The following is a 60,948-nucleotide window of genomic DNA, read 5'->3' as shown; positions in this document are numbered from 1 at the left end:
GCCGCCTCCTCCTTGCGCGCTCAGGCTGACGCCGTGTCGCTATTGGCCTAATAGCATCACGTGGGCCCTCGCGCCCCTGCATCAGTGCCATTTTTGCTCGAGAAGCGTGTACGGAGTGGCGAGGAGTGCATGTTGGCGCCGTTGCTACGCTCGAGCAGTGTAGGCGGCGCCACGGTCGAGGAGCGAGCGTGAAGGAGAGGAAAAACGAGGAGGAGGGAAGGCTGAGGAGGAGAATGTCACTACTTTACGAAGCTTAAGGGGTTATAGTTGGAACTACTTTTGGTGATTGAGGGGGTTTTATGTTGACCGGCGGTTTCGCAGCACCACGTGGGCACGCTGTCACGCCACACTGTACGTTCCCTGCTGCATGAAAGCGAGCAATACGCCTCATGCACCGCCTATAGAGGCGCCATGGATAGCCGCCTAGCGGGCGTTTCCAACACTACGCGCGGGAGCAATAGCAGACGACAATCGTTTGCAGCAAGGATGGCTGAAGTTCACGGCTGCGATGTCTCCTTTGCTCGGGTGCCAGGCTGCTGCTTCTGCGGTGACAGCTGTAGGGAAGACGCTGACCTCTGTGGGAGCGGGTATGAACACGTTACCGGTGTTTGGGACAGCATTGTCGACATACGTGCCAGGTGCGTGCCAGGAGCCAAACGCTATGAACCCCATTTACATGAAGTGGAGCTTATATTAACTAGCCGATAAAGTTTGTTGAGTAATTCGATCTCTCGATCGTTGTCTTTGAATTCTATCCTTGCCGTAATGCTGCTTCTGTACCTCAATAAACAGCACCCGTCCTTAGTGCAGACCAATATCAAACAAATCCGCACGGTGCGCTGTCTGGATATGCCGTTGTGATTTTCCTGCCGTTGAATAGATGTGACATCGCCGAATAAGTGCAGTCGAAGTCGCCTCGAGAAGAGTTATTGTGAATTTATTTATGGAAACGCATACACTAGTGAACGAAGTCAGCAAACGCACGGGTTAATAAAAGCGCGTGTTAGTGCTGTACCGCCGATGCAATTCTGCAGCATACGCTGAGGAACTGCCGTTCCCGCTGCAGTTCTTTCAATTTTAATTTCCCCAAGGGAGCTGCTTGGAAGCGTACAAAGCTAAAGCCTGACTAACTTTTCAGTACATGTTTTTATATTGCTAGAGAGAGGTGCTACACGATATATTTAAAGGCGGAGCAGCGCCAGTCAAAGTAGATGAGCGCTGTCGACAAGGCCGGTTTTAGTCCTCTGCAGCGTAAGCATAATAAGAAAGAAATCAGTTGAGTACAAAATTCACATGCAAGAAGGGACTACGTTGTGAAACAAACAAATCACTAGGCGTGTTAAGTCTGCTCAGGCATCATCGAGGTGTGACGACTTCCCAAACGTGACGCGAACTTTTCAGCGAAAAATGGAACAAGAATACCATATGCAGCAGCTATTAGCAATTCTAGCTCTGAACTACCTATTTTCTAAACACATTTCCAACAAAAACGCAATATCTAAGATGCCCTCGGGCGAAAAGAATAAAGCTGTTAAAGAAGAACTTCCTTGGTATCATTCCGATAAGACACAGCGTGATTTACACCCTTTACAAACGAGGCAGGGTGAAAACCTCGCAGCTCAAAAGAATCAACAAGAGTTATGCATGGAGCAACTAGCAACAGTTAAACATGTGCGATGCCATGCATAAAATAGACGCAGAAACACACAGTGCGCGAAAGCTGGTGCGAGAACTTACCGGGCCACATTAAACCAACAATTTCAGTTCTTGCAAACTTCAGTAGCTTTACCATACATCACGATGAGCTCGTGCAGTCGTGATGCCTAGCTAGCGCAACGCGGTAAAGAAGCGGAAAGCAGTATAAGCGGCAAACGGCATTCCGAACTTTACAAAATGCCTTTAAACCGCATGCTGCACTGCAGACTAACTTTGTCGCTTACGCGTCTATGACCGAGTGGAAAAAAACACCGACGAGACGAAGGAAAGGACGAGAACAAGGAATTTCCCGCCGAAGCGACGATCCATTTTTGCTACCGTTGATGAGGCTTTGCTGGCAGTGATTAGAACCGTATCGCCGGCACGTTTTCGCCGGTATTTGAGCCCCGTGCAACAATTCCTATTCGACATTCCTTGAAGCTTTGGCCACCCCACACATGCGAAGGGTGTTGCCTACTTTGCTCTGAAAACATCAATAAGATAGAGATCAACGACATAACAAACTACGGCGCGCGCCTGGCTCCTCTCCCATGTGTTGTGCGCAAGGCCGCCGCCAGAGGCGCGTCCATCGGCCCGCACTACGCGTATACTTCGCCCATGCGTTCCGAAAGCATTGTCTCGCTTCTAGCGCGGTTTATTTAACGGGCTCAAAAAGCGTTGCAGGGCCCCTTCAGCGCGAGTTGATACATATTCGAAGATACGAATGAAAAATAGCCATTGATAAAATGAACACGGGATAAGACATACATAATCAAGATAGCAATGCAAAAAGCAAATGATAAGCTCCGTTATTCTAGGCAGCACTTTTGCGCGTATCTAAGACATTTTATTGCGTCTCTGACGTACCTTCAGCTACATGATCTGTTTGAAGTCGCGATTCAGCGGCTTAGCGAGTCCTATGAACGTAGCCGTCGAACAAAAGAGCAAGCAGGGACCGTCTCGAACCAGGACGCCACCGCTTGTAGCGCCAGCCCGCTTCATCCACGTGATCCGCATCTCGGTGGCGCTGGTGGAGTTTCGGTAGTGAACGTGTACAGACTTTATGTGAGGCTTCAGGCAGGCGGTGAACGCCAGCAGGGACACCGTGGCGACATAGTCCAGTAATGGCGCCGCCGACAGAAGGCACAGGTACTGTAGGCTGGCGATGCGGGAGATGTTTTCCTGGAACGTAACGATGCCCGCATGAAATTACGTTACATTTTTAAACAATTCATATCTCCAAAATTTTAACAAGGGTGTAAATGTGTCTTTAAGTCGCACTTTTACGCCGAAAAAAATGTGAGGGTATTATTTATAGACACATTTTAAATCCTTTATTTAAGGCTGCATATTATTTAATGCGCATGCATTTGGGCTGGCTAGCTCATGACCTGAGCAGAAATATCACAAAATAACAGCACGTGGGTGTCCCTTTTTCCTGTCGTGTTACTTTCGCTATTTCAGCTCAGGCAACGATGCAACTGAGTGCAGCAGTGGAGGGGCAGAGCCTATGACGTCTACCCGAAGAAATTTCAGTTGCCCTTATCTAACCCTTTGATTTTCTTGTGTGCGGTAAGTTTTATGAAGAGAAACTATAATAAAAATTCATCCAAACACCCTAAAATGTTTGAAGGGAGCAACTCGGTTGTCTGTTACTGCAGGAACTTAGGTTTGGGATCGGTGGCCTGTTCTGAGCGAAACAGCTAGCTCTGGAAGCAGTTTTCTTTCTTCATGTCTTCTGCTGTTAGACGGCGGCAGCGTCTGCTAGCGTAACCATATAGTTACCTTGAGCATTTATCTCAAGAAAGATATACTTAACCGCAGTAAAGATAACGCAGAAGTACTTTGTTGCGAATTCGTTTTTTGATACTGAACAAGTAACGCACCGAACAGAATATGTTTTTTTTTTCGCTTCTGACAGAAAAGTGTTCAGATCTAGTGCCCGAGTTGCAGCAAAACGATTGTAAATGTTTCCGCATTTCTGAGTGGCGCTAGCGATTACCTTGCCTATATATTTACTTTCTGTCTTTTCTTGCAATAAACCAAACTGCTAGTCTGCGCTCTCTCCTACCACTCCCTTCATCGCTTTTCCGGTATTTTGCGCAGTACGAAACTCACTGAGCAAAGAAAAGAAAGGAGGAAATTTCAGTTCCGCCACCGTCGACACGTTCAGAGTAGGGAGCTATCCTTAAATATGCTCGTGGCACGTCAAAGCCCGTAGCGGAAACCCGACTCACCAGCAGAGACGCTTCGCCTAAGGGCAGGGCATCATGCCGAAGCACGAGACAACTCAGCGAGCTGTTTCTGGCGAGCAGATGACCCAGAGTCGGGTAGTCTGGGTGCGAGGGAATAGGGCAGTCTGAGAGCCGCACTGAAACCGCTGGACAGGCCTCGACGAACCAAAGGGCAATACGGCCATGAACTTCATTGAGAGTCAGCCTGGTAAGCACATTACGAAAGACAGGGGCGGTGTCGCGCATTTCCAACCTGTCTTCGGGATCGAGGAAGAACTCACCCTCGCAGACGACGCACCGAACGAAGCTACCCTGCCTTTCGATGCGCACGTCCAGTTCTTTGAAGTCGGGGCAGTTCTGCGCCAGACGGCGCAGGGCTGACGGGCGGCGAAGCCCGCAAGGGGTCGCGGAGAGGGATTGCAGATGCTCAAGTGAGCCGTCCTGGAGCAGTGCCGTCAAGTCGAGGTCCGGGCCGAAGTGAAACGCACTTATGTTAAGCTCGACGATTTGTCGGAGCTTGGAGGAGATGAAGTCGCGAAGACTGTCGCGGTACACGGCTCCTGCCGTCGCGTAAAAATCATTGCAGGGCTGTGCCGGAAATAGCGGAAGACAGAGTTGGCGCACGTTCGTCCAGAAGTGTACAAGGCCGGCCACGCGAATCCATTCCGCCGTGGTGCCTTCTGCGTGGTGGACGGCAACCAGGACCAGCTGTTGCGGCAGAATGAGGGGATCAACGCCGTCGACAGCGAGGTCTTGGAGTCGAACACAGCTCCACGAGTTGGTCGACCTCCGGTATCTGACATTGGCGCAGACGGTCGCGCAGCTCGTGAACTCCAACGGTGTGGACGGCAGGCGTTGAATGGAGGCTGGCACCTCGGATGAGAACTCGAATGTTTCGAAATTGACGCACCGTTGGAGGATGTCGTTACACTCCAGGAGCGCGTTCAAGAATGCTCCGCGCACGAAATGAACACGCAGATTGTTCAGCTTCGGGCAGTAGCGCAGGAGCGCCGAGAGTAGCTTGAAGTTCACGTAGCCGCTCACTTCGACGTACATGCGGCGGAGATTGAGAGCCAGGGCGCCTGGCATTTCCCAGGCGCACTGCTGCACGTGCCTTATTTCCGACTCCACGTCCGTGTCAGCCACGAGGGAGAACTGAACTTCCCCCAGATAATCAAGCCGTTCCAGCATTAAACCGAGCAGCGCGCTCGGCCTGAGCGGGCAGCCGACGCAGCGCAAGGATCGGAGTTCCGTACATTTGCCGATGTGCAGAGGCAATTCGCTGGGTTCGACAAGAATGCAATTTGTGAGGTCCATTTCGCGGATGGCGCACGCCACTTCCACATCTTGCAGCTGCTCGTCCAGAGAAGACACCCCTAGGTTGGCGGGCAGACTCAGCATCACTGCGGTGTTCCGGTGATGTATTTCGTTAGGGAAGCTGTTCACACTCGTTGAATTAGAGGCTCAAGTGGCGTGGCCCAATGAACAGGATAAGGCGACGGTGCTAAACGAGCCTTGCGCACGACTTTCGACAGATGCCTGCGGCAGCCGTGATATACTACGAGTGAGCAACGTGACGTCACGCAGGTGCGGCGGCACTGTCGTCACCCCCAACGCGTGCAGAAGAAATATTTCGGTGAGATGCGCGAAGGCGTGGTATATCCGAAAGTACTCGGCCGAATTTTCCGCCTTTCCTCAGCGAGGATTATTGTTCAAAGCGGTGAACAGCGATTAAGAGCATAAGTAGTGACGAAGTTGTTCGCTCGTTTTGCCTTCTTCTGTATGCCTGCTTGTTGACAGCATAAAGGAATAGATGCATGAACTCGTGGATATGATAGACTACACGAGATAAGGTTCTGCCGAAGGAGCGCATGTGCGTCTGCAGAACATGGGAGCCATGTTCAAGCGATAGGACCCCTAACCGTATATTGCTACACTTATGTTAACCCGACTGTAAGAAAGTCGGACTGATCGATCCTGACGTGACCGCGTGCGCTTTTACATGAACTCGCTTTTGACAAGTCTTGAACAACGATGGCACGCAGCGTCGTTCCGAGACACCAGCGCGTAGGAACTGGACTTCTGGATCCCGCAGCTGTCTGCAACAGCTTGTTTCATGGGTCGCGTAGTGATGATTATGTTGGGTGCTTGTCTTAGCGCCGTGTCATAGTAGCCTTCCCGCTGCACAGCGCATAAATCGCGACGTTACACTGCTTCCGCGCTAGTCCCAGCGCCGGCTGTAGCCCCGGTCAGTCCGCGTTTATATTTAAACTGAACTGAAGCTTACAGCTGAAACACCTCAGACGGAGCAGAAAAAGAAGATGCCATACACACTGGCGCTGACTAATAATTTCTTTATTTCTTCGTCGTCGATGCATATATAAACCCTAGGCCACACCTACGCGCTGCAAACGGGCTCGAGCTGGATCGACCTCCACTTCTTGCAATCGGGCCGACTGAGCCCGACTCGACGCTCGTTCAGCCCGACCGGGCAGCGTTTGCACGAGCTCGACAGGCCAATTCCAACCCGAAAAGCCGACTCGACCCGTTTCTTTCGGGCTCACGCAAAACACCCCGATATTATGTAGTGTCGTTGAGCAGAAATACGGGTGGGAAGAAATGGGGTGGACAGGACCAAATGGTAAACAAGTCTAATGACTGACTGGCGAGAGAAATTATTGAGGCTGGCACAGTGTTCCACGTGTGTCAGTGTCCCGTCAGTTGGCTTGACGGATAAAGAAAAGACGTATCTCCCTGGGCGGTAGCATGTTTTACAATGTTTTCAGGTGATCATGCATGAGCTTTGTATCTTCCTTTTGACTGCGCATGTGCGGCGCTCCGCTTCCTGAAAAACCTTTCATTAAGCTTCGGTTGTAAGGGAGCCTCTCTGCTGTCCACTCCATTTCTTCCCGCCCGTATTTCCGCTCAACGACACAACATGCACCAACTGGCCAACCGTCTACGCTTCTGCCCCGATATTAGCGCTTCGACAGAGGTGGTATACCATGCTTAAAGGGACTCTAAAAGCAAATACTAAGTCAACCTAAAGTGATAGATTAGTGGTCCAACGTTTCTAAGGTGTCTATATCGTCGGGAAGAAAGCTTTAGTAATCGAGAAACTGAGGTAAATGCAGGACATTATTAGAGACTTTCCCGGGATGTTCAAGCACTTGCCCAATGACGAAAGCATTCCTCATTTAAGTTCTGTCGCTTGCTCAACTACTCGTTGCAAAAAACATCCTTGTGTCCTATTATAGGATGAAATAAAATGTTACTTGTCCACTTCTATTTCATTTTTGGAAAAACGAACTCATTGAAATTGGCCTTGACAAGGACGCGGGTGGTCCAAAGGTTTCGTTTGCGCTCGACTCTTTGCCGCACACGCTTTCGCGCTTCAGCACTTTCCCAGTCGCGTAGTGCTGCGCTGGTTTTGCTGGCTTGCGAAACTCACACAAACTGCAAGTACAAAAGAATTCAACCTCCATTTGATGTCGCGGGATGCCCGAGCGCTCCACGCCACATGACGAAAAAGCAGCTGAAGCGGCGAATCCACAGCCCTTCTTGACTCGGTACCGCCGTCTGTCGGGCGCCGTTTTACTCACCGAGGGCAGGCAGCAAAGGATGGTGATGGCTGGCATATGCAACGTCACCACTCCCCCGGTTGGGGGGCGGGAGATTTGAATTTCAAAAAAGGCACTCGGACCCTTCAGGTGCAATTTTCCCGTACAGTAAGCCTTTTCTTGGCACGAAAGAAGCGTTGCAAGGTTTCTGGGATGGTGTTTAAACACGCCATGTCGACTTAGTATTTGCCTTTAGTGGCCCTTTAAGTGCGCTCCTCGTTGCTTAACACAGGAAAATTTTGACAACAATGTGACACCGTAAAGGCGACGCAGCAACTCACGACGTTAGTTGTGGTTAGAGCATGGTGGCTATTGTACAGAAGTCTCAAGAAAGAAAGAAACAAAATCTCAGTGCCCTTCCACTCTGTGAAGAAGGATGACCAGCGAAGCTGTGTATGTAGTCCCCTTAATGGCGAACTGCACCTCAGCCGCGGGTCGGCCTGGCATTGCACCATCTTCGGGATCGGCCCACGTATGTGGAGGGCTGAACGCCTGCATCACCTCCGCCGTGGATCGGTCCGGCATTGCACCATCTTCGGGATCGGTCCACGTATGGGAAGTGCTTAACGGCTGCTTCAGCTCCGCTGCGGGTCGGCCCGGCATTGTACCATTTCCGGAATCGGCCCACGCATGGGAAATGCTTTTACGCCTGTTTCACCTCCGCCGCGGGTCGGCCCGGTATTGCACTATCTCCAGGATTGGCACACATAGGGGGAATTTTTTGGTTACCACGCCAGGAACGACACGAAAATTTTCTTGGATGGTAGAGGTATCCAGCTTTGCTGTAAAAAAGGGACAGCAGCAAAATTGAACAAAAACAAAGGGACACACATTAAACGTGTTTTATGGACGCCTATGTTCTCCCACGAGCGCGCTGTTCAAAAAGTCAATGTTTTAAGAATTTATAGTCGTAAATGGAGCGCTTCCGCATCTATCTGTGAGGGGTGCTTTTAATGCCTTACTGTGACAAGAATTCGACGCGCTCTCGGGCGTAATCCTCGTTGGCCCGCCAAGCTCGGTGGCATGCCAGGCTCGGTGGACAAATTTGATCACCGCACCAAATAAACAATGACGAGCACAAATACCTGCTATCAGTCATCTTTCACCACCACCACGCTGTGGAGCGTTTCTAACGGTGGGAAGGACGATCTCTGGTAAGCGTTGTTCGGGTGGCAGAAGTTCACCAAGCTCGACCTCAGAGGCGCCTACTAGCAGCTGGGGCTTCAGGATGCCTCCCAGAAGTATGTCACAATATCGACAACTCTGGGGCTCTTCAAGTACACGCGCTTACCGTTTGGTGTGGCTTAAGCCCCGGAACCGGCACCGACGACGGGCACCACTTGCAGAATCTGCTGAACATCCTGGCACGACTGCAGGACGCTGGTCTCAAGCTCAAGCTGGAAAAGCGCGTTTTCCTGGCCCATGTCATTTTGCAGGCCGGTCTAGCCCTTTCCCCCTGCAAAGTTGATGCTGTGCTGAAGGCGCCTAAGCGCCACAACAAAGAGCTTCAGAACTACCTTGGCCTCATCAACTTCTGCAAGAGTTTCCTGGCGAACCTGTCCGTGCACCTACAGACGCTGCATTTTCTGCTTCGAGATAGTCAGCAGTGGGCCTGGAAGGAGCAGGACGTGGCCTTCCAGCGTAGCAAGGGGTTAATCACCAAGGCTCCAGTGCTGGTGCACTTCGATCCCACCAAGCATGTCGTCCTGGCTGTAGATGTGTCGCCGTACAGCGCGGCAGCCGTCCTGGCGCATCGGGCCGAGTATGGCCAGGAACGCCCTGTGTAGTTTGCGTCTCGTTGGCTTCATGCTGCAGATCAACGCTACAGCGAGCTGCACTAGGAAGGCCTGGCTTTTCTGTGCGGGCTCGAGCGCCAGTATCTGTGGGGCCCGAAATTGGAGGCGGTCACGCTACTCAAGCCGCGTTTGGGGCTGCTAGGGCCTGACAAGGCGGTGACAAGCTGGTCTACCATTCGGGAAAGGACCTGGAACCTGCTGATGCCGTGAGTTGCCTGTCCCTGCCAGAAGTACTCTGCTGCTGTTCCAGAACCTGCTGAAGTGTTCACGCTGGAGTAAGCGTACGCGGACGTGCTCTCCAGATCTGCGGTTTCACAGGCGACCAGCCAGGACCCAGTCTAGTGTCAGGTGGTCAAGGCAGTGTCCCGAGGGGAAGAGTTGTTTCTGTGGTTCTATAGACACAAGGCCGTCGAGCTTAGCCTGCAGCAGGGCTGCTTACTGTGGGGTTCTAGGTTGGTGACCCACAAGGTCTCCAGTCCATGGTCCTGCAGTTGCTGCACGCTGGCCATCCTGACGTGCAAAAGACCAAGATGGTGGCCCGGTTCCACGTTTGGTGGCCTGACCTGGACAAAGACTTTGCTCACATGGTGCAGAGCTGCCATGTTTGCCAGGAGCATGAGAGGGCCTCGCGTAACGTTGAAATTACCCCCTGGCCGTTTTTATAGAGACCCTGGTCCCGCCTGCATGTGGATTTTGGAGGGCCCCTCAAGGCCCATTGCTTGCTGGTGGTGGTGGATGCCTTTTGAAACTGATTTGACGTTTTGCCTGTTTCCGCTGCGTCAGCGGGTGCGACTATTGCGCCGCTGCGACAGTTCTTCGCCGCCCATGAGTAGCCTGACGTCATGCTGTCCGACAATGGTACCGCTTTTTCCAGGAACTGAGTACATGGCCTGGCTGATGAAGAAGGGAATCCGCCTCATGATGGGTCTACCGTACCGCCCTGCTTCAAACGGTGCAGACGAGAGGCTGGTACAGACAGTTAAGGACAAGCTCAAGAAGAACCAAGCTGGGAATTTCTGGACGCAGGTTGCCCGAGTACTTTTCCAGTACCGGACCACGACCCACGATGTCACTGGGCGTGCCCGCTGTGAGCTGCTACTGGGCCATATGGTCAAGGCACCATTGAAAGTCTTGCATCCGGATCGACCTACGATCCAGAACGCTCCTGAAGCAAGTGAAGCAGAAGCTAGCTGCTGAACGAGGGTACCGTCCCGGACCCTTGCGCGAGTTCCATTCTCCAGGAACTTCCGTACTGCCCAACCTGGTGCGCCGGACAAGTGGTATCTTCTGCCAGCGCCTCGTCACTGCTCGTCCGCATGCCAGACGGGACCACGTGGCACAGGCACGCCGACCACGTTAGGCCTCGCCTCGGAACCTAGCTTGCACCATCGACTGCCATTCCAAAGTGCAGCCCGCAGGAGCACCAACGGCTACACCAGTCGTTGCCAGCGAAGCACAGCCGACCTCGAAGGCGGCGAGCGTTGCCCGTTGTGTGGCGTCCGTTGTGCCGGTGTAAAGTCCGGCGCCACTCTCAAAGCCTGCCACTGCAGACCCTTCGGGCGGAGTGAGCCGGACTAAGGCAGCACCTGGTGCTGCCACACCCGGCCTGTTACTCGGTTGGATAACAGGCGCTGTGGACTTTATATATATATATATATATATATGAAGGAGTTTGCTGGGGATTACACACGTATGTTGAAATTTGATGCCGCCTGGCGCTCGTTCTGGTGTCTTGTTCCACTCGGTTTGTTTTCAAATAGGCCTCGTTGAAACAAGCTGTTCCCGGCGCAGACAGCTGAGGGATTCGATGTAGCAGGTTTTCGCGTATCGTGCGAACGACAGTGTCAAAAAAGACGACGTGTGCAGCGCCAGTCCATGCAGTAGAGCTCCGCACCAACACAACCAAAACAAATAGGTCATCAAACAAATGGATCATTAAATGACTATTCATAAATTTGGCATCCGGGCACTGCTTTTGCAACCTTCCCGTCCGAAGCATAGCGAACGTTGCCTTCCTTGAGCCGACCTATCAAAAATAATATCGCTACGTACGTTTGCAACGAAATGACTGCACATTAAATTAGAACATACATGAATATTAATTATTATTACCATCGTAATTCCAACTGATCCCTCAGCAGGTTAAAGGAGCCTCCCAAAGCCATCAAGAAAACCTGCCTTGCGTCAACTGAACCCAATGAATGTACATATTCAAACCCTTATATACAATTGAACATTGCGCATCAACGCTAATGGTCCTCCGTTTATCTGCCCTACGCATTACGTGAACCGCTCAGCTGAATTTATTTTTCTCTTAGGAATAGGAATAGCACATCACCAGATATATCTTGTATAGTATAGCGCTCATTACAGAGGAGCTGAGGGCAATGCTGCATCACCGCGTATCGTTCTGAAGATGTCGAAGAATGGTGAGATTGTGCATATAATAAATTTCTTTGTCTATATCGAGACAACCAATATGTAGGAGAGTGTATGGTGTAGCGCGAAGCCGGACAAGGAAGAACAAGGACAAGCGCTTGTCCTCGTTTTTCGGTGTCCCTTTTCCCGCTTCTCGCTGCATCACACAGTCTTATGGAAAGCCCACTAGCCGAAACCATTAGAATAAGTTACAATTTGCTGGTTTCCTAAGGCAAGCATTTCTTACTCAATGGCTGGTAACTAGTGATCTAACTAGTGACTAACTGTGCTAGTGACCTCTTTCTTGTGTTTGTCCAGGAACTGGATCGTTGGCGCAATGACCGCGGTTCTCCTGCACTATAGTGGTTCAGAAGGTGTCCGCTTGAATCTGTCTTTCCCCTGAAGACCGTAAAAGCAGCAGTGGCCTTATACATGTGGTGTTCGACAATTTTGAATATGGAATGCTAGAGTCGAATACGATTCGAATAGCAAGAACCATTTGATTCGTATGCGATGGCTTGAACAGCCGTCGTCCTAGGTGTGGCCACATTGGAGAACCAGCATGGCGAGAAGCTGCGTCAGTGACGGCACGTATAAATTTCGAATGTACGCATGCATGATACGTATTTCCAGTGTTCCGGTCCTGTGGCTAAGAATTAAAGTCGCTGCGGTCTATATAGGAAGTTCTTTTTAAGTGTTCTCTGAAGAACATCCCTGGAAAGGAACGTGCGCGTCTCAGAAGTGGATGAAAACATACTCGACCAACTCTGGTCTTTAACCTTGTACACTGCTCAACCTCTCATGCGCAGTGTTGGCACTGGGGATACAACTTTTCTTCATTCTCAACTGTATTAACCACCAGGGCTTCGCACATCGCCTCCGAGATTCGCCGCCCGATCTCGGAGGCCGTGTTTTGAGTTTTCGTACTACCCGAAACCGAGAGGTGCGCCACTGAGGGCTATGTTGACCTAAAGACCCTCAATTTTCCAAGAGTAGAGCCATTCTTCGATCTTTTCGCCACCCCGCTCTCCCCGGCGTTTCATTCTCCAGGCCTCCTGTCGCTTCAACCTCCTCCGCTGCCCCATTGGCCAATCTGTGTCACGTGGAAGACCCCGTTGCGCTTTTTTCTATAATTTTTCTTTCCAACGCCCTTCGACCGCTATTTCTGGCGCAGTGCGAGGAAATTACGCGCAGACGGATTGTTGGCAGGAGGTCGCGGGATCGAGTCGCGGACACCGCGGTTGCATTCCGACGGGGGCGATATGCAAACACGCCTGTGTCCCATCCATTGCGGACACGTTAAGGAATTCCAGCTGGTCAAAGTTAAATTGGAGTCCCCCATTACGGCGTGCTTATTAAGACATGCTTATTGACGTGCCCCATTACGACATGCTTATTAATGGAGACTTATCAATTAATCCTGCATCGTATCTGTTCAGTACAACGTCTAGGCTTACTCGACACCATCATCCGAATTCACTAACACCTTATTTTGCACGGACGGATGCATTCAAGTATTCTTTTTTCCCCCGAACTATAACAGACTGGAATAAGTCGTTGCCCGTTTCAATTCATTGACTCATTGTATTACTGTTGTGTCTTACCACCGTATTTGATTGAATAATCCATTGTAATATTGTTGTATTTAACCACCCTGCTTGGACCTGTTTTAGGTCTGCAGTATGAAATAAATAAATAAAAAATAAATAAAAATATCGTTTTTTATGTACGTAAAACCCCACAATAATTTTTTTCTCTTGCTTGTGTGCCTTTAGTGTTCCAGATAGAGTAACACTGCTTCTATGCGAAAACTTACAACGCAAAAGAATACAGACGCACGTAGTATACAGATATAAAATGAGTACTGCAATAAAAGTGTTACAGGTGCTAATGAGGGAGGGATAATTATTTTCGGAACCTCTGTTCAGTTGTCCCATCAAGTTTGTTCTTGGTATCAAAATCCACGCACTTGCCATACTGTCTACGTGTGAAAACATTTCTCATGGCCGCCACATACCGTGCATGAGCTGCGCACATCTGTAAAAGGCGCGGAGCATAAATGGCCATGTTGCTAGGCATTGCTGGCCCGAGCCATTTGGAATCTTTCACGCCCCGGCTGTACAAACGTATACCGCATTTACGTAAATGAACCTACGAAACCACGTACACATACTTTCACGCAGTCGAAACCTGGAACTGAGGTAATTACGCACGTGTTTGAGCACACCGTGTGCATACTTCCTGTTTAAGCGACACGAACTCTCAATGTGCGGGCGCTTTATGTCGGAAATAACGGTCCTTTTCTCAATTTTTTTTTGCAGTTGCAACATATTCTGAAGGCCAGTTACCGTCTGACGAAGCAAAACGTTGCCTCAAAAAGTGCTTCGCAGGGCTCGAAATAACTTTTCCGCGGATTTCCTCTTGTAGCGCGTTAGCCGTCTTCTACAGCAGGGCCAGCATAGGCGGCGCCACTGTCAAAGCCGCGCCGAGCGTGAGAGTGGAGCGGTGGAGGAGCGAAGTGGTTGGCAATAAAAACCCTTAAACTTCGTAAAGTAGTGCCACGCTTTGAAGAATGCCGCCTTCTCCTCGCGCGCTCTGGCCGAGGCCGACGCCGCGTCGCTGTTGGCCTAATAGCATCACGTGGGCCCTCGCGCCATGCCTCAGCGCTATTTTTGCTCGAGAAGCGTCTACGGAGTTGCGAGGAACGCATGTTGGCGCCGTTGCTATGCTCGAGCAGTGTAGGCGGCGCCACGTCCGAGGAGGGAGCGTTGAAGAGAGGAGAAACAAGGAGGAGGGAAGGCGGAGAGCGTCACTACGAAATTTAAGGGGTTTAATTGGCACTACTCTTGGAGATTTAGGCGGTTTTATGTTGACCGGCGTTTTCCCAGCGCCCCGTGGGCACCCGGTCACGCCACACCGTACCTGCCCTGCTTCATGAAAGCGAGCAATAGGCCTCGTGCCACTGATAGCCACCTAGCGGGCGCTTCCAACAGTACGCGCGGGAGCAATAGCAGACGACAATCCTTTGCAGCAAGGATGGTTAAAGTTCACGGCTGCGATTTCTCCTTTGTTCGGGTAGGGAAGACGCTGACCTCTGTGGGAGCGGGTATGAACACGTTACCGGTGTTTGGGACAACATGGTCAACATACGTGCCAGGTGCGCCCCGCCGCCAAACGCCATGAACCCCATTTACATGAAGTGGAGCTCATATTAACTAGCCGATAAATTTGTTGAGTAATGCGATCTCTCGATCGTTTTCTTTTAATTCTACCCTTGCCGTAATGATGCTTCTGTACCTCAATAATCAGCACCCGTCCTTAGTGCAGACTTATCAACAAATCCGCACGGTGGGATGTCTGCATATGGCGTTGTGATTTTTGTGCCGGTGAATACATGTGACATCGCCGAATAAGTGCAGTCGAATTCGCCTCGAGAAGAGTGAGAATTTATTTATGGAAACCATACACTAGTCAACGAAGTCACCAAACGCACGGGTTAATAAAACCGCGTGTTAGTGCTGTACCGCCGATGCGATTCTGCTGCATACGCTGATGAACTCCGTTCCCGCTGCAGTTTTTTCAATTCTAATTTCCCCAAGGGAGCTGCTTGGAAGCATACAAAGCTAAAACCTGACTAACTTTTCAGTACATGTTTTTATATTGCTAGAGAGAGGTGCTACACGATGTATATAAAGGCGGAGCAGCGCCAGTCAAAGTAGGTGAGCGCTGTCGACAAGGCCGGGTTTTGTCCTCTGCAGCGTAAGCATAATAAGAAAGAATTCAGTTGAGTACAAAATTCACATGCAAGAAGGGACTACGTTGCGAAACAAACAAATTGCTCGGCGTGTTAAGTCTTCTCAGGCAGCATCGAGGTGTGATGACTACCCAAACTTGACGCAAACTTTTCAGCGAAAGATGGAGCAATACCATATGCAGCAACTATTAGCAATTCTCCCTCTGGACTACCTATTTTCTAAACACATTTCCAAAAGAAAACACAATATCTAAGATGCCCTCGGGCGAAAAGAATAAAGCTGTTAAAGAAGCACTTCCTTGCTATCATTCCAATAAGACACTGCGTGATTTATACCCTTTACAAAGGAGGCAGGGTGAAAACCTCGCAGCTCAAAAGAATCAACAAGAGTTTTGCATGGAGCACCTAGCAACAGTTAAACATGTGCTAAGTCACTCATAAAATATATGTAAAAACACAACGTGCGCGAGAGCTGGTGCGAGAACTTACCGGGCCACATTAAACCAACAATTTCAGTTCTTGCAAACCTCAGTAGCTTTGACATAAAACACAATGCGCTCGTGCAGTCGTGCTGCCTAGATAACGCAACGCGGTAAAGAAGCGGAAAACAATATAAGCGGCAAACGGTATTCTGAACTTTACGAAATGCCTTTAACCGCATGCGGCACTGCAGACGAACTTTGTCGCTTACGCGTCTAACTATGATGAGAACAAGAAATTTCCCGCGGAAGCGACAATCCATTTTTGCTTTCGTTGCTCCCGCTGATGAGGCTTTGCCGGGAGTGATTAGAACCGTATCGCCGGCACGTTTTCGCCGGTATTTGAGCCCCGTGCAACAATTCTTATTCGACATTCCTTGAAGCTTTGGCCACCCCACACACGCGAAGGGTGTTGCCTATTTTGCTCTGAAAACATGAACAAGACAGAAGCACTATCAACGACACAACTACGGCGCGCGCTTGGCTCCTCTCCCGTGTGTTCTGCGCAAGGCCATCACCAGAGGCGCGTCCATCGGCGCGCACTACGCGTGTACTTGGCCCATGCGTTCCGAAAGCATTGTCTCCCTTACAGCGCGGTTTATTTAACGGGCTCAAAAAGCGTTGCAGGGCCCCTTCAGCGCGAGTTGATACATATTCGAAGATACGAATGAAAAATAGCTATTGATAGGGATAAGAGATAACAAGAGATAAGACATACATATTGAAGATAGCAATCAAAAAAGCAAATGACAAGCTCCATTATTGTAGGCAGCACTTTTGCGCGTATATAATACATTTTATTACGTCTCTGACGTACCTTCAGCTACATGATCTGTTTGAAGTCGCGATTCAGCGGCTTAGCGAGTCCTATGAACGTAGCCGTCGAACAACAGAGGAAGCAGGGACCGTCTCGAACCAGGACGCCACCGGTTGGAGCGCCAGCCCGCTTCATCCACGTGATCCGCTTCACGGTGGTGCGGGTAGAGTTTCGGTAGTGAACGTGTACGCACTTTATGTGAGGCTTCAGGCTGGCGGTGAACGTCAGCAGGGACACCTCGGCGACATTGTCCGGTAATGACGCCGCCGACAGAAGGCACAGGTACTGCAGGCTGGCGATGCGGGAGATGTTTTCCTGGAACGGAACGATGTCCGCAGAAAATTACGTTATATTCTTAAACAATTTAATAACGGCGTAAATTTGTCTTTAACTCGCACTTTTACGCCGAAAAAAATCATGTGAGGGTATGAATTATAGACACATTTTAAATCTTTTCTTTAAGGCTGCATATTATTTTAGTGTGCACGCATTTGGGCTGGCTAGCTCACGACCTGAGCAGAAATATCACAAAATAACAGCTCGTGTGTGTCCATTTTTCCTGTCGTGTTACTTTCGCTATTTCAGCTCAGGAAACGATGCAACTGAGTGCAGCAGTGGAGGGGCAGAGCATATGAAGTCTTCCCGAAGCAATTTCAGTTGCCCCTATCTAACCCTTTGATGTTCTTGTGTGCGGTAAATTTTATGAAGAGAAATAATATCAGAAATTCATCGAAACACCCTAAAATGTTTTAAGGGAGCAAATCGGTTGTGTGTTACTGCAGGAACTTATTGTTGGGATCGGTGGCCTGTTCTGAGCGAAACAACCAGCTATGGAAGTTGTTCTCTTTCTTGTCTTCTGCCGTTAGAGGGCGGCAGTGTCTGCTAGCGTAACTATATTTTTGCCTTTAGCATTTATCTCAAGAAAGGTACTTAACCACAGTAAAGATAATGCAGAAGTACTTTGTTGCGGATTAGGTGGTTCATACTGAACAAGAAACGCACCGAGCAGAATCTGTTTCTTGTTTTCGCTTCTGAAAGAAACGTGTTCAGATCTACTGCCCGAGTGGCAGCAAGACGATTGTAAATGTTTCCGTGTTTCTGAGTGGCGCTAGCGATTACCTTGCCTATATATTTACTTTCTGTCTTTTCTTGCAATAAACCGATTGGTAGTCTGCGCTCTGTCCTACCTCTCCCTTCATCGTTTTTCACGTATTTTGCGCAGTGCGTAACTCACTGAGCAAAGAAGTAAACGAGCAAATTTCAGTTCCGCCACCGTCGACACGTTCAGAGTACGGAGCTATCCTTAAATATGCTCGTTGCACAGAACGCCCGTAGGTCAAACCCGACTCACCAGCAGACACGCCTCGCCGAAGGGCAGAGCATCGTGCCGAAGCACGAGAGAACTCAGCGAGCTGTTTCTGGCGAGCAGCTGTCCCAAAGACGCGTAGTCTGGGTGCGAGGGATTAGGGCAGTCTGAGAGCCGCACTGAAACCGCTGGACAGGCCTCGACGAACCAAAGGGCAATACGGCCATGAACTTCATGGAGAGTCAGCCTGGTAAGCACATCACGAAAGACAGGGGCGGTGTCGCACATTTCCAACCTGTCTCCGGGATGGAGGACGAACTCACCCTCGCAGACGGCGCACCGAACGAAGCTACCCCGCCTATCGATGCGGACGTCCAGTTCTTTGAAGTCGGGGCAGTTCTGCGCCAGACGGCGCACGGCTGACGGGTGGCGAAGCCCGCAAGGGGTCGCCGAGAGGGATTGCAGATGCTCCAGCGAGCCGTCCTGGAGCAGTTCCGTCAAGTCGAGGTCCGCGTCGAAGTGGAACGCGCTTATGTTAAGCTCGACGATTTGCTGCAGGAATAGGGAGATGAAGTGGCGAAGACTGTCGCGGTACGCGACGCCTGCCGTCGCGTAAACACCATTGGAGGGCTGTGCCGGAAATAGCAGAAGACAGAGTTGGCGCACGTTCCCCCAGAAGTGTCCAAGGCTGGCCACGCGAATCCATTCCGCCGTGGTGCCTTCTGCGTGGTGGACGGCAACCAGGACCATTTGTTGCGGCAGAATGAGGGGATCAACGCCGTCGACAGCGAGGTCTTGGAGTTGAACACAGCTCCACGAGTTGGTCGACCTCCGGTATGTGATGTTGGCGCAGACGGCCGCGCAGCTCATGAACTCCAACGGTGTGGACGGCATGCGTTGATTGGAAGCTGGCACCTCGGAAGAGAACGCGAATGTTTTCAAGTTTACGCACTGTTGGAGGATGTCGTTGCACTCCAGGAGCGCGTTCAAGAAGGCTCCGCGCACGAGATGAACACGCAGCTCGTCGAGGTTCGGGCAGTAGCGCAGGAACGCCGAGAGGAGCTTGAAGTTCAGGTAGCCGCTCACTTCTACATACATGCGGCGGAGATTGAGAGCCAGGGCACCTGGTGTTTCCGACGCGCTCTGCTGCACGTGCCTTATTTCCGACTCCACGTCCGACTCAGCCACGAGGGAGAACCCAACTTCCGCCAGATGCGGAAGCCGTTCCAGCATTAAACCGAGCAGGTCGCTCGGCCGCAGCGGGCAGGCGACGCAGCGCAAGGATTGGAGTGCCGTACATTTGCCGATGTGCAGTGGCAATTCTTCGGGTTCGACGAGAATGCAATTTGTGAGGTCCAATTCGCGGATGGCGCACGCCACTTTGACAGCTTTCAGCTGCTCGGCCAGAGAAGACACCCCTAGGTTGGCGCGCAGACTCAGCATCACTGCGGTGTGGCCGGGACGTGCCTTGTTAGGGAAGCTATTCGCACTCGTTGAATTAGAGGCTCGAGTGGCGCGGCCCAACGAACGGGAAAAATTGGCGGTGCTGACCGAGCTTTGCGATCGACTTTCGCCAGAAGCCTGCTGTAGACGTGAGACACCACGAGTGAGCAACGTGACGTCACGCAGGTGCGGCAGCGCTGTCGTCACCCTCAACGCGTGCAGAAGGAATATTGCGGCGAGATGCGCGCAGGCGCATGCTTTACCCAAAAGGTGCGCAACCGAGTTTTCCGGTTTTACTCGGCGATGGTTATTGTTCAAAGCATAAGAAGTGACGAAGTTGTTCGCTCGTTTCGCCTTCTTCTGTGTGCCTGCTTGTACAGTCAACAGCAAAAGTTTGCGGGATGTGCGAGCGCGTGGCAAAGCGACCCTCCTCCCCTTCTAGCGGTGAACCGATGGTGTCGAGACCGACGCCTGCACGCATGCGCCTCCCTCCGATACTGCAAGCGTGCATGTTTCGGCGCTTCCTCTTTGCGCGCCGGCGATATCCGAATGTAGCCGCAAGGTAGCCTACTTGCGATATGCGCCGTGGCGGCTTCGACGGGCAGAACGGAAATCAATTGTCCATTTTTGTCTTGCCGGTCTCCTTCTATATAGCGCGTCTTCTGCGGTAGAACGCACCGTTCCTAAAAAGAAATAAAAAGCGAAAATTGGCCACGAGAAGGTGCCGCCCAGAAAAAGAAAAATGACTGGTTGCGTTCGCCACCGGGCCGGCCCTATGCGTCAGCGCACGTGACTGGACAAAAAGCAGCCGCAAGTTCATGCTTCTAAACAGGTTTCACACAGTTTCGCCCGTCGAAGCCGCCACGGCGCATATCGCAAGAGGGCTACGTCGCGGCTACATTCGTATATCGCCGGCGCGCAAGGAGGAAGCGCGGAAGTATGCACGCTTGCAGTCTGGGAGGGAGGCGCATGCGTGTAGGCGTCGGTCTCGACACCAGGGGTCACCGCTAGAAGGGGAGGAGGGTCGCTTTGCCACGCGCTCGCACATCCCGCAAACTTTTGCTGTTGACTGTACACAGCGTAAGGCTATAGGTGCATGAACTAGTGGATGTGACGCACTGCAGGAGATAAGGTTTCATCCGAAGCAATGCATGTGTGGCGGCAGAACACCGGAGCCATATTCAAGCGATATAGCCTGAAACCTTATAGGCTACAATTATGTGCACCCGACAGTAAGAAAATCGGGCTGATCCAGCCTGTCGTGACCGCGCGCGCTTTACAACGGCACGTAGGAACTGGACTTCCGGTTGTCGTAGCCCTCTGCAACAGCTTCTGTTTCATGGGTCGTGTCGTTGTGATTAGGTTTGATGCTTGTCTTTGCGCCTTGTCTTGGTAGCCTTCCTGCTTCACAGCGCATAAATCGCGACGTCAGACTGCTTCCGCGCAAGTCTCGGCACCGGTTACAGCCCCCTGCAGTTAGCGTTTGCATGCACATTGCAAACGGGTCGAGCTGGGTCTACCCACGCCCCGTGCAGACGGGCCGACTGAGTCCGACTCGACGCTCGTTCAGGCCGACCGGTCAGCGTTTGCAAGAGCTCGAGAGGCCAATTCCAGCCCGACAAGCGGACTGGACCCGCTTCTGTCGGGTTCATGCAAAAGGCCCCGGTATATTAGCGTTTTGACAGTGTATCACCAGTATACCGTCGGCGGGATATCGTGCCTAATAAACGGGGACACGGGTCTTGAAGACGAAAAAATTACGAGAAAGTTGATTCTTCAATTTTGTTATGATCGCGTTCAGCACATCATTCTTTACCTGCTCGAAAAGAATTAGCGCCTAAAAAGTCATAGTTTTGCTAAAAAGTAAGCTTTATTAGTCGACGGCGCGAGTTTAATGCGGGTGAAACGCCCCAAGGCAGCCAATTTGGCGCCGTTCGTAACTTCGCAGCCATTCACCGGAGCCCGGCCATATTGGTCTCCTTCGAAAATGCATCCTTCGGGCTTTCTTTCCGCCAAGCGCGAGCATTCAAATCTACGCTGCGCAGGGCTGTCGAACAAGAAAGAAATACGAAATCTTGCTGTCTGATTGGTCCGAAGCCGACATGTGACAAAACGGCGGCTTGTAATTGGCTGTTAGCAGTTTCGATGGCGTCTCGGGCGCCTGGCACAAACAAGGTTGTCGCCATCTTGTCATAGACTGTCATCGAACCCCCGCGAGCGCTATGCCTAAGGACTATCGAAAATTTCACACCCTGTACCAGTTCGGCAAAAACAGACGAAAATGTGCCGCGAAGAGTTGTACCGCTGCCATCGATGGAGACGATAGCGAGCGTCGAAGCGGCAGCAGAGAGCTCGACATCGACAATATGTGTGGCGGCAGCCGACGCGGACGCCTTGGATGGTGCCCCGACAGTTGCAATAACGGCCTCAGCAGAGGTTCGAGATCCGCGGGAGGCGCGTTGGCAAACGACGCGGACGCCTTGGATGTTGTCCCGGCAGTTGCGATAGTGGCCCCACAGTACGACGTAGCAGTTCGGCCCGAACGCACAAGGCTTGATTCAACTTTTTTGACGAGTGCAGATTGTGCCGTCCGGGAGCAGTGAGCCCTGCAGAGAATTTCTGAACTCACGTCGGTTTAGGCGACGGAACGAAAAACGAAGTGCCTCGCGAGTGAGTGCAGAGCCGAGAGTTCTCCCACGACGTATACGATTGTAGACATGGACGCCGTGAACATCTTGTTGGAAGTTGCTGTTTGCCGAGTGTGCGTTGGAGCACTGACTGTTGAAAGGGAGACGCGTGACTAAGGCATAGCCGTGAAACTGCAAGTGTTGTACAGCAGTTGTGGGGAACTTCGTTGGCAGTGGAGCTCGCGACGAATTGCAGGATCGGCGAACTGCAACCCATTTGAAATAAGTCTTCTTGCGGCGCTCGCTTAGCAGAGCACGGGAAATGGGCTGAGTGTCCTAAATGATATTTTTTCCGCAATAGGAGTGTCCCACAGAGGTATGCATAACAAGGCATACCAGCATTATTTGAAAAGCAAGCTGAACCCAGCAGCAACCAGAGCATGCACTGATAACGTGCAAAAGTGTGGCGCTGCCGCAAAAGAGCTTTACAAAGAGCTAAATTTCGGAAAATTTTTCAGCTATTCTCCGGGTATCTGCTTGAGTATGTGGTCCTCTCCAATTTCTGCCTCGGCTTCGAGTGTGGACCAAAACCAGACAGCCGAGGTTATGCTGAATGGAACGCAAAACATTCTTGCCGAAAAAAAAAAAAAGAAATTGAAGATGAGGCAGCGAAGATAGTGTTTCAACGTTCACTCTCACTACATGGCCTCAGGTATACCACAGTGCTCTGTGATGGGGACAGCAGGTCCTCAAATGCCATTGAAGAAGCCAAAACTTATGGCTTTATTGCGGTTAAAAAAGAAGACTGCACAAATCATGTGCAGAAGTGCATGGGCAGGGCACTTCGTAACCTTGTGCAAAAGCACAAGTCTGATGAACCTGGACAGCACTTTAGCGGCAAACGATGACTGACTGGAGACTTGATCACAAAGATCTCCAGCTATTATGGCTGGGCGATCAAGTCTTTCGCTGGAGATGTTGACAAAATGCACAATGCTGTGTGGGCCACATTCTATTATATTACATCGAAGGATGAGCTGCCCGATCACAACTTCTGCCCGTATGGTCCGAACTCGTGGTGCAAGTATAACTCTGCCATGGCAAACAATGAGCCAGCACCAAAAAGCAGGTACAACCTGCTAGTTGTGGTCAGCAGTGCATGCGTCCTGTCCTGCAAGCAATTCTTACTCAACGGCTGGTAACTATTGTGCTAGTGACCTTCTTCATCTGTTCCCCCAGGAACGGTATCGTTTGCGCAACGACCAAGATTCTCCTGCACCAGAATGGTTCAGAAGAGTGTCCACTTGAATCTGTCTTTTCCCTTGTACAACTCTCCTTGACAACTTCGAGTAACCAATTCTCGAATCGAATGAGAAAACAATCTCAAGGACCATTCGACTCGTATATGACGGCCTGAACTGCAGGCGTTCTAGCTGTGGCCACGTTGGAGGACCAGGATGGCGAGAAGCTGTGTCCGTGAGGGCGGGTACAAATTTCGAATATTCGCAAGCATACTCCGAATTTTCAGTGTTCTGCTTCTGTGGCTAAGAATTGAATTAGCTCCAGTGTACATGGAAAGTTATCTTTAAGTGTTATTTGAAGAACATCCCTGTAATGGAGCGAGCGCGTTTCAGAAATTGATAAAGAATCTCAGTCCCCTTCCACTCTGTGAAGGATGACCGGCGAAGCTGTGTTTGTTGGCCCCTTAATGGCGAACTGCATCTCCGCCGCGGGTCGGCCCACGTATGGGGAGTGCCTAACGCCACGTTCACCTCCGCCGCGGCTCGCTCCGGCATTGCACTATATTCGGGATCGGAGCACGCATGGGGAGTGATTGACGCCTGCTTCACCTCCGCCGCGCGTTGGCCCGGCATTGCACTATCTTCGGGATTGGTCCACGTTTGGGGAGTGCCTAACGCCTGCTTCACCTCCGCCGCGCTCACACCGGCATTGCACTATCTACGGGATCGGCACACACATGGGAAGTGCTTAACGCCTGCTTCACCTCCGCCGCGGATTGGCCCGGTATTTCACTATCTTCGAGATTGGCCCACGTTTGGGGAGTGCTTAACGCCTGCTTCACCTCCGCCGCGCGTCACACCGGCATTGCACTATCTACGGTATCGGCGCGCACATGGGGAGTGATTAACGCCTACTTCACCTTCGCCGCAGATTGGCCCGGCATTTCGCTATCTTCGAGATTGGCCCACGTTTGGGGAGTGCCTAACGCCTGCTTCACCTCCGCCGCGCGTCGCACCGGCATTGCACTATCTACGGGATCGGCACACACATGGAAAGTGCTTAACGCCTGCTTCACCTCCACCGCGGATTGGCCCGGCATTTCACTATCTTCGAGATTGGCCCACATTTGGGGAGTGCTCAACGCCTGTTTCACCTCCGCCGCGCGTCACACCGGCATTGCACTATCTACGGTATCGGCGCGCACATGGAGAGTGATTAACGCCTACTTCACCTCCGGGGCGGGTAGGGACGGCATTGCACTACAATCGGGATCAGCCCACGTTTGGAGAGTGCCTAACGCCTGCTTCACCTATGCCGCGCGTCGCACCGGCATTGCACTGTCTATGGGATTGGCGCACACATGGGGAGTGCTTACCGCCTGCTTCACCTCCGGGGCGGGTAGGGACGGCATTGCGCTACCATCGGGATCGGCCCACGTTTGGGGAGTGCTGAACGCCTGTTTCACCTTTGTCGCGGGTCGGCCCGGCATTGCACTATCTACAGGATCGGCGCGCACATGGGGAGTGATTAACGCCTGCTTCACCTCCGCCGCGCGTCACACCGGCATTGCACTATCTACGGTATCGGCGCGCACATGGAGAGTGATTAACGCCTACTTCACCTCCGGGGCGGGTAGGGACGTCATTGCACTACAATCGGGATCAGCCCACGTTTGGAGAGTGCCTAACGCCTGCTTCACCTATGCACCGCGTCGCACCGGCATTGCACTGTCTATGGGATCGGCGCACACATGGGGAGTGCTTACCGCCTGCTTCACCTCCGGGGCGGGTAGGGACGGCATTGCGCTACCATCGGGATCGGCCCACGTTTGGGGAGTGCTGAACGCCTGTTTCACCTGTGTCGCGGGTCGGCCCGGCATTGCACTGTCTATGGGATCGGCGCACACATGGGGAGTGCTTACCGCCTGCTTCACCTCCGGGGCGGGTAGGGACGGTATTGCGCTACCATCGGGATCGGCCCACGTTTGGGGAGTGCTGAACGCCTGTTTCACCTGTGTCGCGGGTCGGCCCGGCATTGGACTATCTACAGGATCGGTGCGCACATGGGGAGTGATTAACGCCTTCTTCATTTCCGGGGCGGGTAGGGACGGCAATGCACTACCATCGGGATCAGTCCACGTTTTGGGAGTGCCTAACGCCTGCTTCACCTCTGCCGCGCGTCGCACCGGCATTGCACTATCTATGGGATCGGCGCACACATGGGGAGTGATTAACGCCTGCTTCACCTCCGGGGCGGGTAGGGACGTCATTGCGCTACCATCGGGATCAGTCCACGTTTGGAGAATGCCTAACGCCTGCTTCACCTCTGCCGCGCGTCGCACCGGCATTGCACTATCTACGGGTTCGGCGCGCACATGGGGAGTGATTAACGCCTGCTTCACCTCCGCCGCGGATTGGCCCGGCATTTCACTATCTTCGAGATTGGCCCACGTTTGGGGAGTGCTTAACGCCTGCTTCACCTCCGCCGCGCGTCGCACCGGCATTGCACTATCTACGGTATCGGCGCGCACATGGGGAGTGATTAACGCCTACTTCACCTTCGCCGCAGATTGGCCCGGCATTTCGCTATCTTCGAGATTGGCCCACGTTTGGGGAGTGCCTAACGCCTGCTTCACCTCCGCCGCGCGTCGCACCGGCATTGCACTATCTACGGGATCGGCACACACATGGAAAGTGCTTAACGCCTGCTTCACCTCCACCGCGGATTGGCCCGGCATTTCACTATCTTCGAGATTGGCCCACATTTGGGGAGTGCTCAACGCCTGTTTCACCTCCGCCGCGCGTCACACCGGCATTGCACTATCTACGGTATCGGCGCGCACATGGAGAGTGATTAACGCCTACTTCACCTCCGGGGCGGGTAGGGACGGCATTGCACTACAATCGGGATCAGCCCACGTTTGGAGAGTGCCTAACGCCTGCTTCACCTATGCCGCGCGTCGCACCGGCATTGCACTGTCTATGGGATTGGCGCACACATGGGGAGTGCTTACCGCCTGCTTCACCTCCGGGGCGGGTAGGGACGGCATTGCGCTACCATCGGGATCGGCCCACGTTTGGGGAGTGCTGAACGCCTGTTTCACCTTTGTCGCGGGTCGGCCCGGCATTGCACTATCTACAGGATCGGCGCGCACATGGGGAGTGATTAACGCCTGCTTCACCTCCGCCGCGCGTCACACCGGCATTGCACTATCTACGGTATCGGCGCGCACATGGAGAGTGATTAACGCCTACTTCACCTCCGGGGCGGGTAGGGACGTCATTGCACTACAATCGGGATCAGCCCACGTTTGGAGAGTGCCTAACGCCTGCTTCACCTATGCACCGCGTCGCACCGGCATTGCACTGTCTATGGGATCGGCGCACACATGGGGAGTGCTTACCGCCTGCTTCACCTCCGGGGCGGGTAGGGACGGCATTGCGCTACCATCGGGATCGGCCCACGTTTGGGGAGTGCTGAACGCCTGTTTCACCTGTGTCGCGGGTCGGCCCGGCATTGCACTGTCTATGGGATCGGCGCACACATGGGGAGTGCTTACCGCCTGCTTCACCTCCGGGGCGGGTAGGGACGGTATTGCGCTACCATCGGGATCGGCCCACGTTTGGGGAGTGCTGAACGCCTGTTTCACCTGTGTCGCGGGTCGGCCCGGCATTGGACTATCTACAGGATCGGTGCGCACATGGGGAGTGATTAACGCCTTCTTCATTTCCGGGGCGGGTAGGGACGGCAATGCACTACCATCGGGATCAGTCCACGTTTTGGGAGTGCCTAACGCCTGCTTCACCTCTGCCGCGCGTCGCACCGGCATTGCACTATCTATGGGATCGGCGCACACATGGGGAGTGATTAACGCCTGCTTCACCTCCGGGGCGGGTAGGGACGTCATTGCGCTACCATCGGGATCAGTCCACGTTTGGAGAATGCCTAACGCCTGCTTCACCTCTGCCGCGCGTCGCACCGGCATTGCACTATCTACGGGTTCGGCGCGCACATGGGGAGTGATTAACGCCTGCTTCACCTCCGCCGCGGATTGGCCCGGCATTTCACTATCTTCGAGATTGGCCCACGTTTGGGGAGTGCTTAACGCCTGCTTCACCTCCGCCGCGCGTCGCACCGGCATTACACTATCTACGGGATCGGCGCGCACATGGGGAGTGATTAACGCCAGCTTCACCTCCGGGGCGGGTAGGGACGGCATTGCACTACCATCGGGATCAGGCCACGTTTGGGGAGTGCCTAACGCCTGCTTCACCTCCGCCGCGGATTGGCCCGGCATTTCACTACCATCGGGATCAGCCCGCGTTTGGGGAGTGCTTAATGCCTGCTTCACCTCCGCTGCGCGTCGCACCGGCATTGCACTATCTACGGGATCGGCGCGCACATGGGGGGTGATTAACGCCTACTTCACCTTCGCCGTGGATTGGCCCGGCATTTCACTAACTTCGAGATTGGCCCACGTTTGGGGAGTGCTTAACGCCTGCTTCACCTCCGCCGCGGATTGGCCTGGCATTTCACTATCTTCGAGATTGGCCCACGTTTGGGGAGTGCCTAACGCCTGCTTCACCTCCGCCGCGCGTCACACCGGCATTGCACTATCTACGGAATCGGCGCGCACATGGGGAGTGATTAACGCCTGCTTCACCTCCGGGGCGGGTAGGGACGGCATTGCGCTACCATCGGGATCAGCCCACGTATGGGGAGTGCGTATTGCCTGCTTCACCTGTGTCGTGGGTCGGCCCGGTATTGCGCTATCTCAGGTATCGGCGCGCACATGGGGAGTGATTAACGCCTGCTTCACCTCCGGGGCGGGTAGGGACGGCATTTCACTACCATCGGGATCAGCCCACGTTTGGGGAGTGCTTAATGCCTGCTTCACCTCCGCTGCGCGTCGCACCGGCATTGCACTATCTATGGGATCGGCGCACACATGGGGAGTGATTACCGCCTGCTTCACCTCCGGGGCGGGTAGGGACGGCATTGCACTACCATCGGGATCAGGCCACGTATGGGGAGTGCTTATCGCCTGCTTCACCTGGGTCGCGGATCGGCTCTGCATTGCACTAGGTTCAAGATCGGCCCACGTATGGGGAGTGCTTAACGCCGGCTTCACCTTGGCGGCGTGTCGGCCTGGCACTGCACTATCTTCGTGATCGGCCCACATGTAGGGAGTTCCTCCACCGTGGGTCGGGTCGGTATTTATTTATTTGCTGAAAGGTCTCTCCTTGAGACATTACATGAGGGAGGGAGGGTAATGAAAGATGCTACAAATTACAAAGGGATATTTTCAATGAGCCGCTTCAATGCAAGTGGGTCGATGATAGTGTCAACTCGGGTGGTCAGGCCAACCGAATCTCGTGTTGTGCGCAGAAAAAATGACTGCTTAAAAGTCACTGTGTGGGCTTGTGGGGGATATACGGTGTTATATTGATTGGTGGGGGCAATGCGATGGGGGGGGGGGGGATTCGTGGTGGTCTTTTTGTGTGCGGGTTGTCAAAAGGGAAAGAATAGACAGCTTTATTAAAAAGGTTAAGACGTGCTATTCTACGGCGTGAGGCTAGAGAGGGTAAGTTTTTTTCGGCCTTTAGTGCAGAGATGCTTCAATTGTACGAATAAGTTGAAAGCATAAATCGTGTCCCGCGTTTCTGAACCGACTCGAGGGCTTTAATAAGGTTATTGTGGTGGGGGTCGAAAATAGCATCGGCATACTCCATCTACTAGGGCCGCACAAAAGTTATCAAAGCAAGTTGTTTAATAGAGGGAGGGGCGAGAAAGAGGTGGACGCGTAGATAATCTAGAGTATACGATTAGCAGAATTTATTATGTGGTCAACATGACAGGTCCCAGTTAAGTCACGCGTTAAGTCACTATTTTCGGGATCGGCCCAGGTAAGGGGACTGCTTAACACCTGCTTCACCTCCGCCACGGGTCAGCACGTCACTATCTTCGGGATCGGCCTACGTATGGTGAGTGCTTAACGCCTTCACCTCCGCCGGAGAGTTTTTTGCCTACCGCAACGACACGAAAATATCCTTGAACGGTAGAGGTATACAGCTTCGCTGGGAAACATACTCTACCAACTCTTGTTTTTGACGGAGTACCCTGCGCATCCTCTCGTGTGCAGTGTTCGCACTGGGTATACAACTTTGCTTCCTTCTCTACTGCATTCACCAACAGGGCTTGGCACATCGCCTCCGAGATGTGTCGCCCGATCTCGGAGGCCGTGTTTTGAGTCTTTGTACTACCCGAAACCGATAAGCGCAGCACTGAGGGCTCTGTTCACCTAAAACCCCTGAATGTTCCAAAAGTAGCACCATTCGTAGATCTTCCCGCCACTCCGCTCTCGCCGGTGTTTCCTCCTCCATGCCTCCTGTCACCCCAGCCTCCTCCGCACCTCCACTGGCCAAGCTGTGTCACGTAGAAGAACTCGTTCCTCTTTTGCGTACTTTTTTCTTTCCAGCGCTCTCCGACCGCCATTGCTGGCGTAGTGCGACGAAAGTCGGCGCAGACAGAATGACGGCGGGATGTCGCGGAATCATCGAATCGCGGCCACCGCTGCCGCATTCCGATGGGCGCGATATGCAAAGGCGCCCATGTCCCATCCATTGGGAACATATTAAAGAACCCCAGCTGGTCAAAATTCGGAGTCCCCCATTAGACACTTTTAGCTCAGCGGGTTTACGTTTTGCTCCGCTCGCGGTCTCCACCGTTGCGCCAGCGGAGCGGCTCGCGAAAAAAGAATTTTAGCCCGGCGGATCACTCACCCGCTCGAGCGGGGTAAAGAGCGGGCGCTCTGCTGCCCCACCTAGTGGTCCGAATAGGAGTTACTGAGAAATGAATTTGAAATACGTTTGCTTTTATAATGCAAGAAATGTTGAATAAAGATATATTACATGTTCTCAGTACATTATTTGTTAATAATGTACTGAGTACTAATGTACGGGTCAGTGCCGCAGTCGCCGTCGTCGATGCACATGTCTATGCAGAACTGCGGCGTTCATGTTCGCGGCTGACATCTTCCATTTCCCATACACGCCCGCGCGCGCTTACGCACGCTCGCGCGCTGCGTATACCCTCCGCTGGGGAGTGCTTTCCAGCGGGCGTAAACGCTGCTCCGTAAAACCGCTGGCCTCCTCAGCGTAGTGCGCACGCGCAGTCGCGTCTCCGCTCGCCCGCTCCGCTCCGCTGGCCGTAAACCCGCTGGGCTAAAACTCTCTATTACGGCGTGCGTATAAACATATCGTGGTTCTGGTACGTAAAATCCAAGAATTCATTTCGTTCCCTGTCTTGTGTACCTTGAATGTTCCATTTAAAGCAACGCAGCTCCTCTTCCAGAACATACAAGGCAAAAGAATGGAGAGACGTTGTATACAGATACAAAATGAGTGCTTGAATAAAAGTGTGACTGGGGCCAATGAGGGAGGGGGGACATGGATAACTACGTACAGAACCAGTGTTAAGTTTTCCCGTCAAGTGCGTACTTGCTAAATAAAGAAACGATTACATGCGCTGGTACGTTGTTCAAATTATCAATACTGTGCACCTGTGAAAATGGTTCTCATGGCCGCTACAATGCGTGCATGACCTACACATCTGTAAAAGGCGCGGGGTAGAAGCGGCCCAGTTGCTAGGCATTGCTGGCCCTAGGCATTTGGAATCTCTCACGCGCCGGCAGTACAAAGGTGTCCGGCATTTACGTAAATGAAGCTACGGAACCACGCACACATACTTTCACGCAGCCGAAACCTGGAACTGAGGTAATTGCGCGCGTGTTTGAGCGTACCGTGGCCATGCGCCGTGTTTCAGCAACACGAGCTCTCAACGTGCGGGCGCTTTATGCCTTAAATAACGGCCCTTTTCTCTGTTTTACTTTAGCGATTCCAACACGACATCATAAGGCATGTTTGCGACTGATGAACACACCCTCGCATCAAAAACTGCTACGCAGGGCTCGAATGAACTTTTCTGCGGATTTCCTCCGGTAGCGCGTTAGCCGTAGTCTTCTGCGGCAGGGCCAGCATAGGCGGCGCCACTGTCGAGGGCGCGCCGAGCGCGGCAGTGGAGCGGAGGTTGTGGGGAAGTCGTTGGCGCTACTTTCGGAGATTGAGGGGTTCTATGTTGAGCGGCGTTCCCGCAGCGCCATCTGTGCCTGCCGTCACGCTCCATTGTACGTTTCCCGCTTTAGAAAAGCGAGGAATTCTTGGCTCGTGCGTTGCGGAAACATTGCCTCGCAACTAGAGCGATTTATTTAACGGGCTCAAAAAGTGTTGCAGGCCCCTTTAGCGCGAGTTCAGACACTGAGCGAAGAAAAATAAAGGACAAGGCACACATATGCGAAGATACGAATGAAAGAGGAAATAAGCTGTATTATTGTAGGGACATCTACCCGTATCTAAGACATTCTTTTACGTCTCGGCCGTGCATTTATCTACATGATCTCTTTGAAGTCACGATTAAGCGGCTTGGCGAGCCCTATGAACGTAGCCGTCGAGCAACAGAGGAAGCAGGGACCGTCTCGAACCAGGACGCCACCGCTTGGAGCGATAGTCCGCTTTATCCACGTGATCCGCTTCTCGATGCCGTCGGTAGAGTTCCGGTAGTGAACGTGTACACACTTTATGCGAGGCTTCAGGCTGTCGCCGAACGTCAGCAGGGACGCCTCGGCGACATTGTCCCGTAATGGCGCCGCCGAGAGAAGGCACAGGTACTGCAGGCTGGCAATGCGGCAGATGTTTTCCTGGAACGGAACGATGCCCGCAGGAAATTACATTACGTTCGTAGATGATTTAGACCTCCAAAATTTTAGAAGGGTGTAAACGTCTAACAGGCACTCTTACGCCAAAGGAAAGGATGCAATGCGCGAGCTATAGACATTTCCGATTTTAAATCCCCGTTTTTAAGGTGAAAATTATTTCACAGCGGATGCATTTGAGCTGGTTAGCTCATTACCTGAGCAGAAATATAACGAAATAACAGGACGTGTGTGTACCTTTCTTCCCGTCAGGTTATTTTGCGCTGTTTCAGCATAGGACTTCTTCCCGAAACAATTTCAGTTGCCCTTATGTAAGCCCTCGTTGTCTTTTTATGCGGCAAGTGTTTTAAAGAGAAATTAAGCTTTCAGAAATTGTGCTAAGCACCCTGAATAATTTGAAGGCAGAAAAGAGGTGTGTTATTGCATTAACTTATGATAGGGATTGATGGCCTGTTCTGGCGAAACGGCTAGCTCTCGAAAGCAGTTTTTCTTTGTTTCTTCTGCCATTGGAGGGCGACAATGTCTGCAAGTGTAATTATATAGTTACCTTGAGCATTTATCGCATGAAAGATACTTAACCGCAGTAAAGATAATGCAGAAGTACTTTGTTGCGAATTAGTTTGTTCATACTGAACAAGTAATGCACAGCGCAGAGTATGTTTTTTCCCGCTTCTGAAAGGAAAGTGTGCGCATCTCATGTCACAGTGGTGGCAAAACTGTTGCAGAAGTTTCCGCCTTTTCGGGTGGTGCTAGCGATCACTTTACGTATATGGTGGCTTCATTCCGTTTCTTACAATAAACAATTCGTGGATCTTATTTTGATGTAGGGCAAGCTGAACAAGAACAATAGAAAGCCACATCTGACAAACAGCTCTGTGTGCGTCAGATGTGCCTTTCTGTTGTCCTTGTTCAGCTTGCGCTACAACAAACTAAAAGATGCCGTACCAACAAGCCCCTATATCTATCCTCATGAAGAATAGGTAGTACGCTTTGTGCCCACCTGTACCTCCACCATTTTTCATGTATTTTGCGCCCTACCTAACTCGTTGAGGAAATAAATAAACGAGGCAATTTCACTTCCCGCGCCATCGACACGTTTAGGGTACGGAACAATCCTTAAATATGCTTGCGGCAAGAAAAGCCTGTTGCTCAAACCCGACTCACCAACAGACACGCGTCGCCGAAGGGCAGGGCATCGTGCCGAAGCACGAGACAACTCAGCGAGCTGTTTCTGGCGAGCAGCTGTCCCAAAGACGGGTAGTATGGGTGCGAGGGACTCGGGCAGTCTGAGAGCCGCACTGAAACCGCTGGACAGACCTCGACGAACCAAAGGGCAATACGGCCATGAACTTCATTGAGAGTCAACCTGGTAAGCACATTACGAAACACAGGGACGGTGTCGTACATTTCCAAGCTGTCTTCGGGATCGAGGTAGAACTCACCCTCGCAGACGGCGCACCGAACGAAGCTGCCCCGCCTATCGAAACGCACGTCCAGTTCTTTGAAGTCGGGGCAGTTCTGCGCCAGACGGCGCAGAGCTGACGGGCGGCGAAGCCCGCAAGGGGTCGCCGAGAAGGATTGCAGATGCTCCAGCGAGCCGTCCTGGAGCAGTGCCGTCAAGTCGAGGTCGGGGCCGAAGTGGAACGCGCTGATGTTAAGCTCGACGATTTGCTTGAGCTTGACGGAGATAAAGTCGCGAAGACTGTCGCGGTACGCGGCGCCAGCCGTCGCGTAAACACCATGGGAGGGCTGTACCGGAAATAGCAGAAGAGAGAGTTGGCTCACGTTCGCCCAGTAGTATCCAAGGGCGGCCACACGAATCCATTCCGCCGTGGTGCCTTCTGCGTGGTGGACGGCAACCACGACAAGCTGTTGCGGCAGAAGGAGGGGATCAACGCTGCCGTCAACGAGATCCCGGAGTAGAACACAGTTCCACATGTTGCTTGACTTCTGGTAGATGACGTTGGCGCAGACGGCCGCGCAGCTCGTGAAATGCAATGGTTCGGGTGGCAGTCGAATGGAGGATGGCACCTCGGAAGAAAACACGAATGTTTCCAAACTCGCGCAAAATCTGAAAACGATGTCACACTCCAGGAGCGCGTTGATGAAGATTCCGCGCGCCAAATGGACATGCAGCTCGTCCAGCTTCGGGCAGTAGCGCACGAGCGCGGAGAGGACCTTGAAGTTCAGGTGGCCGCTCACTTCGGCGTACATGCGGCGGAGATTGAGAGCCAGGGCGCCTGGCACTTGCGACGCCATGTAGTGCACGTGCCTTATTTCAGACTCCACGTCCGTATCGGCCACGAGGGAGAACTCAACTTCCTTCAGATGCGGAAGCCATTCCAGCATTAAACCGAGCAGGGCGCTCGGCGTGAGCGGGCAGGCGACGCACCGCAAGGATTGGAGTCCCGTACATCTGGCGATGTGCAGAGGCAATTCGTTGGGTTCGAGAAGAATGCAATTTGTGAGGTCCAATTCGCGGATGGGCCCCTCCCCGCTCATAGCAATTTGGAGCTCGGCCAGAGAAGGCAACCGTAGGCTGGGGTGCAGTCTCAGCGTCATTTCAGGGCTCCCGGGACGTGTCTCGTTAGGGAAGCTGTTCACACTCGTCGATTATAGAGGCTCGAGGGGGGCGGCCATACGGACGGGTATATGCGACTGCGCTAACCGAGCGTTCCGTACGACCGTTCACAGATGTTTGTTGCACACGTGGTGCACAACTTGATGTCACGTGGGTGCGGTGGCGCTCTCTTCACTCCCAACGCATGCAAAGAAAATATGTCAGCGAGATTAGCGAAGGCATGCGCTACTCGAAGGGTGCGCGCACGTGTTTTACACCTTCACTCGGCAAAGATTATTGTTCAAAGCTGCGAACAGCGATTAAGAGTAGCAGAAGTGACAAAGTCGTTCGCTCGTTTCACCTCCTTCCACATGGCTGCTTGTTCACAGCATAAAATTTAGATGCACGAACTCGCGGATATGATACGCTACACGAGATAAAGTTTTACCGAAGCAATGGATGTGTGGCTGAAGAACACCGGAGCCAGCTTCAAGCGATATAGCCTGTAAGCTTATAAGTTAGAGGCCATAGGTTACAGGTTACACTTACAGGTTACAGGCGGCAGCCAAGTTAACCCGACAATCAGAAAATCGGGCTGATCGAGGCTGACGTGCCACACGCGATTTTACGTGAACTCGGTTGTGACAAGTGAAAAGCGACGGCACGTAGCATCATGCCGAGACATCAGCGCATAGGTACTGGACTTCCGGTTCCCGCAACCGCGTGGAACAGCTTCTGTTTCATGGGTCGTCTCGTTATGATTAGGTTGCCTCATTGCCTGCATAGCGCATAAATCGCGACGTCACACACTGCTTTCGCCCAAGTCTCAGCACCGGCCGCACCCCCGACCAGTCAGCACTTACATGCGCGCTGCAAACGGGTCGAGCTGGATTGACCTCGTGCCGTCGGGCCGACTCAGCCCGAGTTGATGCTCGTTCAGGCCGGCCGGGCAGCATTTGCACGAGCTCGACAGGCCACTTCCAGCCGGAGAAGCCGACTGGACCAGTGTCTGTCGGGTTCATGCAAAATGCACCGATATATTAGCGCTTGGCGAGGGCTATTGGTGGCGGTACTTCGTGCTTAAGCGCGCTCCTTGGTTTTTTAACGAAGGACAAGTTAACAACACTGCGACACCGATAAGATGATGCGCCAAGTCAGAAAATTTACTTTTCGTTAGAGCATTGCGATGGTTGTACGGAAGTCACAAGAAAAAAAAATAACTTAGGGCAACAAAATTGGACAAAAACAAAGCGACACAGATTGAAACATAAACAGCTCACTCCGTTCGTGAGCGGGTGCGCTATTGATGTTCATGTTTTCGGAAATGCGCGGCTTGCAAGATATTCAATGTTTTGAGAATTCATAGTCATGGATGACGTGCTGAAAAAAATTATGAGGTTTTCCGTGCCAAAACCACTTTCTGATTATGAGGCACGCCGTAGTGGAGGTCTCCGGAAATTTCGACCACCTGGTGTTCTTTAACGTGCACCTAAATCTAAGTACGCGGGTGTTTTCGCATTTCGCCCCCATCGAGATGCGGCCGCCGTGACCGGGATTCGATCCCGCGACCTCGTGCTCAGCAACCCAACACCATAGCCACTGAGCAGCCACGGCGGGTGGGTGACGTGTTTGTGCATCTATGTGTGTGGTGCAGTTCTGATGCCTAAGTAATCTCTTTCTCCGTGTTATGTAACGCGCGAGATAACTTCACAACGTTGCGCTGCGTGTTTCTCATGAGCCTGCCGCAAAGCTCGATTTAAAAATAAAGTTAAATGTGTTAGGCGCCGAAACCCCGATACGATGATGAAGTACCCTGTAGTTGGAAGTCTGAGGAATAATTTTGACCATCTGTGTTTCTTTAACGTGCGTTCTTTTGCGTCTCGCCCCCTTTCCAAATTCCATGGCCATGGCCGCGGGATGCTGTACCGCTCCCTGGAGCTTGATGGCTCGTATTGCAGTGCTCTTTGCTGTGCGGACATTTCTTAAATTTCTATCGCTTTTTTGTCCCTAAATAGATGCCTACGTCATGTCTCTGCCCCCGGCGTCCTTATTTTGTCGATACAGAGAACCCGAGCCAACTCATGGAAAACGAAACCACGCTTTTGAACGGGACGGTGCGGCAGCATCACGCATAATTTCAGCATGTCTATTCGATTCAACTAAGATTATTTGCGCCTGCTGAACCTATTCACGGGGCGCTGCAAATCTGGGTAGCTACGTGGAACGTTTGGGGAGGAACTGCGTTGTGAACTGGAAGTTCAGCCCAGGTCGTTCTTTATTATTTTTTTTTGATGAAATTCCCCCACCATCTACGGGTGGCTGCGCTCACGAGAGTCAACGAGGTCTCTTGAGCTGATTACTTCCATCGTGCCGAGTGTTACGGGATCGTTATCACATCGGGAACATTGCCATTTATCGCCCCAGTGATCTCAAAGGCATGCTTACATCTGTGCACATTTTTAGGGCGTACTGCCGGTATATTTATTGGCGCCAATAGCGGGCACACAACACTTGTGTTTTGCACGTCAAAATCGGCATAGCAGCAGCACACACGGCGCGACTGTCGGTTTTAAATCTTCCGTATGGTGCACGGAAGATTAGTGAAGTATACATATAGTGTGCGACAACTTCGAATAGTGAAGCCTCGGGTCCAATACCATCCGAATAGGTAGGACTATTCGAATCATATAAGATGGCTTGTACTGACTTCGGGCTTGCCGCCATGTTGGCGGACCAGGACGGCGACAAGCTGCGTCCGTGACGGCACGTACAGATCTAGAATATTCGCATGCATACTCCGAATTTTGTGTTTTCGGTTATGTCGCTAGGAATTGAATTCGCGCAGGTGTATGTGGATAGTTCTTTTTAGGTGTTCTTCGAAGAACATCGCTTGAAAGGAACGTGCGTGTCTCAGTAATGGATGAAAACATATTCCATCAACTCTGTGTCTTTGGCCGAGTACATTGCGCAACCTCTCGTGCGCAGAGTTCGCACTAGGCATACAGCTTTTTTTTCCTTCTCTACCTAATTCACCACCAGGGCTTCGCACATTGCCTCCGAGATTTGCCGCCCGATCTCGGAGGAAATGTTTTGCGCTTTCGTACTACCCGAAACCGACAAGCGCGGCACGGAGGGCTCTGTTGACCGGCGTTTCCGCAGCGCCACCTGGGCAGGCCGTCACGCCTTTTTTCGAAGTCTGCTCCCTCTTGTGACATAAAAGAAATTAAATAAATAGAGGGAGAAGCCCGTTCCTACTAATGCAATAACAGGCTTAAACCAATCTAAAATAAATGAAATGGGGTCGGAAAAGATCCAAAGCGCAGTTTTGAACATATAAAGAGCCAATAGGAAAACAAAAATTGTGGGCACGGTAACCGCTAGTATCCCAAGACGTGATCAGCGAGGGCACAAGGTCCTCGCGTAGAGCGTTTATTGTGTCCTCATTTGAAAAAGAAAGTGAATAGTGAAGGTCGGGGTGCTAAGTGCCCTTGTAGGTCTGGGAAGGAGATGATGATGATAGTGAAATGATGTCCGTGCCCCTTGAATGGCTGTTTGAAACCCAAGTGGCTTGTGTGGTAAATACCTGAAAAGGAATCTAGAGAGCACTCATTAGATGCGGCGTCAATGACTGCCCGGTCAACAGAGACTGGTAACCGGGCAGTCATGACCACCAAGACACAGAGAACTTACGAAAGTGGCATACTTAGGAGCCTCCATCTTATTTATTTACAGATAGCCGAAAGTAGGAAGAAACAAAAATAATGTTTGTTATTCGCTAAATGAGGTATGAGCAATATATGGCTCACGCGCTCCGGAAGCATTGTCTCACATGTAGCGCAATTTATTTAACGAGTTCAAGAAGAGTTACAGGGTCCCGTTGGCGCGATTTCAGACACTGAGTGAAGAAAGAAAAATAAACAAAGGATAAGGCATACATATTCGAAGATACCAATGAAAAAAACAACAAAGAAGCTGTATCATTGTAGGCACTTTTACGCGTATCTATGACACAGTATTACGTCTCGGCCGTACCTTCATCTACATGATCTGTTTGAAGTCGCGATTCAGCGGTTTGCTGAGTCCTATAAACGTAGCCGTCGAACAGTACAGGAAGCAGGGACCGTCTCGAACCAGGACGCCACCGGTTGGAGCGCCAGCCCGCCTCATCCACGTGATCCGCTTCTCGATGCCGTCGGTAGAGTTCCGGTAGTGAACGTGTACACACTTTATGCGAGGCTTCAGGCTGTCGCTGAACGTCAGCATGGATTCCTCGGCGTCATTGTCCTGTAATGGCGCCGCTGACAGAAGGCACAGGTACTGCAGGCGGCCGACGCGGCAGATGTTTTGCTGGAATGAAACGATGCCCGCAGAGAATTATATTATTAAATAATTATAGGATATATGAATTAAATAAACTAGCACACGTAATGAGGAGGGAAGGTAACCGATGATCATTAAGGGTTACAGTCTGGATCCCCAGAGAAGGGAAGCGTAGCAGGGGGCGGCAGAATATTAGGTGGGCGGATGAGAAGAAAAAGTTTGCAGGGACAACATGGCCACGATAAGTACATGACCGGGGTGGTTGGAGAAGTATGGGAGAGCCCTTTGCCCTGCACTGGGCGTAGCCAGGCTGATGATGATGGTGAATTTATACCTCCAAAATTTAATGAGGGCGTAAATATCTTTACCTCGCAATCCTACGGAGAAACAATAGACGCAAGGGTGTGAGTTATAGACATTTACATTCTCAATCTTTTCTTTCTGGGTTCTAAATATTTTACAGTGCACGCCGTTGGGCTTGTTAGCTCATGAGCGTAGCAGAAATATCACGAAATAACAGATGTGTGTCTGTCCCTTTTTTCCCGTCGTATTATTTTGCGCGGTTGAGCTCAAGGAACGATGCAACATGCAAGTCCACCACCAATTTCAGTTGCCTGTGTCTAACCGTTATATGTCAGTGTCTGCGGTAAATATTACAAAGTGAAATTAAGCTTTCCGAAATTGTTTTAAACACGCTAAAGAATTTGAAGGGAGCAAATCGGTTTTGTGTTACTGCAGGAACTTATGGTTTCGATAGGTGGTCTGTTCTGAGCGAAGCAGCTAGCTCTGGGAAGCAGTTTTCTTTAGTTTTTTCGGTCGTTAGAGGGCGACAGTGTCTGCTAGCGTAACTATATAGTTACCTTGAGCATTTATCTCAAAAAAGATGCTTGACCGCAGTAAAGCTAATGCAGAAGTATTTTGTTGCGGATTAGTTTTTTCTTGCTGAACAAGCAACGCACCACACAATCTGTATTTTTTTTTCGCTTCAGATTGAATCGTGCGTATCTCATGTCACAGCTGTGGGAAAACGATTGTAAATGTTTCCGCATTTCGGGGTGGTGCTCACGATTACTATGCCTATGCATTGGCTTGCTGTCGTTTCGTGCAATAGAAGAGTTGGTAGTCTGTGCTCGGTCCTACCTTTCCCTCCATGATTCTTCGTGTATTTTGCGCAGTACGCCATTCAGTGTGGCCTCCCCCTCCCCCAAATAAACAAACTAGGAAATTTCAGTTCCGGCGCTTTCGACACATTTAGATTACGGAACTATGCTCGTGGCACTGAAAGCACGTAGATCAAACCCGACTCACCAGCAGACACGCCTCGCCGAAGGGCAGGGCATCGTGCCGAAGCACGAGACAACTCAGCGAGCTGTTTCTACCGAGCAGCTGACCCAAAGACGGGTAGTCTGGGTACGACGGATTGGGGCAGTCTAATAGCCGCACCGAAATCGCTCGACACGTCTCGATGAACCAAAGGGAGATACGGCCATGCACGTCACTGAGAGTCAGCCTGGTAAGCGGATTGTGAAACACGGGGGTGCGGTCGCACATTGCCGGCATGTCTTTGGGATCGAGGTAGAATTCACCCTCGCAGACGGCGCACCGAACGAAGCTGCCCCGCCTATCGAAGCGCACGTCCAGTTCTTGGAAGTCCGGGCAGTTCTGCGCCAGACGGCGCATAGCTGACGGGCGGCGAAGCCCGCAAGGAGTCGCCGAGAGGGATTGCAGATGCCGCAGTGAGCCTTCCTCTAGCAGTGCCGTCAAGTCGAGGTCGGGTCCGAAGTGGAAAGCGCTTATGTTAAGCTCGACGACCTGCTGGAGCTTGGCGGAGATGAAGTCGCGAAGACTGTCGCGGTAGGCGGCGCCGGCCGTCGCGTAAACACCATTGGAGGGCTGTGCCGGAAATAGCAGAAGGCAGAGTTGCCCCACGTTCGTCCAGAAGTGTCCAAAGCCGGCCTGGCCAATCCATAACGGCGTGAAGCCTTCTGCGTGGTGGACGGCAACCAGGACCAGCTGTTGCGGCAAATGGAGGGGATTTGTGTACCCGACAGCGAGATCTCGGAGTAGAACACAGTTCCACAGGTTGCTCGACCTCTGGTAGCTGACGTTGGCGCAGACGGCCGCGCAGCTCGTGAAGTCCAAAGGTGTGGACGGCAGGCGTTGATTGGAGGCTGGCACTTCGGAAGAGAACGTGAATGTTTCCAAATTGACGCCCTGTTCGAGGATGGCGTTGCATTCCAGGAGCGCGTTCATGAAGTTTCCGCGCACGAAATGAACACGTAGCTCGTCCAGCTTAGGGCAGTAGCTCAGGAGCGCCGAGAGGAGCTTGAAGTTCAGGTCGCCGCTCACTTCGGCGTACATGCGGCGGAGACTGAGAGCCAGGGTGCCTGGCACTTGCGACGCGGTGTTGTGCACCTCCCTTATTTCCGGGTCCACGTCCGTCTCAGCAACGAGGGAGAACTCAACTTCTCTTAGACGCGGAAGCCGTTTCAGCATTAAACGGATCAGGGCGCTCGGCCTGAGCGGGCAGGCGACGCACCGCAAAATGCGGAGTCCCGTACATTTGCCGATGTGTAGAGGCAATTCGTTTGGTTCGAGAAGGATGCAATTTGTGAGGTCGAGTGCGCGGATAGCCGAAACCAGTGTCATAGCTTCTAGCTGCTGGACCAGAGAAGACAGCCCTTGGTGGGCGCGTAGCGCCACCATTATTTCGGTGTCCCTGTGCCGGTGTCTCTTTAGTGGTGGGCTTAAGGCTCGGCGAATTATAGAGGCTCGAGTGGCGCGGCCCAACGAACAGGGAAAGGCGTTGGTGCTAAGCGAGCGTTGCGCACGACTTTCGATGAATGCTTGTTGCACACGTGATACACTACGGGCGAGCAATGTGACGTCACGGAGGTGCGGTGGCGCTGTCGTTACTCGCAAGGCGTGGAGAAGAAATATTTCCACGTGATTTTCGAAGCCGTGCGTTATCCGGAAGGTGCTCCAACGAGTTTTCCACTTTTACTCGGCAAAGATTATTGTTCAAAGCGGCGAACTGCGATGAAGAGCAGGAGAAGTGACAAAGTTGTTCGCTCGTTTCACCGCCTACTGTTTGCCTGCTTGTTCGCAGCATGCATTTACAGATGCATGAACCAGTGGATATGATACGCTACACGAGATAAGATTTTACCGAGGGAATGCATGTGCGGCTGCAATACACCGGAGCCAGCTTCAAGCGATATAGCCTCTAACCTTATGGGGTAGAGGCTATATGTTTCAGGTTACACTTACAGTTTACCCTTACTTATAGGTTACAGGCTACACTTACGTGAACCCGACAGTCATGGGCATGGGCATGGCGTGACCGCGTGCGCTTTTACATGAACTCGCTTCTGAGAAGTCTTGAACAACGACGGCACCCAGGGCCGTGCCGAGATATCGACGCGTGTGAACTGCACTTCCGGTTCCCGCCTGCCGTTTGCAACAGCTTCTATTTCGTGGGTCATGTCGTTATGATTAGGTTAAATGCTTGTCTTTGCCTTGTCATGATAGCCTTCCCGTTGCACACTGCGCAAATCGCGACGTGACGCTGCTTCCGCTCAAGTCTTAGCGCTGGCTGTAGCCCGACCAGTGAGCGTTTACATGCGCGCTGCAAACGGGTCGAGCTGGATCGACCCCGTGACGTCTGACCGACTCAGCCCCACCCGACACTCGTTCAGGGCGTCCAGGCAGTGTTTGCACGAACTCGACAGACCAATTCCAGCCCGACAAGCCGACTGGACCGGCTTCTGTCTGGTGCATGCCCCGCCATATTAACGCTTAGCAGAAACTATAGCCGGCGGTGCATCGTGCTTAAGCGCGCTCCTTTGTTCCTTAACAAGGGGCAAATTAACAACAATGTGATATCGATTAGATGATGCGTCAACTCACAACTATTATTTTTTCGTTAGGGCACGGTGGCTAATGTACGGAAGTCAGAAAAAAATGTAATTGAGGGCAACAAAATTAGACAAAAACAAAGCGAGACAGATTGAAACTTGAACAGTTCACTCCCTTCGCCAACAAGCGTGTTATGGACGTTGATGTTATTGCACAAGCGCGGCGTACGAAAATAATATGTTCTAAGAATTTATAGTCATGGAGGAAGCGTTTTCGCATCTATCTGTGTGGCGTAGTTTTGATGCCTTACTAATCTCTTCCTCCGTGTTATCTAACGTACGATATAACTTCACAGCCTTCCTGACCGTGGTTCTGGTGAGCATGCCGAAAAATTCGATTTAAAAATGAATTTTGCTGTTTTAGGCGCCGAAACCCCGATACGATCATGAGGTATATTGTAGTGGGAGGACTCCGGAATAACTTTGACCACCTGCGATTCTTTAAAGGGCGCCCAGTTCATGGTACCAGAGCGCTGTTTTGCATATAGCCCCCCTTCTAAATGCCGCGGCCATGGCCGCGGGATTATATCCCGCTCCCTCGAGCTTGGGAGGTCGTATAGCAGTGCCCTTTGCTGTGCGGACATTTCTTAAATTTCAATGCTTTTTTTTTTGTTTCCTAAGTATACGCCTACGCCATGTCCTTATTACGGCGTCCTTATTTTGTCGATACAGAGAACCCGAGCCAATTCATCGAAAACGAAACCGCGCTTTTGAACGGGACGATGCGGCACCATCAGGTGTAATTTCGACATGTCTATTCGATTCAACCAAGTTTGTTTGCGGATGCTGAACCTATGAATGGGGTGCTACAAATCTGGGAAGCTAAGTGGAACGTTTGGGGAGGAACCGCGTTGCGAAGAGCAAGTTCAGCCTAAGGTCGCTCTTTCTTATTTCTTTTTTTCTGAAATTCCATGACCACCTACTCGTGGCTGCGCTGATAAGAGTCAACGAGGTCTCTTGAGGTGATTAGTTGCATCGTGCCGAGTGTTACGAGATCGTTATCACCTCGGCAACATTCCCATGTATCGTCCCGTTGACGTAAAGGGCTCGTTTAACTGTCCACATTTTCGAGGCATACTGTCGGTATACTTATTAGCAACCATTAATAGGCACGAAACACTCATATATTCACGTCCAAATCGCTATAGCGGTAGCACACACGGCGCGACTGTCGGTTCTAAATTTTCCGTCGTCACCGTTTGCGGCGCCACCTCGTGTTGCACTAAACAACTCCTTGAGGAAATCCAAGTTTGCATCACTCACATCCTGCACTAGCTCATTTGCAATCATTGTTGGACCACTTCAATGTATATCGCTCACTTCGAGACCCGGTTAGTGGAGACTGCGTCCGCTGCACAGTTACCACAGTTCGCGTTCGCCAGTGATCTCAATGTATACCCAATAACCCTACAATCTCAAACCTACATTTCAATCGCACCGTTGTCACAGCTCAACTACCGACACGTTATGACCTCCCTTGCTCTACACTCCTACTGCTTCGACTGGTTCCTCTGCGATTCCGAAACTGCGGCCATCCAACATCCAGTTCTCCTTTTTCTGTAAAAAGAAAGGAAAGCCTCAACAGAAGCGCATTAGAAAACTTACGTCATGAGAAGTTGATGATGTGTGGTGTTTTATGGCGCAAGGGCCAGGTTTGGCGAAAGAGCGCCATGACAAGTGGTAATGTTGACGATGTATTATGGATGGCGTGCACAATGAATTCCTCATGGTAGATGTCACATGGCTGTAAAAGGGCCTAAAACCTGTAGCTGTAAATGGCCTAGAATATATAGTTGCTAATATAATGATGGTGACTAGGCAGTGATATGGGCTATGGCAATGGGCTTTCGTTAAAACATTATGCAATAAAACATAACACTGACACCAGAGTTTCAAGAGAGCCCTTGAATGCAGGGCTGTTAGTCATGTGCTAAAAATTGCCTGGCCAAATGATTTTCAGCGTGTCGGTTTCGGCTAAAAAATCTAAGACTACTTGCAGTTTAAAAAAATGGTTCGTCACTAAGAAAAAATGCAGGATGGAGAGGTATATTTTCCCGATATGCAGAAGGGAAATACTTTTTCCTCTCTGTTTCTATTGCAGGGCACTGGATAAGAACATGGAGGACTGTCAGGCTATCGCCGCACCTACTACAAGTAGGAGGATCCCCGCCAGTCAACAGGTAGGAGTGAGTACTGTAAGTGTGTCCTATTCTTAATCGGCAAAGAAGCACTTCCTTGTACCATGCTGTTTCGTCACTTATCCAATTCCGCAATTTTGGTTTTATAATGTGTAACTTATTCAATGTTTGTGTATCCCACTCTGCTTGCCAATTATTCCGCAATTTACGGCGCAGAAAGGGCTTTAGGTCTGTGGCAGGAATGGGGATATTTCCATCTGTGTCGCTAAAACTCACTGACGTAGCGTTTTCGTCAGCAGCTACGTTGCCTTTTATAGCTTTATGGCCAGGTACCCAGCATAGGATAATCGCTTGGTTGCGCATATATGCGGAGCATAACAAGCTATACAGCTCATTAAAAACCGAATTCTTATGCTTTCGTAAGCTAATTAGGGCTCTCACTACACTTAAAGAGTCTGTGAAGACAATATAGCCTTAGCGATATTTGTGAGCCGTATGTGTTGAATAGCCTTAAGAATGGCGTATGCTTCCGCTGCAAAGATACTGGTGTGTGGGTTTAGTGGTCCAGATGTTGAAAGTGAGGGTCCCAGAGCTGCGTAAGCAACACCAGCTGGAGACTTCGAAGCATCTGTGTAAAATTCATCACATGAGTACCTCTCCTTGAGTTCCAGAAAATGCCAATATATGTGTGCCTCCGGGGCTCTTTCGATATTTCTAAGAAAGATGTCACATTGGATAGTCTGCCACTCCCAAGGCGGTGGAAGCCGTGTAGGATCCATTAGGACATTGTGTAAAAGAGGGACCCCTATTTTTTCTGAGAGTGATTCCAACCGGAGGGACAGAGGAGACCTAGTGGCTGGGCGGTTACGAAACAGCCTAGCAGTGGACAAGTCGCATATAGTAGAATGACAAGGATGTTTAACATCTGAGTTAACTTTTAGGGCGTAGGAGAAAGTTAAATATGTCCTTTGGTAGTGCAAGGACCATTCGTTTGATTCGACGTAGAGGCTTTGCACAGGGCTAGTCCTAAAGGCGCCTGTAGCAAGGCGCATACCTGTCAGCCTTACGGCGCGGTTGGCACGAACAAATGGTATTTGAAATCACAGAAGACGTACACCACCTTACGGAGAAAGGACATGAAATAATTTATCAGAGGCTACCACGTAACTGTGGTACCATGGGCAAGGAATGTGCGGATCAAGCTGATGGTTCTGCTCATGCACAAGGCGACCGCCTATCGATCCCGCTGTCGAGGACTGATGATGCAAGGATGCTACGCCTACTTGCACGCCATTACACTACACCAGAATGGAATGAACCACATGAATGCAGAGCCGTTAACGCAGCCTGGATCCGACTTTATGTATCCTGCTTCAACCAAGACTTCCTCGAAGAGATGCGACCCTTTTATGTAGGCTATGTTTCGGCGTCGCGTTTACCAATGTCTATGCGTTCCGCATAAGGATGTCCGGCACCGCAGCATGTGGCGACTGCACCGACGCGGGAACGATTCGTTATGCTCTTTGCTAGTGCGCGTGGTACAGTACGCAGAGGCAATCGCTTTCCGCCATGCTGAAGCAGTTTTTTTTTAATGCGATAAAGACTTGCCCTTAAGGCATAATTCTTGGTGCGTATATGTGTATTATATGTGCGCTGTGAGGCCTGTGTTGTGTATGAAGTGAAGCAGTGTTTTGTGGAATCTGTTGTCAAGTATCCAGCGGTCATAGCTGGTTGTCACACTCTAGCGGAGGCCGGCTTGCAGTAGGAGACGTTAAACGACCAGCCTCTTTCGGAAGAAGGAATTCTGAAACATCGACGCGACTTGACATCGCATCAGAAGGGATCCCTGTTTGCTGTCTGATCCACACCGCTTTCTTTCTTTCTCTTAACGTCTCGCCTAACATTTTTCGTTACCTCGCTCTTCGCGCGGTCCTTAGCTTGTTTTCGAGCCTCTTTGTTACCATCCGGCTTTCTGCCCCATATGTTAGCACCAGTAGAATGCAATGGACGTGCACTTCTCTTTTCAACGACAGTGGTAAGTTAAATATTTGTGGAGTCTGACAACGAGAGGCTTGTTTACGTTATTTGATACGTGTTCTGACTGTAATAACTTGGGTGACGTCACCTGAGAAATTGTTAATGACAAACTTTAGTGACGCGAAGTATGCAATCACGTCTACACCACCGTGATAATGACAGTAATCTAAAGAAATGGAATAGCACATCAGTTGATATAATTACTACAGTATATCGATCATTAAACGGGAGCTGAGGGCAATGCTACATCACCGCACATCCTTCTGAAGCTGTCCAGTAATGGTGAGATTGTGCATATAATAAATTGCTTTCTCGATATTGAGGCGACCAATTTGTAGGAGACTGTGTGGCGTAGTGCAAAGCGCGACAAGGGACAACGAAGAACGAGAACAAGCGCTTGTCCTCTTGTGCTTGTGACCTCCTTCATGTGTTCGTCCAGGAACCGGATCGTTTACCCAAGGACTGCTGTTCTCCTGCACCAGAACGGTTCGGAAGGGTGTCCGCTTGAATCTGTTTTTCTCCCTGCGGACTGCAAGAGCAGCAGTGGTCCGCTTATACATATGGTGTTTGACAACTTCGAATAGTGAATTATAAAGCTGAATACGATACCGAATAGCAAGGACCGTTCGATTCGTATGCGATGCCTTGAACTGCCGTCGTCCTATCTTTGGCCACGTTGGAGGACCAGCACGGCGAGAAGCTGCGTGTGTGACGTCACGTATGCGTTTCGAACAGTCGCTTGCACATTCCGAATTTTCAGCGTTCCGGTTCTGCGGCTAACAATTAAATTCGCTGCGGTCTATATTGAAAGTTCTTTTTAAGTGTTCTTTGGAGAACATCCCTTGAAAGGAACGTGCGTGTCTCAGTAATGGATAAAAACATACTCGACCAACTCGGGTCTTTGTCCGAGTACCCTGCGCAACATCTCGTGCGCCGTGTTCGCACTGGGCCTACAACTTTGCTTCCCCCTCTACTGCGTTCACCACCAGGGCTTCGTGCATCGCCTCCGAGAACCGCCGCCCGATCACGGAGGCCGTGTTTTCAATTTTTAGACAACCCGTAACCGACAAGCGCTTCATGGAGTGAAGTGTTGACCGGCGTTTCCGCAGCGCCAGCTGGGCAGGCCGTCACGCCCCATTGTACGTTCCCCGGTTCATGAAAGCGAGCAATATTTGTCTCATGCGCTCCTGAAGCATGGTCCCACATGTAGCGCGATTTATTTAAAGGGCTCGAAAACTTTTGCAGGGCACATTTTGCGCAGTTCAGACACTCAAGGAAGAAAAAAAATAAATAAACAGGCCATAAGGCATGCACATTCGATGATACGGATTAAAAGAAGCGAAGGATAAGCTGTATCATTGTAGGCACTTTTATGCGCATCTAAAAAATTTTGTTACGGGTCGTTCGTGCCTTCATTTACATAATCTGTGTGAAGTCGCGATTCAGCGGCTTGGCGAGTCCTATGAACGTAGCCGTCGAACAATAGAGGAAGCAGGGACCGTCTCGAACCAGGACGCCACCGCTTGGAACGCGAAACTGCTTCATCCACGTGATGCGCTTCTCGATGCCGTCGATAGAGTTTCGGTAGTGAACGTGTACACACTTTATGTGAGGCTTCAGGCTGTCGCTGAACGTCCGCACGCATACCTCGGCGTCATTGTCCAGTAATGGCGCCGCCGACAGGAGGCACAGGTACTCCAGGCTGGCGATGCGGGAGATGGCTTCCTGGAATGAAGGGGTGCCCGCAGAAAATTATATTCTTAAATAATTTGGACCTCCAAAAATTTAATAAGGGCGTATATGTCTTTAACTCGCACTCTTATGGTGAAAAAAAAGATGATGCAAGGATGAGTGATAGATATTTACATGCTTTGTCCTTTGTTTTTGGTTGTATGTTACAGTGCATGCATTTGGGCTTGTTAGTTTCATTACCTGAGCAGAAATATCACGGAATAACAGGATGTGTGTCTGTCCCTTTTTTTCCCATCGTATTACGCTGTGCTGTTCAGCTCCAGGAACGATGCAACATGCGAGTGCGCCACGGGAGGGGTAGAGGCTAGGACGTTTTGCCGAAGCAATTTCAGTTGCCCGTATCTGACCCTTCGATGCCCGTGTCGGCGGTAAATATTATAAAGTGAAATTGAGCTGTCAGAAATTGTGCTAAACAAACTAAAGAATTTGGTGGGAGCAAATCGGTGTTGTGTTAATGCAGGAACTTGTGGTTGCGATCGGTTGCCTGTTCTGAGCGAAACAGCAAGCTCTGGGAAGTGATATTCATTTTGTCGTTTCTTCTGCCGTTAGAGGGCGACAGTGTCTGCGAGTGTAATTATATAGTTACCGTGAGCATTTGCTTCAAGAAAGATACGCAACTGCAGTGAACCTAATGGAAAAGTACTTTGTTGCTGATTAGTTGGTTCATACACAACAAGTAATGCATCGCGCAGAATCTGTATTTCTTTTTGTTCGCTTCTGAAAATAAAGAGTGCGCATTTCATGTCACAGTGGGGGCAAAACTATTCTTGATGGTTGCGCATTTCTGGGTCGTGCTAGTGGTGACTTTACATATATATTGGCTTCCTGTCGTTTCATGCAATAAAACATTAGGTATATCTAATTTAGTTGTAGCGCAAGCTGAACAGGGAAAACAGAAAGGGACATCTGACACACACAGCTCTTTGTGCGCGAGATGTGCCTTTCTGTCGTCCTTGTTTAGCCTGCGTCACAACAAAATAAGATATGCCATACCAACAAGCCCCTATAGCTATCCTCATCGACAATTGGTAGTCTGCGGTCTGTCCTACCTCTCCCTCCACCATTTTTCACATATTTTGCACAGTACGTAACTCACTGAGCATATGTATGAACGAGGAAATTTTTGTTCCAGCCCGATCGACACGTTTAGAGTAGGAACCATTCGTAAGTATGCTCGTGGCACTAAAAGCACATAGATCAAACCCGACTCACCAGCAGACACGCCTCGCCGATGGGCAGGGCTTCGTGTCGAAGCACCAGACAACTCAGCGAGCTGCTTCTGTCGAGCAGCTGACCCAAAGACGGGTAGTCTGTGTGCGAGGGACTAGGGCAGTCTGAGAGCCGCACGGAAACCGCTGGACAGGTCTCAATGAACCAAAGGGACATAGGGCCATGCACGTCACTGAGAGTAAGCCTGGTAAGCGCATGGTGAAACACGGGGAAGCCGTCCTGCATTTCTAGCATGTCTTCGCGATTGAGGGAGAACTCACCATCGCAGACAGCGCACCGAACAAAGCTGCCCCGCCTATCAAAGCGCACGTCCAGTTCTTTGAATTCAGTGCAGTTGTGCGCAAGACGGCGCAGAGCTGACGGGCGGCGAAGCCCGCAAGGAGTCGCCGAGAGGGATTGTAGATGCTCTAGTGAGCCGCCCTGGAGTAGTGCCGTCAAGTCGAGGTCGGGGCCGAAGTGGAACGCGCTTATGTTAAGCTCGACGACCTGCTGGAGCTTGACGGAGATGAAGTCGCGAAGACTGTCGCGGTACACGGCGCCAGCCGTCGCGTAAACACCATCGGAGGGCTGTGCCGGAAATAGCAGAAGGCAGAGTTGTCGCACGTTCGTCCAGAAGTGTCCAAAGCCGGCCAGACCAATCCATTCCGGCGTGAAGCCTTCTGCGTGGTGGGCGGCAACCAGGACCAGCTGTTGCGGCAAATGGATGTGATTTGTGTACCCGACAGCGAGATCTCGGAGTAGAACACAGTTCCACATGTTGCTCGACCTGTGGTAGCTGACGTTGGCACAGACGGCCGCGCAGCTCGTGAAGTCCAACGGTGTGGACGGCAGGCGTTGATTGGAGGCTGGCACCTCGGAAGAGAACGTGAATGTTTCCAAATTGACGCCCTGTTCGATGATGGCGTTACATTCCAGGAGCGCGTTCATGAAGCTTCCGCGCACGAAATGAACACGCAGCTCGTCCAGCTTCGGGCAGTAGCTGAGGAGCGCCGAGAGGAGCTTGAAGTTGAGGTCGCCGCTCACTTCGGCGTACATGCGGCGGAGACTGAGAGCCAGGGTGCCTGGTACTTGCGACGCGGTGTTGTGCACCTCCCTTATTTCCGAGTCCACGTCCGTCTCAGCCACGAGGGAGAACTCAACTTCCCTTAGACGCGGAAGCCGTTTTAGCATTAAACCGAACAGGTCGCTCGGCCTGAGCGGGCAGGCGACGCACCGCAAGTATTGGAGTGCCTTACATTTGCCGATGTGTAGAGGCAATTCGCTGGGTTCGAGAAGAATGCAATTTGTGAGGTCCAGTGAGCGGATAGCCAACAATGTTTTCGCAGCTTCTAGCTTCTCGACCAGAGAAGACAGCCCTTGGTGGGCGCGTATCACCACCATTATTTCGGTGTCCCTGTGCCGTGTCTCTTTAGTGGAGGGCTTCACGCTCGGCGAATTATAGAGGCTCGACGGGCATGGCTCAAGCAACAGGGAAAGGCGATGGTGCTAACCGAGCGTTGCGTACGACTGTCGCCAAATATTTGTTGCACACGTGATACATTACGGGCGAGCAACGTGACGTCACGCAGTTGCGGTGGCGCTGGCGTAACTCTCAATGCGTGGATAAGAAATATTTCCGCGAGATTTTCGACGGCGTGCGTTATCCGGAAGGTGCTCGAACGAGTTTTGCGCCTTTATTCGGCAAAGATCACTGTTCAAAGCGGGGAACTGCTATGAAGGGCAGCAGAAGTGACAAAGTTGTTCGCTCGTTTCACCCACTTCTGTGTGCCTGCTTGTTCACAGCATGCAGTTACATACGCATGGATTCGTGGATAGGATACCCTACACGAGATAAGATTTTACCGTAGGTATGCATGTGTGGCTGCAAGACACCGGAGCCAGCTTCAAGCGATATAGCATCTAACCTGTACAATAGAGCTAAACCAACGCTTAACCACTAGCTAATACCAGAAGCGTAGCCATGCAGCTCTTGCTTTCACAATTCAACTAGGGTTAACCAGAGCTAAACAGCAGGCAATTTTTACATGAACTCGCTTCTGACAGTTCGCGAACAACGATGGCACGTAGTGTCGTGCCGACATATCGATGCGCCAGAACTGGACTTCCGGTTCCCGCAGCCGCCTGCAACAGCTTCTGTTTCATGGGTCATGTCGTTATGATTAGGTTAGGTGCTTGTCTTGCCTTGTCATGATACCTTTCTTGTTGCACAGTGCACAAATCGCGACGTCACACTGCTTCCGCGCAAGTCTCAGCACCGGCTGCAGCCCTGACCAGTCAGCGTTTACAGGCGCGCTGCAAGCGGGTCGAGCTGGGTCAGCCTCGTACAGTCGGGCCAACTCAGCCCGACCCGACGCTTGTTCAGGCCGACCGGGCAGCGTTTGCACGAGTTCGACAGGCCAATTCCAGCCCGACAAGGCGACTGGACCCACTTCTGTCTGGTGCATGCAAAACGCCCCGCTATATTAGCGCTTGGCGAGGGATATTGCTGGCGGTACTTAGTGCTTAAGCGCGCTCCTTGGTTGCTTAACGAAGGACAAATTAACAACAGTGCGACACCGATAACATGATGCGTCAACTCACGACTAATAATTTTCCTTAGAGCATGGTGGCTATTGTACGGAAATCACAAGAAAAAGAAAAAGGAACTGAGGGCAATAATATCAGACAAAAAAAAAAAAAAGCGAGACAGATTAAAACAGTTCACTCCTTTCGTCAACACGTGTGCGATGGACGTTCATGTTTGTGGAAAAGCGCGGCGTTTGAAATTTCTATGTTTTAATAATTTATATTCATGGATGGAGCGTTTTCGCTTCTACCTGTGTGGCGCAGTTTTACTGTTTTACTAATCTCTTTCTGCGTGTTATCTAATGCGCGATATAACTTCACAGCCTTCCTGACCGGGGTTATTGTGAGCATGCCGGAAAACTTGATTTAAAAATGAATTTCGTTGCCGAAACCACGATACAATCATGAGGTACCCTGTAGTGGGGGGACTCCGGAATAATTTTGACCACCTGCGTTTCTTTAACGATGGCCCAATGCATGGTGCACGAACGTGTTTTTTTTTTTTTTTTGCGTCTCGCCCCACAACCAAATGCCGCGGCCATGGGATTCTATCCCTCTCCCTCGAGCTTGGGAGCTCGTTGCTGTGCGAACATTTCTTAAATTTCTATGGCTTTTTATTTTGTTCCCTATGTACACGGCTACCCCATGTCTCTGCCCCCGGTGTCCTTACTTTGTCGATACAGAGAACCCGAGCCAACTCATCGAAAACGAAACTGCGCTTTTGAACGGGACGGTGCGGCAGCATCACACGTAATTTCGACATGTCTATTCGATTAAACCTAGTTTATTAGCTCTAGCGGAACGTATCGATGGGGCGCCTAAATCTGAAAAGCTGAATGGACCGTTTGGGGAGAAACCGCGTTGCGATCCACAAGTTCAGCCGAAGGTCGTTCTTGTTTTAAATTTTGCTGAACTTCCACGACCACCAATTGAAAGCTGCGCTGACGAAAGTCAGCGAGGTCGCTTGATGTGATTAGTTGCGTCGTACCGAGTTTTAAGGGAATGTTATTACCTCGCGAACATTCCAATGTATCGTCCCAGTGACGTAATGGGCTCGTTTAAGTGTCCACATTTTCGGAGCGTATTGTCGGCATACTTATTAGCACTACTAGTAAGCACGAAACACTTGTGTGGCTTGGACAAGCGGCTGTGACAGTGATGTCGCGTACCGCGCAAGAGTGACGGACTGTAACTAAAGATGTGTGCGCCGTGTTATGTGCACTCTCTATCTCTTCTCCCCATCTTTCATCCCCCCCATCCCGCTCCCATGTGTAGGGTAGCGAACCGGTTAGGCTAAACTGGTTAACCTCCCTGCCTTCCTTCTCCACTCTTTCCTTCCTTCCTTGTGTTTAACACGTCAAAATCGGTATAGCAACGGCACACACGGCGTGACTGTCGGTTTTAAATCTTCCATCGTCACCGTTTGTGATGCCGGCTCGTGCTGCACTGAACCACTGCTCGTGGAAATTCAAGGTTGCATCACTAAGATCCTGCACTACCTTATTTGTAATGATTGTTTGGCGACTTCAGTGCGTCTCAGTTATTTAGAGACCCGGTTAATGGAGATTGCGTGCGCCGCACAGTTAGCACAGTTCGCGTTCCCCAGTGATCTCAATGTATACCCAACAACCCTCGATTCTGAAACCTACATTTCAGTCGCGGGGTTGTCACAGCTGAACTGATGACATGTTGTGACCTCCTTTGCTCTAGCCTCCTATGGCTGCGAATGGTTCGTTAGCGATTTCGAAACTGTGGCAATCAAAACATGCAGTTCTCCTTTTCCTGTAAAAAGAAAGCAAAGTCTCAACAGAAACGCTTTAGAATACTTGCGCCATGAAAAGTTCTGGAATCACTTATTCTAATTGCTTTCATGTGGTTTAACAAATTTACCTTCACACACAAAGAAGCTCTAGAGCTTGTCAATATAATTCTGTACTATTATAGAAAAACGCTTGCACGAAACTCATATACTACCAGTTGTTCCGCTATTATGTGGGTAGATATTCCTTGTAGACGTCGAATTCAATGAAGATGCACGAGGGCAATGTGTATGCAACTAAATTTGAACAACCACAACGCAATGCTTAATCGCAAATTTCTAAAATATTACTACAACAATTTTGCCACTTACAAAAGGCGCGCTCATCTTCATAAAGCATCCTTCTCCAACTGGATTTGCCCATTGTTAGCAGTCATTGAGTAAAATTAAATTTCGGAGACCAAGCTGTTGATGCCCGAATGTAGGCGGCTACCCTATTCCTGGTAATCCAGGCCTGTCCAGCAGCCGTAGCTGTTCCTCAGAACTTTAGCTAAGCAAAACATATTACGCCTCTCATTGCAAACCTCATTCAGAAAACAGCACCACCACGCAACCACTTCCACCACTTCCACTTCTAAACGGTCTTTTAACAACTAAAGCGTGGTACACTCCGATAAGTTTTAAACCCCTTAAAATTGCCGTACATGGTCAGTCCACTAGCAGTTGTCACCACACTCGGCTCCAGCAAGTAGTGTCTGCGCCTTACCACAATCCGACTAACGACTTATGAAGTTTGAAATTTGTCGTAGACTTCCTTGAACCCAACAATGCGCTTTAGACGCCCTCCCAGACCCAACAAAATTGTTAAAAGGTCCCGAACAATTACAATAGCATGGAAAAGGAATGATAAATGGCCTGTACGTGAAACAAGGATATTTTTAAACAATTATTCGTAAAATGACGACTTTGGCCATGGATGAATGTGTAGCTAGTGAAGCAACAAGTATTCAATGGTAGCTTACAATGTGTTTTCTGGTTTATACGTGGTTTTCTAAAAGTAACGTACAAATTATAATGGATTTTATTTTTTCTAGTATTTGGAATCATTGAATGCGCTCTGCTGAGGGGTTCGACGGGCTCACTTTTGGTATGTGAAAAACTCTTTCCAAATACCCGACATATTTCCTTCAAATATTTATTTATACTTTTACCTATGCGCTTCCCCGCTTGGTGCCCGAAGAGGTTGAAATATTTACTTTGCGAAACATAACCGAGCACGCAGTTCAGTCGCTTCATATCAAACTATTGCAATGAATTTCATTTATGTATGGCAAAATTTCATAACAACGTTTAAGTTCCCGTCGATAGTACTTCCTATACACTAATATCCTACTTCATCCCACAGTATGTGGTCTCACAGCGTGGAAAGAGCGGGCTTTGTAAAAAAATTGCATCAAATTAAAGGCAAAAAAGTTACACAACTCAACCGTTTTCATTTGAAAGGTGCGTCGGACAGCGTTTGCCACCCCACAGAAAGTGTAATACATGAAGAACCGGTTGACAGGCATCTGCCACTTTCTCAATTTCTTCGCTGGAAAGACCTGAGGAATGTCCACAAGCGCTATGCTGGAACTATGTAGGGTAAATTTTCTGGGATTTTAGCGGTACAGCTTGCCAGTTTTGACTACCGCAAGTAAAACAAGCCTACGTGCTATTCAAAGCTTTCAGGCAGAGGCGCTCAGGATGTGTCTAGGTCTTCCTCGAAGTGCGTCAGTGGCGGCAACTATTGCAATCACCAGGGAGCAGCTCATCAAGACGCACATCACAGTTGAAGCACTGAGCGTGCACGTAAGGCACCTTTCCCGCACTGCTTGTCACATTCTAGCCTCTGTATATGCTGAGAGACCGCGTGCTTCGTTCTAACGGTATCCGTACATCGTGAGGCGATGGCCATCGTGCTTCACAACTTCCGCGAGACGTTTGACTCCATATTGGTGCCTAATTCACCCAAAGATCAACCTGACAATGCCTAAATAGTAGATGTGTCATCAGCGGCTCTTAAACAACTTACCTTATTTTTATTAAATGAGCAGTATCGGTATCACATATGCATGTACACTGACGACTCGGTTTTTTTTTATTTGTAAAATACCTTACAAGGCCCCTTCTTGGGGATTGAGTAAGGGGGCATACAATCAAGTACATACAATTAACACCAATAACAAATGAAAACAGCAGCCAAGTGCACAGCCTAAAAGTCATGAAACATATTAGTTACATAAAGCTGCATATGATTACAATAAAAAGGAACAATATAAGTTAGTAACGACGTATAACACTGCAAGAAAAAGGCTAAGAAATAATACAGAGCAGTGAGTGTGATATTAATGGTTAACATGGGTGTTAACATGGTTAACATGGTTCTGCCGAAAAGCTCTGCCACAGCTGTCATTCCAGCAAAAGCCACCACTGTCAAGTTGAAAACATCTCACTTGACAACATCGACGGCAGCAGAACCTGAAGCTCTTCGAGTCGCACTACACTTAATTAATGACGAACAAACACTCAAATGGTCGATTTTCAACAGGTTGAAGACGGCACTACAGTGTTTACTGTCACCCTTACGGCGCGGTCCGCGCGACCTATAGGTATTTTTAATCACAGAAGCTATACGCCACCTTACTGAGAAATTACATGAAATAATTTTTCAGTGGCTACCATGCCAGTGTGGTATCATCGGCAATGAACGTGCCGATCAAGCGGCTCGTTCAGCTCATGCTCAAGACGACCGCCTATCCATACCGGTGTCTAGAACTGATGCTGTAAGGATGATCCGCCTACTTGCACGCTAGTGTACCATATCTGAGTGGAATGAACCATATGAATGCAAGCCTGTTTATACACCCTGGATCCAACCTTAAACATCCGGCTTCCACCAAGGCTTTCTCGAAGAGATGCGACCCGTTTTCGTTGGCTATATTTGGGCTTCGTTTTTTCTAGTGCCTACGCGTTCCGCATAAGGATGGCCGACACCACAGCATGTGGCGGCTGCGGCTACGCGGACACCTTCCGTCACGTTCCTTGCCAGTGGCAGCAGTACAGTGTGTAGAGGCATTCGCTTTCCGTCGTGCTGAACCAGTCGGACTACCAGCCTCTTTCGGAAAAAAGGATTCTGAGACATCGACACGACTTGACTTCGCATCAGAAGGCATCCCAGTTTGCTCTCTTATTAACTCCGATTTCTTCCTGTGTCTTAATGTTTCGACTAAAATTTTACAGCAAAGCTGTATACCTCTATCCTCCAAGGAAATTTTCGTGTCGTAAGCAAAACACTCCCCCATACGTGGGTCGATCATTGAGATTGTGCAATAGCGGCCCTATCCGCGGCATAGGTGAAGCAGGCGTTAAGCACTCCTCATACGCGGGCCGATCGCGAAGATAGTTCAATACCGGGCCGACTCGCGGCGGAGGAGAAGCAGGCGTTAAGCACTCCCCATACGCGGGCCGATCCCGAAGATAGTGAAATGCGGGCCCGGCTCGCGGCGGAGGTTAAACAGGCGTTAAAGGGAAGCTGAAACACTTTTCGAAAAAAATGAGTTCCCTGCGACATTCTACAGTTATTGGTCCATTGAAAACGAATATCTAGTTTAAAAAGGGCGTAAACAAACGCAAGCGGCTGCTTTTTTGCAAGAAAACGTGCACCAGCGCCTCAGGGCATCGCACGAACGCCGCTGTTGCCCGTGATTGGTCGGGACCGCTGTGACGTCATTCACGGGGATCACCGGTCGGCGCCGCTGTTTCAGAGCGTAGCACGCTGTTCTGGTCTGGCTTCACAGATGGGTTGTAAGCGTTATGGAACGTTCTTGCTGTCCCGGACAGCTTGTATTTTCGCCTTACATGTTCGAACCGACAGCCGATACAGAAAACGATAGCGGCAACGGCGATGTTGAGTCTGCCAACAGCGAGAACTATGTGTGCAGCTTCTCGCGCATTGGAAATATTAGCTGGTAGGTATGTTTTTCATGTAGCTGCACGTTCCAATGACAGGAGAATAAAACGCGCTAAAGTGGCACTGGGAACTTGCTGTTGGAAGAATGTCGAAGCACTAACTTCTCATTAGATTGTAAACACTGGTGCAGTTCCGCGATGTCAAGCACCTTGCCGCTGCTTGTCTAAAGTTCGATGGTTTTTTGCGTGTTGATACACGATCGCGAACATAAATACCGCTTTTCAAAGCGCGCACATACAGTGCTGCGAGGTACAGTCATGGAAGTTGCTTATCATACACATCCAGATCGAGATGGCCAGGAGGATTATATGTGCAATATTCAGACTATGGTTCGACGAGTTTGTGGTTGTGGCTCGATCAAGAATCGGTATGCGTGCTGCATGCTAGTGTTGACATACAGATATTAGGCAGTTTAGCACCGCTGTGTGGTAAACACGGTAACTTTACGGTAACTGCAACCGTACGTCGAATGTCGCTAGGCAAGCCTAGCAGCGCTAGCAACAACGCGTTTCCGCATTGGTCGTAAGCCTATCCGGCTACGCTAAAACTGTGTTACCAGACGTTCATGGCTGCAAATGTTCGCATTTCTGGAGTGCATGAATGTGGGCACCGGAACACCGGAATTGGAATACCGATTGCCCGCATCGTTGTCAAGCTCCGATGATAATCACTGTCGCGGAAATCGTCCGAACACAGCACAGTTGATTTCGTCGGCACGAAATTCTCTCTCCTCACCGCACGGACGCACTGCGCTGCAAGCTTCTTGTCCTTCGCGAACATGTGACACATCACATCGTCTCGCACGCCTGTGTTCGCAGAGCTGAATGCTGCACAGAACCAGGGCATGTTGGGCGCCCTTGGCTGTAGGCACTCACGTAGCACAGAAAGGAAGCAGAGTTGACGAAAATCGCAAAAGAAAGCAAACGTCAGCGGCGGCAGATCTCTCGTAGCGTCGTTTAGTAAAGCGCAGGATGGAAAGGAAGCACGCCAGCACACGCCAGCACGCCGGCATGCTCCCCGGGAATGACGTCACTCTCGCCGGTTCTCTCGTCCGGCTGCCTCCTCACCCGGCACTCCGGGAAGCGACGGGGGCGTGTGTGGGGGGAGGGCGGATTTAGAAAGCAATTTCCGCCCCTTATATTAACAAAACGAAGAAAAAAAATTCAGAACCACAAATTAATAGGTCTGTTCTTCCCAACCCCAGCAATTCATAGAATTTGAAAACCGTTTCAGCTTCCTTTAAGCACTCCCCATACGCCGGCCCATCCTGAAGTCAGTGCAATGCCGGGCCGACTCGCGGCATAGGTGAATCAGTCGTTAAGCACTCCCCATACTTTGGTCGATCTCGATGATAGTGCAATACTGGCCCGACCCGCGGCGTATGTGAAGCAGGCGTTAAGCACTCCGCATACGTTGGCCTACATCCTAGATGGTGCAATACCGGACCGACCCACGGCATATGTGAAGCAGGCGTGAAACACTCCACATACTTTGGCCGATACCGAAGATAGTGCACTGCCGGACAGACCCGCGGCGGAGGTGAAGCAGGCGTTAAGCACTCCCCCTACGCGGGCCGATCCCGAAGATTGTGCAATGCCGGGCCGACTCGCGGCAGAGGGGAAGCAGGCGTTAAGCACTCCCCAAACGCCGGCCCATCCCGAAGATAGTGCAATGCCGGGCCGACCCGCGGCAAGGCGCAGTTCGCCATTAAGGGGCCCACATACATTGCTTCGCTGGTCATCCTTCTTCACAGAGTAGAACGGCACTGATATTTTTTTCTTTCCGTCGTTCTTCGAGCGGTCCTTAGCTTGTTCTCGAGCTTCTTTGTTACCCTACTAGTTACTGCCCCGTACGTTAGCACGTCTAGAATGTAAAGGTTGTGCACTTTCCTTTTCAGCGATAGTGGTAAGTTAAATATTTGTGAAGTCTGAGTAAAAGAGGCTTGGTTACGTTATTTTATACATGTTTTGACTCTAATAACTTGGGGTCACGTCACCGGAGAATATTGGTAATCACAAACTTGTGTGACGCAAGGTATGCGATCACGTCTAGACCCCCGTGGTAATGACAGTAACGTAAAAACAGGAATGGCACATCACCTGATTTATTTAGTGAGTATAGTGCTCATTAAACGGGAGCTGAGGGCAATCCTACATCACCACACATCGTTCTGAAGGTATTCAACAATGGTGAGATTTTGCATACACTGAATTGCATTGTTTATATCGAGAGAACCAAATTGTAGGAGAGTGTGGGGTGCAGCGCGAAACGCGACAAGGGTTAAAGAAGAACGAAGACAAGCGGTTGTCCTCGTACTTCGGTGTCCCTTGTCCCGCTTCGCACTGCATCACATAATCTTATGGAAAACCCACTAATTCAAGCCATCAGCCTAAGTTACAATTTCTGGGTTTCCTAAGTCAAGCCTTTCTTATTCAACGGCTCGTATCTATTGTGCTTGTG

At 50.8% G+C, this 60,948-nt stretch overlaps 5 protein-coding genes across 5 annotated transcripts; all 5 read right to left on the bottom strand.

Moving 5' to 3' along the window:
- Positions 1 to 2,504: 2,504 nt before the first annotated feature.
- Positions 2,505 to 5,455, bottom strand: LOC129384211 (uncharacterized). Its single transcript, XM_055069433.2, has 2 exons — positions 3,933 to 5,455; positions 2,505 to 2,877 (listed from the first exon to the last, which is right to left on the bottom strand). Exons 1-2 carry the CDS (start codon positions 5,328 to 5,330, stop codon positions 2,569 to 2,571), a joined length of 1,707 nt encoding a protein of 568 aa, XP_054925408.2. The 5' UTR covers positions 5,331 to 5,455; the 3' UTR covers positions 2,505 to 2,568.
- An 11,313-nt stretch (positions 5,456 to 16,768) lies between these two features.
- Positions 16,769 to 19,722, bottom strand: LOC129380217 (uncharacterized). The gene is made up of 2 exons (XM_055069432.2): positions 18,165 to 19,722; positions 16,769 to 17,128 (listed from the first exon to the last, which is right to left on the bottom strand). Exons 1-2 carry the CDS (start codon positions 19,560 to 19,562, stop codon positions 16,820 to 16,822), a joined length of 1,707 nt encoding a protein of 568 aa, XP_054925407.2. The 5' UTR covers positions 19,563 to 19,722; the 3' UTR covers positions 16,769 to 16,819.
- An 11,948-nt stretch (positions 19,723 to 31,670) lies between these two features.
- Positions 31,671 to 34,922, bottom strand: LOC129380218 (uncharacterized). Its single transcript, XM_055069431.2, has 2 exons — positions 33,366 to 34,922; positions 31,671 to 32,186 (listed from the first exon to the last, which is right to left on the bottom strand). Exons 1-2 carry the CDS (start codon positions 34,761 to 34,763, stop codon positions 31,878 to 31,880), a joined length of 1,707 nt encoding a protein of 568 aa, XP_054925406.2. The 5' UTR covers positions 34,764 to 34,922; the 3' UTR covers positions 31,671 to 31,877.
- Positions 34,923 to 37,861: 2,939 nt separating this feature from the next.
- Positions 37,862 to 41,920, bottom strand: LOC126528920 (uncharacterized). The gene is made up of 2 exons (XM_050176503.3): positions 40,390 to 41,920; positions 37,862 to 39,108 (listed from the first exon to the last, which is right to left on the bottom strand). The coding sequence occupies exons 1-2, from the start codon at positions 41,785 to 41,787 to the stop codon at positions 38,800 to 38,802; spliced, it is 1,707 nt and encodes a 568-aa protein (XP_050032460.3). The 5' UTR covers positions 41,788 to 41,920; the 3' UTR covers positions 37,862 to 38,799.
- Positions 41,921 to 48,292: 6,372 nt separating this feature from the next.
- Positions 48,293 to 51,535, bottom strand: LOC129384210 (uncharacterized). Its single transcript, XM_055069430.2, has 2 exons — positions 50,138 to 51,535; positions 48,293 to 48,898 (listed from the first exon to the last, which is right to left on the bottom strand). The coding sequence occupies exons 1-2, from the start codon at positions 51,533 to 51,535 to the stop codon at positions 48,590 to 48,592; spliced, it is 1,707 nt and encodes a 568-aa protein (XP_054925405.2). The 3' UTR covers positions 48,293 to 48,589.
- Positions 51,536 to 60,948: the final 9,413 nt, after the last annotated feature.

Source organism: Dermacentor andersoni, chromosome 8 (genome assembly GCF_023375885.2).
Source record: "Dermacentor andersoni chromosome 8, qqDerAnde1_hic_scaffold, whole genome shotgun sequence".
Lineage (NCBI taxonomy): Eukaryota > Metazoa > Arthropoda > Arachnida > Ixodida > Ixodidae > Dermacentor > Dermacentor andersoni.
The sequence above is the reverse complement of the archived record's forward strand: the minus strand, read 5'-3'. Positions and strand labels throughout refer to the sequence as shown.

Excerpts from the sequence above, each read along its gene's own strand:
- LOC129380217 (XM_055069432.2), bottom strand. The coding sequence starts at position 19,562 with ATGCTGAGTCTGCGCGCCAACCTAGGGGTGTCTTCTCTGGCCGAGCAG. Across the intron at positions 17,129-18,164 it reads TCGGCGAGGCGTGTCTGCTG|GAAAACATCTCCCGCATCGC; the intron begins GTGAGTCGGGTT and ends GTTCCGTTCCAG.
- LOC129384210 (XM_055069430.2), bottom strand. The coding sequence starts at position 51,535 with ATGGTGGTGATACGCGCCCACCAAGGGCTGTCTTCTCTGGTCGAGAAG. Across the intron at positions 48,899-50,137 it reads TCGGCGAGGCGTGTCTGCTG|GAAGCCATCTCCCGCATCGC; the intron begins GTGAGTCGGGTT and ends CCTTCATTCCAG.
- LOC129384211 (XM_055069433.2), bottom strand. The coding sequence starts at position 5,330 with ATGCTGAGTCTGCCCGCCAACCTAGGGGTGTCTTCTCTGGACGAGCAG. Across the intron at positions 2,878-3,932 it reads TAGGCGAAGCGTCTCTGCTG|GAAAACATCTCCCGCATCGC; the intron begins GTGAGTCGGGTT and ends GTTACGTTCCAG.
- LOC126528920 (XM_050176503.3), bottom strand. The coding sequence starts at position 41,787 with ATGGTGGCGCTACGCGCCCACCAAGGGCTGTCTTCTCTGGTCCAGCAG. Across the intron at positions 39,109-40,389 it reads TCGGCGAGGCGTGTCTGCTG|CAAAACATCTGCCGCGTCGG; the intron begins GTGAGTCGGGTT and ends GTTTCATTCCAG.
- LOC129380218 (XM_055069431.2), bottom strand. The coding sequence starts at position 34,763 with ATGACGCTGAGACTGCACCCCAGCCTACGGTTGCCTTCTCTGGCCGAG. Across the intron at positions 32,187-33,365 it reads TCGGCGACGCGTGTCTGTTG|GAAAACATCTGCCGCATTGC; the intron begins GTGAGTCGGGTT and ends GTTCCGTTCCAG.